Below are 72,089 nucleotides of genomic sequence, written 5' to 3' on the forward strand. Positions count from 1 at the left end.
TAAACTCCCAGAGCTCCTTAGGTACCATCTGCATAATGAGGATATTATCACATACCATATCACTCTTCTCACAGAGATCTTGTGGGATAAAGGAGCCAATTCCTTTTAATCTGTTAAATTCAGAAAAATAAAGGGCTTATCATCCCTGGAGAAGTAGGGATTTGGAAATACTGCATGTGGTGTCTTATTACTAGCTATACAGTAAGCTATATAGTAAGAAGACGACACACTACATGGAGATATATATACACATACACACACACACACACACACACACACACACACACACACACACACACATATATATATATATTTATTTATAATCCAGTTCTACTTCCATGATTCTAAGCATGACCAATACGTCAGCAAGGGGCACTCTGCTCTTTAAGTCTGAAAGATTGACTTTTGTTCCTATCCTGCACTCTGAATTTCCTATAAAATAATATGTTTAACATGATTAAGGAAATAGGAAGGAATAGAAAGTATAAGTGAGGAAGAAGAGATGAACAGAAATGACTAGGTATATTTGCAAGAGAACCAGGTTTTGAAGAAACCCAAAGAATGTAATACACTCGTGTGCCACAAAACAACATTTCAGTTGATGACAGACTGCATGTACAACAGTGGGCCCGTAACATTATAATGGCACTGAAAACTTCCTATTGCCTAGCTACGTCATGGCACAATGCATCATTCACATTTTTGTGGGGATGCACATATAAACAAGCCTACAGCACTGCCAGTTGTATAAGAGCATAGCACATAGGATTATGTACAGTATATAATATTTGATGATAACAAATGGTTATCTTACTGGTTTATGTATTTACTATTTTTATCACTATTTTACAGTGTACTCATTCTAATTACAAAATAAATAAGTTAACTGTAAAACAGCCTCAGGTAGGTCCTTCAGGGGGTATTCCAGAAGAAGGCACTGTTATCACAGGAGATGACAGCTCCATGCATGTTATCGCCTCTGAAGCCCTTCCAGTGGGACAAGATGTGGAGGTGGAAGACAGTGATATTGATGAGCCTGACCCTGTGGAGGCCTAGACTAATGTGTGTGTTTCTGTTTTAGTCTTTAACAAAAAAGTTTAGAAAGTTAAAAAATAGAAAAAAAAGCTTATATAATAAGGATTTAAAGAAAGGATATTTTTGTACACCTGCACAATATGTGTTTTTAGCTGTGTTAAAACAAAAGAGTCAAAAGTTTAAAAAATTTGAAAGTGTGTAAAGAGTTCCAGTAAGCTAAGGTTAATTTATTATAATAATTATTATTTTATTTATTTATTTATTTTGAGACAGAATCTCGCTCTGTCACCCAGGCTGGAGTGCAATGGCATGATCTCAGCTTACTGCAACCTATGCCTCCTGGGTTCAAGCAGTTCTCCTGCATCAGCCTCCTTAGTAGCTGGGATTACAGGCACCTGCCATCATGCCTGGCTAATTTTTGTGCTTTTAGTAGATACGGTGTTTCACTGTGTTGGCCAGGCTGGTCTCGAACTCCTGACCTCATGATCCGCCTGTCTCGGTCTCCCAAAGTGCTGGGATTACAGGCGTGAGCCACTGCGCTGGCCTAATTTATTACTGAATAAGAAGCAGTTTTAAATAAATTTCGTGTAACCTAAATACACAATGTTTATAAAGTCTAAAATAGTGTACAGTAATGTCCTAGATCTTCATATCTGCTCACCACTCCCTCACTGACTCACCCAGAGCAATTTCCAGTCCTGCAAGCTCCACTCATGGTAAGTGACCTATATAAACGTACCATTTTAAAAATGGTTTATGCCGGGCGCGGTGGCTCACGCCTGTAATCGAAGCACTTTGGGAGGCTGAGACGGGCGGATCACGAGGTCAGGAGATTGAGACCATGCTGGCTAACACTGTGAAACTCCGTCTCTACTAAAAATACAGAAAAATTAGCCAGGCATGGTAGCGGGCGCCTGTAGTCCCAGCTACTCGGGAGGCTGAGGCAGGAGAATGGCGTGAACCCGGGAGGTGGAGCTTGCAGTGAGCCGAGATCGCGCCACTGCACTCCAGCCTGGGCGACAGAGCGAGACTCCGTCTCAAAAAAAAAAAAAGAATGGTTTATAACATATTTGTATTGTACCTTTTCTACGTTTAGATACATGTGTTACAACTGCCTACAGTATTCAGTACAGTCACATGTCATACAAGTTTGTAGCCTAGAAGAAACAGGTCATACCATATAGCATATACCAGCTAGATGTGTGTAAGTACACTCCATGATGATCACACAATAACAAAATTGCCTAACAATGCATTTCTCAGAATAAATCCCCATCATTAAGCAACACATTGACTGCATTAAAAGTAAAAAAACTTCAATAGGCAGATTAGACAGATAAATAGATATGCTAAAAAAAGTAAAAAAAACAGGGACTTTAAAAATCATAAGATAAATCTGAGGAAATAAAATAGAATGTAGCACAGAGATAAATCAACACAAATCATAGAGGAAATGTGAAGAAGCATAGAGGACAGAGAGGCATTTAATTGTATGTTAACTGGAGTGTTATCGGAGGACCTAATTGAGAGACTGGGGAGAGGATAATTTAAGGGTTAAAAAACAAGTTAGGGCTGGGCAAGGTGGCTCATGCCTGTAATCCCAGCCCTCTGGGAGGCCGAAGCAAGAGGATTGGGTGAGCTCAGAAGTTTGAGACCAGCCTGGGCAACATGATAAAATCCTGTCTACAAAAAATGCAAAAATTAGCTGGGCATGGTGGCACACGCTTATAGTCCCAGCTACTTGGGAGGCTGAGGCATGAGGATGACTTGAGGCCAGGAGGTGGAGGTTGCAGTGAGCCCAAGATTGAGCCACTGGGCTCCAGCCTGCCTGGCAGAGTAACCTGTCTCAGGAAAAAAAAAAAAAAAAGATAGAAATAAAGTGATAACAAAGGCATACAAACAAGGAAGGAGGTCATCAGACGACTTAAGGTGTTCTAAGGTCCTTACGATTTTCAGGAGGAGAGTAAAGATTTTGATTAACTTTAGACTTATTAAGGATGCATATTAAAATGTCAAGGATAATTCTTACATAAAAGGAATAATGTAAATAACCTCCAAACTAAAAGGGAAAATAGTATGGAGGGAAAATGGTGCTGCAACCATTTCTATAACCTGGTCTTCTGCCTTCTACTGTGATGCATAGCTTCCTCTACCCATCTTTTTTCTGCTTCTCTCCCTAGACTCAGTATAGAGTCTCCCTTCACATATGAGGTGTTTCCACCTGTAACTAACAAGCGTAGGTTCTGATTTCAGTCTCACAGCAAGAAGACTGTGCGTCTTCTGTTGTGGGTGGGCAGTCCATGGCTGGAGTGTTGGTTCCTGGGTGCCATAAAGTGTTCAGATTTCCATCATCTTTCTACTTTATCTATTAGCATTTTGCTTTGTTGTCTCATGATTGTAAGATTCCTGCTGAAATTTCAGACACCACATCATGGTCAAGACAGAAAGGATAGAAACACTGGGGTAATTACAGCATTTATCTTTTTTTAAAATTTTTTAAATTATTTTATTTTATTTTTTTGCCAGAAAGGCCAAAACATTCCTAGAAATTTCAGGAGAATTCAGCTACTGTCTCATTGGCTAGAACCAATTGTCTTCCAAAGCTGGTTTGTACCGCTTCAGAGAGTTGATTGTTACACTTTTAGGGATTTTATGTGCCAGTTGTTAAACCATTGGTTCCTTGAAATCAACCATAGTAGAAGTATTTGCATAATGCAAATTGGAAAATCCTACATAGCATATCAAAATTCCTGTTGTTTTTGAGAACTATGTCATATCTCAATCCTGGCTGCATGGGAGGCTAGGAATATGAATTATTCACTGAGCACATTGCCTGCCTTAGCACATAAAGGGCTCTGTTTGCAAGGAAAAAGTCAATGGGTATTTGAAAGGGAATGATTAAGTTTTGCTATCAAAGACTCTGTAAAAGATTTTTAAGTTATATTTTGTTAGGGCCTGCCTAGTCGGGATCTCTTCAATGCATGCAGTTTCATTTTCCCGGTTACCTAAGTCATAAAACTGAAGGAAAAAAAAAATCACACTTCAGTGCATTGAAGCCCTGGGCTGGGCAGGCGGTTAGACATGCAGGATGGCAATGCACCATCTTTCTGCTGCCTTACTGAAACATGGCTCGATGATACAGTCAAAGCAAGGGAAAGATCTAAGGTTTTTTAAACAGTAGTTTTATTCAAGATTTTTTTTCACCAGGCTTCCGATCCTAGAACTAACTCAAAGGGAAACTGTCAAACAACCACCCTTATTTTCCCAGTGTACCCATAAAATTTTCAAAAAACTGATAGCAGGATGGCCAACTAAATTTCTGATCTGATAAAGCCAATCTAAACACCTTTTCCTACCTGAGGAGCCTGCAAGTGCAAACTCTTATCTGGTGATGGGCCTCTTTGCAAAAGTGAATTCATCTCACTTATGCCAATGAAAGCATAAAGAGTCTGGGAGATTGAATGCCAATGAGTGTTTTGACTTAATGCTTATAGATAAAATCACCTGCAAGCATAATAGACTAATTAAGAGGTGGATAGATAGCCCTGAGAAGACAAGCCAGGACAAAAGGATGACTGACCTGCTTAATCCATCTCCACTTGAATCATACCAAGTCCCACTAGCATTCCAAATTCTTCGAGATTGTCATGTGCGCCTGTGTGTACATCCATGGGGAGATTTCCTGAGTTTGTTTTTTTTATTCTGCTTTTTGTTTTGTTTTGTTCTTTGAGATGGAGGATTGCTCTGTCACCCAGGCTGGAGTGCAGTGGCATGCTCCTGGCTCACTGCAAGCTCCACCACCCGGGTTCATGCCATTCTCCTGCCTCAGCCTCCGGAGTAGCTGGGAATACAGGCACCTGCCACTATGCCCGGCTAATTTTTTGTGTTTTTAGTAGAGAAGGGTTTTCACAGTGTTAGCCAGGATGGTCTCGATCTCCTGACCTCATGATCCTCCCACCTCAGCCTCCCAAAGTGCTCGGATTACAGGGGTGAGCCACCGTGCCCGGCCTGTTCTCTTTTTTCCGATCAGAACTCCTCTGGAAGAGCGATTTGTTCACATTCTGTTTGCTCTCAGAACTGAGCCATTGGCGAGTTTGCTCTTAGTGGGAGCTCGGTAAATGTTCACTGCCTGACATTTCTCTTGCCAAATCTCAAGATGAAACCGTGGGAAAGGGAGTCATTCTTATCTGCCAGCATACTTTGATTTTACATGGTAAGTGAAGGAGCTGGGATCTGAACTGAGATTTTTGGAAGCCAACTTCAATAGTCTTTCTCCTACATAATGATGTCTCGCAATTGACAATCCCATTTGCAATCACTTGTAACAAGATCTGATTTGGTGTACTCATGGAGACTGACTCTATACCTGGTTCCATACAAAAAACAATAGAGATCAACTGTCAAAAGTATCTTTATCACTGAAAAAAATAGTTTTTTATCTGCATCTCTCTTAGAAGGATAAAGAAAATCTGATTTATAATGCGAAGCAATACTTCTTAAAAATTCCTTCTCTTCTCTGATTTCTTTCACACCCTGCAGTAGCTCTAGAGTAATGCTATCTGAAAGGACTTTCTGTGATGATGGAAATGTTTTATATCTGCATTGCCCCATATAGTAGCTACTGCCCACATGGGACTGCTGAGCACTAGAAATGGGCTCATATAACTGGGGATATGAAGTTTTCATTTTATTTAATTTTACCTACTTTAGGTTTCAATCTTATAGTTGGATGTATCTAGTGATTGCTGTGTTTGGTGCACAGCTGTACAGCCTCTTACCCCTAATCTTCCACATTCTCACTCTCACATCAGCTGTCATATTTTTGCGGTTTTCCCTTCCTCCAGCAAGCTCTTTTTTTGGTGGCGGTCGGGTGGGAGGTGTTGGGGGAAGCAGAGTCTGCCTCTGTCACCGAGGCTGGAGTGCAGTGGCACGATCTTAGCCCACTGCAACCTCCGCCTCCTGGGTTCAAACGATTCTTTTGCCTCAGCCTCCTGAGTAGCTGGGATTACAGGCATGCGCCACCATGCCTGGCTAGTTTTTATATTTTTAATAGAGAAGGGGTTTCACCATGTTGGCCAGGCTGATCTGTAACTCCTTACCTCAAGTGATCCACCTGCCTGGGCCTCTCGAAGTGCTGGGATTACAGGTGTGAGCCACCATGCCCGGCTCTCCATCAAGCTCTTTATCATGTAGTCGGCTTTACTTCCGCAGAGCTTTCTTCTTGCCCCAGCCATTTGCTCACAACAAAGAAGGGCCTGGGAGCTGAAATCCACAGCTGGCCTCTCCTTTCCCCCGCCTCCCAGTCCTCGCTTTTTCATTACTCAGATTCTCCATTCTGCACACAATATGTTAGGGAGCCTCTGAGGCAAACATAGAACTCTCCTAAGGGTGGGGAAAGGAGAAAAAGTTGAGTGAGAAAAGAAAAAAATTATCCTCAAAAAATGATTGAAATTGATTGAAAAAAGACAAAATTCTCCTAAGTGAGGGGTAAGGGTTAGAAGGAAGAAAGAAATGCTGGGAAGTCTTAGAAATGAATAAACCATGACTATACTGTTATTATTACACTATAATAATGATAATGCAAATAAATTGTGCAGCATCTAGTGGTTCAAGTGTGCCCTATACCTTTTACCTTCACTATGGAGGGGGTTGTTTAAAAACACCAAGAGGGGGTCAGGTGTGGTGGCTCACACTTGGAATTCCAGCACTTTGGGAGTCCAAGGCGGGTGGATCACGAGGTCAGGAGATCAAGACCATCCTGGCCATCATGGTAAAACCCTATCTCTACTAAAAATAGAAAAGTTAGCTGGGAGTGGCGGCATGCACCTGTAGTCCCAGCTACTCAGGAGGCTGAGGCAGGAGAATTGCTTGAACCCAGGAGGCGGAGGTTACAGTGAGCCGAGATCGTGCCACTGCACTCCAGCCTGGCAACAGAATAAGACTCCAGGAGGCGGAGGTTGCAGTGAGCCCAGATTGTGCCACTGCACTCCAGCCTGGCGTCAGAATGAGACTCGGTCTCAAAAAAAAAAAAAAAAAAAAAAATTGGGAAAATGCACTGGATTAGTCCACAGGCAAGCAGCCACTTTTCATCAGAAGTCATCATCCACAGTGTCAGGGTCAGTGGAAGCACAGAGAAGATCAGTGAGAGCTCGTGGTAGGGAGGGGACTCCAGTGACATTGTGATCAGGTAATATGGCATGGTCCGTTTCAAAGACTTTGGGTCTTACACCTAACCTAATTAGCTTAAATGGGCACAGCATTCAAGCCTGGCACCAGAGTCTGCCTCTGTCACCCAGGCTGGAGTGCAGTGGCACGATCTTGGCTCACTGCAACCTCCGCCTCCTGGGTTCAAGCGATTCTTTTGCCTCAGCCTCCTGAGTAGCTGGGATTACAGACACTAAAACTCTGGTTTGAGCATGGCATGGAGAATGGATGTTAGACTAGAGTCCACGAAGAGAGACGTCAGTCATCAACTGGAGGTGGCAAGTACCACAGCAGCAACCCATTGCATAGCAGTGGAGGCACTGAATAGAAAACTGAACAACCTTTGCTATTGTGAATAGTGCCGCAATAAACATACGTGTGCATGTGTCTTTATAGCAGCATGATTTATAATCCTTTGGGTGTATACCCAGTAATTCATCTACCCTAGAACTTAAAGTACAATTAAAAAAAAAAAATCTAACAATCTGCTGCAGGTGCAAAGAGGAAAAGGAGGTGTGTCTCAAAAGATAATGCAGTCTTTAATATTGATATCAGTGGAACAGGATGTCTTTTTCTTCTTTTTTGCTTTGTAGTTTAATCACTGTCTTCTAAGGCCCTTTGTCTCTCAATATCTTGAGGCAGGGAAATCTACTCTGTTCTAAGTAGCAGAAGGAGAAGAATTTGAAGGTCCAGGGTTGTTTCTGGAGGGAGAAGTTGAAAGGCAAAGAAAGAAGGGGGAAAAGAGAATTTTGTGAAACAGTGGAAACTAAGCAGTGCATGAGGATGGGAGGAGTCCCCTGTGGTGTGGGGCCAGTGCCAAATAGTATGAGATTTTGAGTTGATGACACTGTGCAACACGCTCATTATTCTAGAGTCTCCAGTGAAATCTATCTTAGGCAAACATGCATTCTTTGTATTTATCTTACTTGGGAAAGAAGAGAAATGTAAAGACAAGGGGCTATGTCCACGTGCAAGTAAATGCTGGGAGTGTAAGAAAGAATAAAAGAGTAGATGCAAAATCCAAGCAAACAGAGACCCTCAGGAGAATTATGAAAAGGTAGGTGACACGGAAGTCACTGGTGTGAATATAGTGCTACAGAGGAGCACAGCTGAGATTCAAACCCAGGAAAGTGTACCCTTCTTCCCTACACTTTTGACAGGCCTCGATGCAGCTATTGGACACTCCAGGCTGTGCAATGGGGTGAGCAACCACTCGCATGCAACCAGCCTAACTTGTGCAGACCATTCGCAACTGTCACACACAGATGTTCTGGCTGTCACTCTGCTAGGGCTTTCCTGTTTATTTTGTGTGTGTGTCTCCAGGCAGTGACATTCCTGTCAAATGGTGATGGAATGTCAAGTCAGATTACTCCCAGTATGATATGGAGAGACAAGCGCTGATGGAAGGTGCCACTTCCCTGGTTCAGATGTGCACAGTCGTCACCAGCAATTAATGCCACTGCATTGGTCCTGCCTCCCTACTGGAACAGACCTGAATGTGCTAGGCAGACAGGGAGGAAGAAGCTTCCAGGCCTTTAAGTTTATCAGCCACAGTCTCTGTGCTGTCTGCAGCAATGATAACTAAGAGTGAGATACAGAAGAGCCAGGCTGGGCGCGGCGCAGTGGCTCATGCCTGTAATCCCAGCACTTTGGGAGGCCAGGGAGGGTGGATCACGAGGTCAGGAGATCGAGACCATCCTGGCCAATGTGGTGAAACCCCATCTCTACAAAAATACAAAAACTAGCTGGGTGTGGTGGCACCATGCCTGTAGTCCCAGGTACTCAGGAGGCTGAGGCAGGAGAATCGCTTGAACCTGGGAGGCAGAGGTTGCAGGGAGCTGAGATCACACCACTGCACTAGAGCCTGGCGACAGAGCCAGACTCCATCTCAAAATAAATAAATAAATATAAAAAAAAAAGAAGAGTCATAGCAAGGGGAGGTATTGTCCTACTATGAACCAGCTACTGTGCTGGGTGGCTCACATACCATGTCTCAGCTTAGGAGAGTGACCGAGATCCTTACCTTTGGGATTGGATACAAACTTATTTGTGGCCATGAGCAAGTTTCTTAAAACTTATAAACACCAATTTCTTAATCTGTAAAACTGGGATGAGGATAGCTAGTTTTGTGTAGCATTAAATAACGTTCATTTACTCTAAAAATATGCAGGATATAGTTGAATATATATACATTCAATGGGCTAAATATATTCAATGGATAACACAGTGAAGAAAATGGACAAAATCAGGCCAGGCGCGGTGGTTCACACCTGTAATCCCAGCACTTTGGGAGGCCGAGGCGGGTGGATCACGAGGTCAGGAGTTCAAGACCAGCCTGGCCAACATGGTGAAACCTTGTCTGTACTAAAAAATACAAAAATTAGCCAGATGTGGTGGTGCACACCTGTAATCCCAGCTACTCAGGAGCCTGTAGCAGGAGAATCGCTTGAACCCAGGAGGCAGAGGTTGCAGTGAGCTGAAATCGTGCTATTGCATTCCAGCCCAGGTGACATAGCAAGACTCTGTCTCCCCAACGCCCCCCCAAAAAAATAGACAAAATCCCTTGAACCTCACATTTGAGTGAAAGGAGACAGAAAGTAAATAAGTTGTTACAACGTCTATAAAGAACAGAATTTCTTTTTTTTTTTTTTTTTTTTTTGTGGTTGGTAGACATCTGATTTTAATTTTTTTATATCTGCTTTTCTGAGATTTATACATTTTACATAATAAACAAGTTTTATTTTCCTAAAGGAAAAACACACATCATTACTGGCATAGCCTTCACCCTGGTATCTGAGCGCATGTCCATTATACAACCTATCTGTGCCTAGCTATCAGAGTTGCCTTTCTTTTTTTTTTTTTTTTTTGGGGGGCGGGAAATTTTTTTTTTTTTTATTGACCATTTTTGGGTGTTTCTCGCAGAGGGGGATTTGGCAGGGTCACAGGACAATAGTGGAGGGAAGGTCAGCAGATAAACAAGTGAACAAAGGTCTCTGGTTTTCCTAGGCAGAGGACCCTGTGGCCTTCCACAGTGTTTGTGTCCCTGGGTACTTGAGATTAGGGAGTGGTGATGACTCTTATGGAGCATGCTGCCTTCAAGCATCTGTTTAACAAAGCACATCTTGCACCGCCCTTAATCCATTCAACCCTGAGTGGACACAGCACATGTTTCAGAGAGCACAGGGTTGGGGGTAAGGTCACAGATCAACAGGATCCCAAGGCAGAAGAATTTTTCTTAGTACAGAACAAAATGAAAAGTCTCCCATGTCTACTTCTTTCTACACAGACACGGCAACCATCCGATTTCTCAATCTTTTCCCCACATTTCCCCCCTTTCTATTCCACAAAACCGCCATTGTCATCCTGGCCCGTTCTCAATGAGCTGTTGGGTACACCTCCCAGACGGGGTGGCGGCCGGGCAGAGGGGCTCCTCACTTCCCAGTAGGGGCGGCCGGGCAGAGGCGCCCCTCACCTCCCAGACGGGGCGGCTGGCCGGGCGGGGGGCTGACCCCCCCACCTCCCTCCCGGACGGGATGGCTGGCTGGGCGGAGGGCTGAACCCCCACCTCCCTCCCGGACGGGGCGGTTGGCCGGGAGGGGGGCTGACCCCCCCCACCTCCCTCCCGGATGGGGCAGCTGGCCAGGTGGGGGGCTGACCCCCCCACCTCCCTCGCGGACGGGGCGGCAAGCCGGGCGGGGGACTGACCCCCCACCTCCCTCCCGGACGGGACGGCTGGCCTGGCGGGGGCTGACCCCCCACCTCCCTCCCGGACAGGGCGGCTGGCCTGGCGGGGGCTGACCCCCACCTCCCTCCCGGACGGGGTGGCTGCCGGGCGGAGACGCTCCTCACTTCTCAGACGGGGCGGCTGCCAGGCAGAGGGTCTCCTCACTTCTCAGACGGGGCGGCCGGGCAGAGATGCTCCTCACATCCCAGATGGGGCGGCAGGGCAGAGGTGCTCCCCACATCTCAGACGATGGGCGGCCGGGCAGAGACACTCCTCACTTCCTAGATGGGATGGCGGCCGGGAAGAGGCGCTCCTCACTTCCTAGATGGGATGGCAGTCGGGCAGAGACGCTCCTCACTTTCCAGACTGGGCAGCCAGGCAGAGGGGCTCCTCACATCCCAGACGATGGGTGGCCAGGCAGAGACGCTCCTCACTTCCCAGATGGGGTGGCGGCCGGGCAGAGGCTGCAATCTTGGCACTTTGGGAGGCCAAGGCAGGCGGCTGGGAGGTGGAGGTTGTAGCGAGCCGAGATCACGCCACTGCACTCCAGCCTGGGCACCATTGAGCACTGAGTGAACGAGACTCTGTCTGCAATCCCGGCACCTCGGGAGGCCGAGGCTGGCGGATCACTTGCGGTTAGGAGCTGGAGACCAGCCCGGCCAACACAGCGTGAAACTCCATCTCCACCAAAAAGATACGAAAACCAGTCAGGCGTGGCGGCGCGCGCCTGCAATCGCAGGCACTCGGCAGGCTGAGGCAGGAGAATCAGGCAGGGAGGTTGCAGTGAGCCGAGATGGCAGCAGTACAGTCCAGCTTCGGCTCGGCATCAGAGGGAGACCATGGAAAGAGCAGAAGAGAATTTCTTATTTCATCCCTGTGAAGCATTGTTAGTACCAATGAGGCACATGAGGCTGTTTAAATCACTTGCCCTGGATTATATAACCAGATTTTTGTTCAGCTGGGAACACTGGGGGGATGAAAAACAAGAGGAATATATGCATGTCTCCTGCTTCTCTAATCAGCTGAATCCAGGACCAAGGTACTTAATGTGAAAAGTTCTCAAAGAACCATTCATAATTTGTTGAATCATCTTAAAGCGTATGGGCCAAACTAGGTCATATTCAAAAATGTGGCCAAGAAACACATACCCCACAGTACCAGCCATTCCACTGGGCCCGAGACTAAAGGGTTTCCTAGGTTGTGAGACTTTCAGTGCTTAAAACAAGGACAGTTCCAGGCAAACTGGAATAAACTGGTCACTGCTGCCAAGACCCCAGGCAGATTTAATTTCTAAACGACATAGTGAGGATGGAGTGTTTTCAAAGGCAGCTAGGTAGGGAACACCTGCAAACTCAATATAAGTAGTAGAATCAAGCAGAGAAAGCAAGATGTCTGAGGAAGGCTCTACTCTGAGTCAGAGCTGTCTGTGCCTGAGTCACCTTATTTTACCAGTTTCTCTGGGATTGGCTTCAGGACAGGTGAACAATGCATAGTGATCACCTAGTTGAGCACCACATAATCATCTGAATGAATGTGGATGGTTAGTCAATAACTGTTTAAATAAATGCACCTCTTGGGCTGCCTGTTATCTGTATCAATAATCCATCCTTGAGCTCAGGCCCAACTCTTTAGGGTAACAGGCACTGCAAAATTAAGAAGAGTGATGAACTTGGCGTTAGACGTCCCAGCTCTGCTTCTCATAAGTGGGGTGCCCTTGCCAAGACACTTAATCTTTGTGAGTTTCAGATCCTCATTTGTAAAATGGAGATAAATTGTTACCCTCATCTCCCTATAATGATAATGGATTCACATGAAAATCCAATTAAACACTATGGGTGATTTTACTTTAAGGTCTGCCAAACTTTGTCCACCTCCACTTATATCCAAACCAAACTTTAGTTCTTACTTTATTTCCATAAGAGATCAGTTGCATGACTACTCCCCCTTTCTTTCATCTACCTTTACTTCTTTTTTAAAATTTTAATTTTTCCAGCCAGGTGCGGTGGCTCACACCTGTAATCCCAGCACTTTGGGAGGCCAAGGCGGGCGGATCACAGGGTCAGGAGATTGAGACCATCCTGGCTAACATGGTGAAACCCCATCTCTACTAAAAATACAAAAAATTAGTTGGTCATGGTGGTGGGCACCTGTAGTCCCAGCTACTCGGGAGGCTGAGGCAGGAGGATGGCGTGAACCCGGGAGGCAGAGCTTTCAGTGAGCCAAGATGTCACCACTGCATTCCAGCCTGGGTGACAGAGTGAGACTCTGTCTCAAAAAAAAATTATTTTTCCATAAGTTATTGGGGTACAAGTGGTATTTGGTTACATGAGTAAGTTCTTTGGTGGTGATTTGTGAGATTTTGGCGCACCCATCACCTGAAGACTATACACTGCACCATATTTGTAGTCTTTTGTCCCTCGCTCCCCTCCCATTTTTCCGCCCAAGTCCCCAAAGTCCATTACATCATTCTTATACCTTTGTGTCCTCATAGCTTAGCTCCCATATATCAGTGAGAACATACGATGTTTGATTTTCCATTTCTACCAAATACAACATGAAGCATTATCCAAGTATGACCTGCACATTCCCGGCCTCTGCCTGCAGGTGTTCTTTAAATGTAATTCTAATTTCTTTTAAGGATATACATGAATGTTATATGAAAAGCCGAATAGCTCTATAAGACTTATCATGAAAAACAGCAGTTCCTGCCCCTGCCCTGAACCTCATTCATTTCCTCCCCTAAAGGCATTTTCAACTCTTCTAGTTGTGTGTGTGTGTGTATTTTTCAGCATTAACCTTTGTATTTCAAACTATTATATCTCTTTTTCCAGGATGGTGAATTAGAGGCTTTTAGCATGTCTTAGCCACTTGGAAATTCATAAAGATAAACTCTGTGAGCTTTAATTTAAGAAGAAAAATGGGAAATCCACAAGAATTGTGAAGGACACCTCAGATCCCAGGAAGGAGAATTCAGGCAAAAAGCCCCCATGCTGGCATCAGGCGGATAAGGTGAGTGAAGCCCCAGTATGTGAAAGAGGCAGAGAGCCTCCCTCTATGACTCTTCTTTCCACTGGGGATCCAAGGCTGAGGGAGAGCCCTTTGTTGCTCCCAATCCCTGGAGCTAACTTGGGGTAGAGGCTTGGAGATGCTGTAAAGGAAAGGAGAAAAAATAATAATGTACAGAAAAAATCCTACCAACACAAAAATAATTATAAAAATCAGAAGTCTTCAGATAAGAAGGAACCAGTGTAAGAATTCCAGCACCATGAAAAATCTGAAGGTAGTGACATCACCAAAGGATCGCACTAGCTCTCCAGCAGTGGTCACTAACCAAAATGGAAATTCAGAAATAACAGATAAAGAATTTAAAACATGGATTACAAGGAAGCTCAATGAGATCCAAGACAAGGTTAAAAACCTGCACAAAGAAACTTCTAAAGCAATCCAGAAAAGGAAGACATAAACATCTTAAAAAGAAATCAATCAGGCCAGGTACAGTGGCTCACGCCTGTAATCCCAGCACTTTGGGAGGCCAAGGCAAGCAGATCATAAGGTCAGGAGTTTGAGAACAGCCTGGCCCACATGTTGAAACCCCATCTCTACTAAAAATACAAAAATTAGCCCAGCGTGATGGTGTGTGTGTGTGTAATCCCAGCTACTCAGGAGGCTGAGGCAGGAGAATTACTTGAACCCAGGAGGTGGAGGTTGCAATGAGCCAAAATTGCACAATTATACTCCAGCCTGGGCAACAAGAGCAAGACTCTGTCTCAAAAAAAAAAAAAAAAAAAAAAAAAAATGGAAAAGAAATCCATCAGAGCTTCTGGAACTGAAAAACTTAAGAAATTTCAAAATACATTTGAAAGCTTTGTCAATAGATTGGACCGAGCAGAAGAAGGAATTTCAGAGCTAGAAGACTGGTCTTTCAAACTAAACTAGTCAGTGTGGCTGGGCACAGTAGTTCATGCCTGTAATCCCAGCATTTTGGGAGGCTGATGGGGGAAGATTACTTGAGCTCATAAGTTCAAGGCCAGCCTGGACAACATGGTGAAACCCCATCTCTACAAAAAAAATACACACACACACACACACACACACACACACACACACACAAATAAATAATAGCCAGGCATGGTGGTGCGCACCTATAGTCCTAGCTACTCAGGAGGCTGAGGTGGGAGGATGGCTTGAGCTTGGGAAATGGAGGTTGCAGTGAGCCAAGATTGTGTCACTGCATTCCAGTCTGGGTGATAGAGCCAGATCTTATTTCAATTAAAAAAAATCAAGAAATATAGGATTATGTAAAGCAACTAAACCTATGAACTATTGGCATTCCTGAGAGAGATAGAGAAAAGGAAAACAAGCTGAAAATCATATTTGAGGGAATAATTAAAAAAGATGTCCCTAACCTTGCTAGAGACATAGACATCTAGATACAATAAATCCAGAGAATGCCTATGAGATACTATACAAATTGATCATTATCAAGGAATACAGTCACCAGACTGTCCAAGGTCAACACTAAAGAAAAAGTCTTAAAGGCAGCTAGAGAAAAAGTCAGATCATGTATAAAGGAAATCCCATCAGGCTAACAGCAGATTTCTCAGCAGAAATCTTACAAGCCAGGAGAGACTGTGGGCATGTTTTCACATTATTAAAGAAAAGAAATTTCAACCAAAATTTTTATATCCCACCAAACTAAGCTTCATGAGCAAGGGAGAAATACAATATTTTCCAGACAAGCAACCACTAAACGAATTCATTACCACTAGACCAACCTTACAAGAGATCCTTAATGGAGTTCTAGACATGGAAACAAAAGAACAACACCTGCTACCAAGGAAACACACTTAAGCACATAGCCCACAGACCCTGTAAAGCAGCCACACAATAGAAACTTCAGCAAGCCAACAGCTTCATGATAGGATCAAAACCTCACATATCAATATTAACCTTGAAGGTAAATGGCCTAAATACCCCACTTAAAAGGCAAAAAATGGCAAATTGGATTAAAAAAACAAGACCCATTTGTTTGCTGTTTTCAAGAGAACCATCTCACATGTAATGGCACCCACAGCCTCAAAGTAAAAAGTTGGAGTAAGATCTATCACTCAAATGGAACACAAAAAAAGAACAGGGATTGCTATTCTTATGTCAGATAAAACAAACTTTAAACTAACACAGTAAAAAAAGGAAAAAAACAGGTTACATAATGATAAAGGATTCAATTCAATAAGAAGATTTAACTATCCTGAATATATATGCACCCAACATTGCAGCACTCAGATTCATAAAACAAGTACTTCTGGACCTGCAAAAAGGCTTAAAGAGCTACACAAAAATAGTGGGGGACTTCAACACCTCACTGACAGTGTTAGATCCCTGAGGCAAAAAACTAATAAATTCTGGACTTAAATTTGATACTTGACCAATTGGACCTAGCAGACATCTACAGAATACTCCACCAATCAATCAACCACAGAATATATATATTTCCATATGTTCAGCCATAAAGCATCTCAGTACATTTTAAAAAAATCAAAATCATACCAAACATACTCTCAGACCACAGAGGAATAAAAATAGATGTCAATACCAAAAAGATCTCTCAAAACCACACAATTACATGAAAAGTAAAAACTTGCTCCTGAGTGACTTTTGGGTAAACAGTGACATTCAGGCAGAAATCAAAAACATATTTGAAATAAATGAAAGCAGAGACATAACATACCAAAATCTCTGCGATTCACCAAAGGAAGTGCCAAGAGGAAAGTTTATGGCACTAAATGGCTACCTCAGAAATTTAGAAGGATCTCAAATTAGTGATCTAATATCACACCTAGAGAAACCAGAAATACAAAATCAAACTAACCCCAAAGCTAGCAGGAGAAAGAAATAACTAAAATCAGCAGAACTAAATAAAATTGAGACGCAAAATTTTGTACAAAGAATCAGTGAAGCTAGAAGTTGGTGTTTTGAAATGATAAACAAGATCAATAGACCGCTAGCTATATTAACAAAAAAAGAGGAAGGTCTAGAGAAGCACAACCAGAAATGGCAAAAATGGCATTACAACCTATCATAGAAACGCAAAAGATTATCAGAGACTATTACGAACACATCTATGCACACAACCAGAAAATCTAGAGAAAAATGGGTAAATTCCTGGAAACACACAATGTCCCAAGATTGAATCAGGAAGCAATTGAAACCCTAAACAGATATAAAGTTCTGAATTGAATCAGTAATAAAAAAAAAAAAAAAAAAACCCAGACCATAGGAATTCACAGGCAAATCCTACAAGATACAGAAGAGCTAATACCAATCCTACTGAAACTATTCCAAAAAATCAAGGAGAAACGACTCCTCTTTAATTTATTCTTCAAAGTCAGTATCACCCTGATACCATAACCTGGCAAAGACACAGTAAAAAAAGAAAACTACAGACCAGTATCCCTGATGAATATAGACATAAATATATTCTTGACATTAGGCCTTTATCAGATGCATGGTTTGCAAATATTTTCTCCTGTTCTGTAGGTTGTCTGTTTACTCTTTTGGTAGTTTCAAGCAAAAATCAAACAAAATATTAGCAAAATGATGCCAGAAGCACATCAAGAAGTTACTTCAGCATGATCAAGTAGGCTTCATTCCAGGAATGCAAGGTTGATTCAACACATGCAAATAATTCACCACATTAACAATTAAAAACCATATTACCATCTCAATAGGTGTGGAAAGAGCTTTTGATAAAATCCAATGTGCCTTCATAATAAACCACCTCAAGAAACTAGGCATCAAAGAAACATACCTCAAAATAATAAGAGCAGTCTGTGACAAATCCACAGCTAATGAGCAAACTGGAAGCATTTTCCTTCAAAACAAGAACAAGGCATACGTGCCCACTCTCACCACTTCTATTCAACAGAGTACTGGAAGCCCTTTCCAGATCAGTCAGGCAAGAGAAAGAATTAAAAGGCATCTAAACAGAAAAGAAGGTGAACTATCTCTCTTTGCAGATGACATGATTTTATACCTAGAAAACCCTAAAGACTCTACCAAAAGCCTTCTGGAACTGATAAATGACTTTGGTAAAGTTTCAAGATAAAAATTAATGTATAAAAATCAGTAGCATTTCTGTACACTGATAACGTTCAAGCTGAGAGCCAAATCAACAACACAATCACATTTACAATAGCTGCAAAAATAAATAAATAAATAAATAATACCTTGGAATTTAACCACGGAGGTGAAAGATCTCTACAAGTAGAACTTCAGAACACTGTTGAAATAAATTATCGATGATACAAACAAGTGGAAAAATACTCCATGCCCATAGATTAGAAGAACCAACATCATTAAAATGGTCATACTGCCCAAAGTAATCTATAGATTCAGCGCTATTCTTATCAAGCTACTAATGTCATTTTTCACAGAACTAGGAAAAACTTCTAAAATTCACGGGAAACCAAAAAAGAGCCCAAACAGCTGAAGCAATTCTGAGCCAGAGCTGCTGTTGCTCACTGTTGCTCACTCAGCACCCAGAGGAAGTGGAGGACAGCCCACAGATGACCCGCCCTGCAGGAGACAAGGCACACCTTATGGTGTGGGAAAACTCCAATCACAATTATCTTTCGTCTTAAGTTCCAAAAGGACATGCATTTCTTTCTACTGTTGAAACAAACAAAAAAAGACGAGTGTACTTGCGAACAAAGGGGCAGGAAACAGGAGGCAGCAAACACTACAGGCTTTCCTTCCATGTGACAAAGGGATGATGCATCTCAGAGGTGGGAGTTCAGATCCTGAGATGCCACACTTAAGAATAATAATAGCCGGCCGGGCGCAGTGGCTCACGCCTGTAATCCCAGCACTTTGAGAGGCCAAGGCGGGCAGATCACGAGATCAGGAGATCGAGACCATCCTGGCTAACACGGTGAAACCCCGTCTCTACTAAAAATACAAAAAATTAGCTGGGCTTGGTGGCAGGCGCTTATAGTCCCAGCTACTTGGGAGGCTGAGGCAGGAGAATGGCATGAACCCGGGAGATGGAGCTTGCAGTGAGCCAAGATCGCGCCACTGCACTCCAGCCTGGGTGACAGAGCAAGACTCTGTGTCAAAAAACAAACAAAAAAACCACAAAAACATTAATAGCCACAGTCTGTGTGTCTTATCTGCTTCACTGAGAGGGAAGAAAACCATTACCCAGGAGCCTAAGGGGGTCTCAGGCTCCATGTAAGGAACTTTCTGAAGGGTCTCCATTTACATTTGATCTAAAGTTATAAGCTCGAATTTCAAACGTACAGCTCTCCATCTTGGGAAGGAAGATGATTGACTTTGATAAGCACTCCACCAGAGAGATAGACAGTGTAAGAAGCACAAGGCAGAAGGCTTGATGGATGAACTGTGGAGAGGGCAGAGCTTCATACCTTCCACCAAACGCCTCAATTAAAAAACGAGGTTGTAGGGGGATGGTTGTAAGATGTTTATATATTCAAAGATGGAGCCATAAAAGCTCAAAATGATCTGTATGATAGAAAAAGGGAAAAGAAAATGTATTTATCACCCACAATATCCCCTAGCGTGGTGCCAGACACTTCACATGGGTTATCCAGTGATCCTTCCTTTGACAGAATAGGAAACTAAGAATTTTATGTGATCAATATCCTGTAGCCAATAAAAGGAGGGCTTAGGATTCAAATTCAGGTCTGTCTGTCACCAAAGCCCATATATGCCATTGTTCTTGGAGGAATCCTTAGAAGCCTTTTCTCACTCACTCATATTGTTCTGAAAGGATGTGGATATAAGGACAATCAAAGTTCATTCTAATGTTTTTTGTTCCAGTAGAGGGGCCTGACGTGGGAAAGGTGGAACACTGGTTGGGCAGTACATCTGTATTGGTAACCATGACCCTCTTCACAGCTTCACATTCAGACACACTTTTCTTCCTGTAGAGAGAAGACCTGAGTCTCAGGTTGCCTGCTTGGGGCAGGCTGACATTGGATTTGGAAACTCTTTCCTGTGCGTGCTTCATGGAACCCAGTATTTAATGATGCCTCTGATTTGAAGATGCTGCTAATCTATTATCACTCAACATGACATTGGGTGTCTTTGTTTGTTTTATGGAAATTGGCTGCATCAGTTTGGTGTTGCCCAGCTGTCCTGGAGGAATTAAGGGAAAAAACAAAAAACAAAAAAAAAACACAATAAAACAGAGTGTTTTTCTATGTGGCAGCATTTGAGGAGATGCAGAAAGTCTTCCCAGATATTCCTTCCCTCCTCTGGCTCAGTACAATGCCTGTGTTTCCACTATGAATGTCAGAGTACTTTCAGAACTAGAAGAGCCTGTGGAGACCATCCAAACACATCTGACAGTAATGGATGAGTTCACTGAGACCCACTGGAGGGAAAGGTCTTTCTAAGACCATGCAGAGAAGTATGAGTGGCTGCTTCCATCCTTCAGCCCAGTGCTGCACACCTGCAAACCACTCACTATTTGTGTATTTATTAAGCCTTAGAGACAGCACTTTTCAAAAGAATAGAATTGGGCTGGGTGCTGTGGCTTACGCCTGTAATCCCACCACTTTAGGAGGCCGAGGTGGGCAGATCACAAGGTCAGGAGATCCTGACCATCCTGGCCAACTTGGTGAAACCCTGTCTCTACTAAAAATACAAAAAGTTAGCTGGGTGGGGTGGCGCTTGCCTGTAATCCCAGCTACTTGGGAGGCTGAGGCATGAGAATCACTTGAACCAGGGAGTAGGAGGTTGAAGTGAGCCAAGATCATTGCACCACTGCACTCCAGCCTGGCAACAAAGTGAGACGTCTCAAAAAAAAAAGCAAAAGGATAGAATTATTAGTGGGAAAGGAGGAATTTCTAGTAGAGGGCCCAGTTTATAAGCGGTCTTAGATTTTAAAAAAAATTGATGGTGTCGTTCAGGAACAGGGAGTGCTAAGTAAGCACAGGGTACTCCAAGAGGATTAATGAGATATAAGGCCAAAAAGATAGATTAGAACCACATGGTAGAGAGCCCTGAGTACCAGTGTAAGGCATTGCACTGCTGCCTCTGTCCTGTCATCTTATGGCCCCGGGCCATCCACTCAGGGTGGCATGTATGGCTTTGCTTCTCTTGAAATCTACCACCTTCTTTGAATACTACAAAGTTTATTAATCTATTCTGTTAGCACATGCTTCCTGAGTATCTACAGCATGTCAGCCACTGGTCTAGGTTCTAGAAGCCTATAGAAAATGTGGCAAACAAGGCTCTTGGCCTCATAAAACTTACATTTCCATGGGATATAGCAAAATAAACACAAATAAATCAACAACAGCATAAACCAATTGTGCCACATGCTCAGAAGAAATGAAGCACAACATTGCGACTGTAACCAAGTTGCAGGAAGTACTTTAAATGTGATGGCTAAAGAAGACTTCTCTGAGGAGGTGACATTTGAGCTGAGACCCACCCCCCCAAAAAAAAAAAAAAAATTGAGCTGGAGCTGGCGCCACAGAGGGATGGGAGAAGCTGGGCTCAGCCAAACAAAACTGCAAGTAGAAGTCTCTGGCGATAAAAGAATAAGATACAAAATTCAAAAATGACCAGGGTAAACTCAGCCACGGATAAAAAGAAATGAGAAGGTCTCATGAAGAAGTCTTTGTCATTGGACAAATTAAAAACAGGACAGATCTGAACTATGATTAAAGAACAGAGGTCTCCACCGGGCGCAGCGGCTCATGCCTGTAATCCCAGCACTTTGGGAGGTGGAAGCAGGCAGATCCTGAGGTCAGGAGATGGAGACCATCCTGGCTAACATGGTGAAACCCCGTCTCCACCAAAGATACAAAAATTAGCCAGATAGGGTGGCGAGCGCCTGTAGTCCCAGCTACGCGGGAGGCTGAGGCAGGAGAATGGCGTGAACCCGGGAGGTGGAGGTTGCAGTGAGCCGAGATTGTACCACCACACTCCAGTCTGGGTGACAGAGTGAGACTCTGTCTTAAAAAATAAGGAACAGAGGTCTCTCAATATATAGGTTAAGCTCAATGGTTCTCAAACTTGAATGAGCACAAGAATCATCCAGGAAGTCTGTTAGAAATGCACATTATTGGGCCTCATCCCAAGAAATTAAGAGCATTTTTAGACGAATACCTTAGTTAGTTTTGAAGCGTCATCCTCAGGACACATTTGGAGAACCACTGAACTAAAGACTCAAGCAGGAAGGACAGCAGTGGGCACAGGAGGGGTGGGCTGGGACGTGGTGCCAGGGAGGAGAGTGAATCAGAGGGAGGAAGTGAGGAGGCACCATCAGCTATCTGCTTCTACCTTGCCGTGACTGGCTCGTGTCTGACTTCTTTGTGCCCAGATTGGCAAGCTGAGTCATTATGACATTAGTGAATGCTAAAGAACTCGGTTCTGGGAACCCTAGAATACCTGAGGACATCAGGATGGAGAATTGTTAAGAGATGGAGGGAAATTATTGCTAATGGGAGCCCAATAATAGTCATCACACCCACAATTCCCTGCATCACATCCTCTCTGAGATTCAGGTTAGAAGACAACTCCTGCTCTCCTAGGAGGATGAGAAGTTAAACATAATGCATTTTCAACAGGCTTAAGGTCCCACTGGACCAGCAGGATGTCATTGTTGGTCTGGCGTGGGCTGCTGAGGAGTGCTTCAAAACAGGGTAAAGGCAGTGGCAAAACAATTGGCTGTGTCATTCCAAACCCATCCAAGCAAATTACACAGAAGGCAAGCAAGTGTCATTATGATTTATATAAATATATGTTGTAGATTTCATTAAGATTAAGCCAGCTTTGCAGTTATCACTTGCTGGGTTGTTTGCTTGGTCCTTAATCTTTATTTGCAACTGCCGATTAGCCTCATAAAGAACTCCTGTGGCCAGGAGCAAGCCTGAGCCTCACCTTGCTTTCTTTTCTTTAGGATTTCAGTCAAGGAGATGCCTACCTGGGGACAGAATCTGGAAAAGACCTCAAAATAGATCTTCTCAAGGCACCCGGAGGCAAACGAGGCATAGACACACTAGGATAAAAGCTGTCTTCAAGTCAGAGCCCTCCCTAGGGCTCCAGGCAGAGCAAAGGACCAGATCTCCCCCTCTGCACTCCCCACCTACAGATGAGCACCCAGGCAGGGGACACTCAAAGCAGGTGAATGAGGTAATAGTGGCTGTCAACCTTTTCATGTCAATGAAATGAATGATTGTCATTTGAGCAATCTTTCAACAATTCATTTAAATTCACTTATTAAGCTGTAGAGTGCAGGCAATCAGATGGCTCAGTGTAAAGATGAAAAAAAAAAATAAGAATACTACAATTCCTTGCCCTAAAGGAATTAACTCTGGTTTAGAGATGGGCTCATAAACATGATCTCAGGTTGGGAGAAGAAGGATGAAGAAATCATAATAGTGCAGCACATAGCTGAGGGATTTGGGGTTTTATAAAGCAAGCTGGAATTTTTCAAGTCTTCTAGAAACACCATCTTTTGTTTGTCCAAATAAGATCTTATGCAAAAACTCACGCAACTGCTGGAGTGATCTTTCTAAAATGTCAGTCTGACCACATCGCTCCTTGGCTCAGAGCAAAGATCTGCAAACTTTCTATAAAGAGCCAGTAGATATATATGTTAGATTTTATAGACCAGACAGCCTCCGTCACAACTACACAACTCTGCCCTTGTAGTGCTAATGAGGTCAGACACAGTAAGTAAATGAACGTTTGTGGCTGTCTTCCAATAAAATTGTGTTTGCAAGATTTGGACCATGGTCCATAGTTTACCTCTGACCTAGAGTCACTCAGAGGTTCCCATTCCCTTAGCATGGGACCCCGCACTTTTCACAATGGGAACTCCAGCACCCAATTGACCACTCTGTCCCTCCCCGTCCCTCCCCATCCCTCCCCATCCCCCCCCATCCCCTCTCTCTGCATCCTCTGATCCAGCCACATAGAACTTTTCTCTGTAACCTGAAAACACCATGGTCCTTCACAACATGATGTCTTCATGCATGCTGTTCACACTTTCTGAATTGTCTCTACTTTGTCAATGAAATTCCTATTTGTTCATGTTCTAGCACGTATGTCCCCCGTCTTGTTATTATTTTTGCAACATTTGACTACTTGGAAAAACTGATTATTTTCATGTCCATCTATCGAAGCAGAGTCTGAGTTTCTCAAAAGTAGGGTCCATGCATTTATTCCTTCCTGGATCCAAGCTCCCAGCACTAAGAAATATTTAATGGATGAAATACACTACAATAAATGGAGGGCACTAAACTAGAGAAAAACACACTGTATCCCTGTGTCTTGTTCAATCAGAAGTGTCAAGGTCTATTTCCAAACTTCTGAGCCTGAAAAATTCTCTCTAGAGAGCCTCCCTCTTTCCAGATTTTTCTTCCTTTTATTTCTCGTTCGAATTCTTCTTTCATTTTTTTCTTTCTCTATTATACTCTAACGTCTCACACAATGAGTACAGAAAAGTGAAGGACCATTCCATTACTTTTATCTAGTAACTAGAAATTTTGCCTAAAGTTACTTATTCGACACACATTTTTGAGTACCTTCCATATATTTAGGATACACCTGTAAACAAGGGAGTTGTACCCTAACCTCTCAAGAAGCCCGGAGTTTACTGGTAGAGAAAGGAAATGAACAGGTGATTAAACTACAGATTGGTAAATGTTACAGTAGAAAGCAGGGTCAGTGGAAGCAGGTTATTCAACCCCAAACCTGGGAAGGCAGGAGGTAGGAAGTCAGATAATTCTTACTTGATTAAGTGATATCTGAGGCAAGGCGTGGAGTTGTCATATTAGGTAGGAGTTAGCCAGGTAAGTGGGGCAAAGAACATGCCAGGAGGAGGAACAGGAAAAGCAAAGTCCTGAGAGTGAGAAAGAGGCATGAACTCAGGGAACAGAGAGTAATTTAGCCTCAGGCAAAGTTGTACTGTGCTCAGCATTTGCGGCAAGTTTCACGGGAGCTGACATCACTATCCCAGGGGTGGAACCTAGACAGTGAGACCCCCAGCAGACGTCTCAGGAAGAAGCAATAGTTGGAGTCACTCAAGTAGAAGCAATATAATTCCAGCCAGCTTAGATGAGGGCAGAGCTGAGCTACAACTCAGCTCCTAAGCCAAGAGCCGACAGTTTATGCATTCTAAAAATATGACTGAGCCACTGTGATGCAGGGGGAGATACAATGATCGGACAGACAGACATGAGCAAACAGGTTTCCAGAAGCCCATCAATCAGGCTGAGGACTCGGGGGCAGGAGTAGCTGGGATCAGAGGTGCCCACCACCACGCCCGGCTAATTTTTTGTATTTTTAGTAGAGACGGGGTTTCACCATGTTAGCCAGGATTGTCTCGGTCTCCTGACCTCGTGATCCACCTTCCTTGGCCTCCCAAAGTGCTGGGATTACAGGTGTGAGCCACCGAGCCCGGCCAGGATTGAGTTTTATACCAGCAGAGGCACTGAAGGGTCTTTCAGAAACTAAGAAGGAGAAAAGCAGAGAACAGGAAGACGTCAACTGTGAGAATCAGGGGAGAGAGCTCTACTCCCAGGTGCTGCTCACGGGTCCATTGGGGTTCATCAGTATTCTATTCTGCCTGGCTTAGATACCACTGGCTCAGTATTGCAGAGCATCGTGGCTGATGTTATCTGTATCTAGAGTCAAATATCCCTGAGAGTATAACAGCTTGCTTGGCCCGGTTGAGGAACTCCAAGCCCCCAGACTTTCTAGAAAGTGGCCATCATTAGGATTGATTTTGCCAGTAATTTGATGCAGGGCCTCCATTTCATCCGTTGAAATAAAAAAAAACACCACAGCCCTGTGGTTTTCTCTAAGATTCATTTTAGCTTCCTTCTATAACCTTCATTAATCTCTCCAGGAACACCTTGCAGAGTCTCGTTCTAAGCCTTTAGGGCTCTGGGGTTAGAGTTAACTCTTAATTGAGCCTCCTCTTACCAAGAACAAACAACACAGGCTGTCTACCAGGCAGGATTTACATACTCAGACTTACACCTTCTCTTCTCCTCCATTCAAGACAGGGGGGGCATGCAGAAGCCTTGATCTCCGAGTGGTCTGTGGCCGTGAGGTGGAGAGATACAACTGCTTTGTCGAGGACCCAAGGGAAAACCGAGCCGTGGCTGTCTGAGTCTTATCAAAGGAAAAACGGTAACAGTACTTTTATTTTCTTTTAATGAGTAATGTAGGGGAAAAAACTTGTAAGTAAGAATTCGAAACTAAATTTGCCAAATATGCTGAGAGTTGATCCTTGGAGAAACTTTATCTTTACTGCATAGTCAAACACATCAACTTTGGGGGCACCTGGCAATTACTATGTGGCATAGATTCAATTTGTTCTTGTGTAGACAATATTATCTGGCACAGGGAACAGGAAACCTCCACACATATTTTAGTAAACACAATCCCAGATCGTGAGGAAGGGTTTCTGGGGGCTCCTCATCGACACAGCCAGCATCCTGTTTTGCTTTGCAGCCAGTGAAGAGGCAGGGCCCATCCAAATCTCCCAGTTGTGGGGGCTCGTTGAGCAGCCTGGGAAGGGCTGAAACAGAGACAGCAGACATCCTCTGATGTCTGAAGGTGATTAAAAGCAAAAGAGGAGATCTCTGGTAGTCTATTCTTTTTTCTCTGATAGATTGGTGATTCTCAAAATTTGGGGGAGGGGGACAATTTGTGGGAAAGCCTGTAATGTATTTGTATGGCTTATCCATAAAGACCATAAAGCCAGTCTTGAGCAAAATTCTTGTTATTTCAGGGAATAATTTTACTGCCTTGCATGTATAAAGACATACCTTATCACTTATCCAAAACTATGATAATTCCATTTGGAAGAATAATGTGGCATAGTCATGGTGCCTTTGCCAATTTCAGGTGAATGTCAAATACTAGTAATGGGTGAATATGTGGCTCTTCAGTCCTGTTGAGAGATAAAGGTGGGCAGAGTCAGGGTGGGGGCACTACTGGTCCTTTCACTATCTGAGTTCACTATACCTTTGACAGGTGCCAAGTACTGAGTATTGGCATAATGAAGGCAACTTCATTTGCCAAGTTATGCCTTCAATAGACTCTTCATTCCAGGTGACTATAGGACTCATTTAAGTACTGCTTTACCAGTGGGTGCTCTAGGCTACTAGTTTTCTATTCTCTAATAGTAACCAGGGATTCACCGCCTTCGACTCAGCCAGATTACATAACCTATACCAGGTTTTTATCCTAGAGAGTCTAATGCCTATAACCATTTCTGGTACTAAATATTGTACCCATTTAAGGTTTAGTTATAGATAATAGGACTGTTCCTTTAACAGTTTTTGAGAATTAACATGGGGAATTTTTGGAGGAGCTTGAGGAGCAGGCTGCAGAATTAACCTCCAAGAATGATTTCTAGAATAGCACTGTGGGATTGGCTACCAGAGGAAGGACCTTCTACCATAAGAAGAATGCTGGTGGTCAGGAAGGACTACGGAGACTCTTGTTTCCAGGGTCACATTGAGGCTGAATGGTCAATACCAGCAACAGAATATCTCTTAGGTTAAAATCTTCCCTGCCACTTTGGGAGGCCGAGGCGGGTGGATCACAAGGTCGGGAGATTGAGACCATCCTGGCTAACACAGTGAAACTTCATTTCTACTAAAAATAAAAAAAAACTAGCCGGGCATGGTGGCACATACCTGTAGTCCCAACTACTCGGGAGGCTGAGGCAGGAGAATCTCTTGAACCCAGGAGGCAGAGGTTGCAGTGAGCCAAGATCACGCCATTGCATTCCAGCGTAGGTGACAGAGCAAGACTCCATCTCAAAACAAACAAACAAAAACAAAACAAAACAAAAAAAACAACCTTCCCTGCGTAACTTAGGCCTGATTCAAATATTGCTAAGTGTGTCTAATTATAAAATCAAGATCACATCCAAATCTTTAGCTGCAGAGGAATCTAGAAAATACTGTTTTCAGTTTTCCAATGCCTTCAGCACAAAAGAAAGAATACTTAAAGGAGGTTGCCAGCAGATGTGGAGGGAGCCAGGCTACAGTATTCACTCCTCCACCACCCCGAGTTCCATCCAAGTTCCCAAATTATGAATTAATCAGCCAAGTATTTGTTGCAGTGCTACTGCACACAAAGTACCTTGGCGGTACAGGGTTGTATGAGGTGTGTCTAAAGTATGATGTTCGTTGATTTCACAAACTAAGCCAAATTAATGGGCTGGAATGAATATCTCCCTTCAAAGGGGAACCCTGTGCAGATCTTACATGGGACAGTCTGGCCTCAGACCTTTTCTGGACTCCCTTTGGAGGGCTTAATGAGCATATACACATATGTACCCTCGAAATCAGGTTCATGGTTTTAAAACCATACTTGTCAGAACAGTATCTCATGTTGACAATGTGCCAGGCCCTGTGGTATGTTGTTTACAAGCGTTACATTACTTCAATTGCATGACAAATTGCACTGTGAAGTAGGTGCTATTCTCATTTCTCTTTTAATGAAAGAAAGAAAAGCTCAGAAAAGTTAAGTGACTTTTGCAAAGTCTCACGTGTTCTAAGTGTGCAGCAGGAGAAGGGAACTGAAGGCTCTGTGGCTTCAAAGGCCATTCTCTTCCCATAACATTAACATTCCTTTCCTTAACTAAGAGAATGGAGTTTTCCTTCCAGCCTGAGAGCCTACCATATCTCTTGAGCTTGTATCTCAGGGATGTTCTACTGTTTCCATGAAGGGCAGCCTCTCAGTGCAAAAAGACGTCTCTGAGTTGGTTACTGTTCCTGAATAAATCCAAGTGAATATGCTCTTAGATCTTCAGCCAGTCCTAAGGAGAGAGAGGAAGAATGTTGTGAATCATGGATTTATTAGTTTAATATTCCCAAAGCTTCGCCAAGTGGCTCTCTGAGAAAGGGATAGTCATCAACTAAGTATAACAAGAATAGGATGTATAATCAATAATCATCGAGATGTATAAGGTGAAGTGTGTTTACTTAGATTTAAACATGTCACTTCATTATTGTATCTACGTAATATTTGGCTTCCATTCTCATGTGATACCTAATTTCTTCCTTCTTTCACTTTCTTTCTGATACAATGTAATACTGAGGTTGAATATGTGAGCTCAGTGTAGTTTTGATCCCTGGCTCAGTCACTTACTAAATATGGAACTTGAGCTAATTACTTAATCCCTTCTTAAGTCTCATTTTTCCTCTAAGTAAAATAATGATGATAATGGTACCTACCTCACAAGGTTATTCATAGAGTTGTTGAATGGATTAAATCTGATCATTTGAAAAAGGCATTAACATACTCTTTGGTACATAGTAAACACTAAATAAATGTGAGATATTATTTTTTTCTTTTTTGATACAGAGTCTCGCTCTGTCACACAGGCTGAAGTGCAGTGGTGTGATCTCAGCTCACTACAACCTCTGCCTCCTGGGTTCAAGCGATTCTCCTGCCTTAGTCTACCAAGTAGCTGGGATTACTGGCACGCACCACCACACCCAGCTAGTTTTTGAATTTTTAGTAGAGACAGGGTTTCACCATGTTGACCAGGCTGGTCTCGAACTCCTGACCTCAGATGATCTGCCTGCCTCGGCCTCCCAAAGTGTTAGGATTACAGGCATGAACCACTGCGCCCGGCCAGAATTTACTTTTTATTTTTCATGTACAAAACTCTGCTCTAGGCACCCTAAAGATTCTTACCTTCACTAATTCAACAAACATTTACTGAATGCTGGAGATTATAAAGGATTCCAATGTGGTTTCAGCCTCTAGGAGCTCAATGTGTGGCAGAGGAAACAGATCAGTGAACAAATCAATGGAGTTAAAAGTCTATGGTATCTAGTTGTGGTACACACTCTCCAGGATAGAGTGCAAGCATGAGAGTGAGTGGTAGTTCTACCTAGCTGTTATGTCTGGGGAGGCTTCAAAAAGATGATGTTTGAGATTAGTCTAGAAAGATGGTTCCAGAGGGTAGAAAGAAAGGGAATTCCATGGAGACACAAACAAAAAAGCAAGAATGAAAGCAAGCTGACAGGAAGGGAACCATAGGTATTGTGATGGGACAAAACTCACACAAGGGGTGGGAGGCAGACGGATCTAGAGTCTGGGGGGAGGTTGCCATAAGTAGTCACAAGCAATGTCAGCAAACATTGCTCTAAACTATATAAATCCCAGTGCTCCCAGTGGCCCAGTCCCTGAACAAAGTCACATTTAAGAAAAAGTTTCATTGTCAGGAGGGAATTAATGACAATCAAATCTTCCCCGGCCATCATACTTAAAAATGTCAGAGGGTAGAAATACAGTCAATGCCAAGAACTCCTAATATGTAGGTTTGCATCTCTCTTCCCAAATCTTACACTCATAACAACTGTAGAACGTGTCTCCCTTCTCTCCGCTCCACAAGTCCCACGTGCAGTTTCTTCATTGCCATGCCCCTCTTTGGTCCATCCCAGCCACAGCCACGCGCTAAGTGCCTGCTTTGCTCCCACCTGCTGGCCAGTCCAAGGGAAGCCAACAGGGAATTCTCAACCATGTTGCCCTACAAGACAGCATAGCCAGGGCATTCATTTGCTGGTAGACCCCACATGGTTTTAAGAAAAGGAGGCTATCTCTAGCTCAGTGACTCCTGGAAAGCCTCAGGCACCAGGTGATACCTGAGTTGGGACTGTGCCATCTGAGAAGTCCCAGATGGAAATTGGACAGACAGAAAATAAGAAAAAAGCCATGTTGAGGAAGAAAGAAAGGAGCGAATGGAGCCAACGCTGGTGTAGGATCTCTATGCATTGGGAAGAGTTGTACTCACTTTGCCCTCTGCACACCTGGGATGCAGGTTTTCTGAGACACCACAGCATTTTGGAAGTAGAAGAGACCTTAGATATTCCGTCGTCCAGCCCTTTGGCTTTAGAGATGAAATTTGGGACCAGAGAGAAAAAGAACATAGACATTTTTGTCTAAAATTCAAACATTTACTTCACTTCTTCAATCAAAATTACAAATTAGATTCATCGTCCCCAGGAAACTGTGATGTTTCTTGTCATGAGTATGAACATAGAGTCACAAAATGTATGAAAGAGGTGGGTATGTATTTGTATGTTCCTTTTAAAAAGGATGTCCTCCTTGGGATATGTCCTCCAGGATTAATTTTAGCAAGGATGGAAGTGGGAGAAAGGCAGTATGGGGTGAGCATTTTCAGGGGTGGTACTAATTTGAATTCTCCCTGGGCTTTGCCACTCACAAGTGGAGTATGATATTGGTCAGTTCCTTAGTCTCCTTGAGCCTCAGTTTCCCTGTCTTGTAAAATGAAGTGTGTGATTGCACCTTGCTCTCTGTGTTGTCAGGATCATTTGAGATAATGAACATAAAGCCCTTATCAAAGGGACAGGCAGGAAGTCACTGCTAAATTGGTGGTAGCTAATATTATTAGTGCTGTTGAACAAACAAATTCTGCAGGCACCTTGCAGCAGACATTCTAATATGTTCAGCATCCATTTCAATCGTATTTATTGTGTTTCCCTTGTCCTCTGGGCCATGGTCCATATTTACAAGCAAGGTGCTTTGTTGGCAATATCAGCATTGATTGTAGGACGACCTGGGGGCCTTCAAACTGTCCCTTCCTCAAGATGGCCATGCCAGTCAACCCTCAGGGGAATAGATAGCAGGGCTCTGCCAATTGCACTTGGCATGGAGCATGTGGTCAGCAGGATGAGCACAGCCTCCATCCTGGCTGGGAAAGGTGAGCCGGCAGATGCTGATTCCAACACAGATGTTGCCCAGGAGAGTGGCAGCCGCTGGTGTCAGGAATTGCTAATTGTGTTGCCTCCTGGCACAGCATTCACACACAGCCCTAGAATGGCTCTTGCATTGGAAAAGGATTCTTTCTGCCTCTCGTTTTGTGGCAACTTCCTTCTCAGGGACAAAGCCTGGCGCTGTTACAAGATTTGGTTTACAGAAAAAGGCCCTTGTACTGTGCCCAGTTTTCCAGATGGGCTCCTCTTTAAACTAAAAAAAAAAAAAAAAAAATTGATTTGGCCAAGTTCACCTGGTGAACCCAGACGCGCAGTAGGGCTAGTCCTCCCATTTGAATGCCACCTTTTTAAATTAAACTTTCTCTCTTAAAGGCAAGACACACTGATTAGTTAGTTTCCTGCCCAAAAAACTTACAAAACACATACACATCCTATAATATAACACATTTATTATAATAGTTCTCCCTCCCTATTTCAAGCACTGCAGTATTTCACCATGGAAAGGATCTGGCCTTTGCTATCAAAACTCTTGATTCTGAATTCTGGGTCTGCCACACCAGACCTTTGTGACTTTGGACAAGAGTTCTGTCCTTGAGGCTCAGTCACCTTGTGTATAATATGTGGATAAGACAACCTACCCTCTCCATCTTGCAAAGAATAAAGGAGAAGAGTTATGTAAATTACTTAATATTGGGTGCCTGGAGCATGGTAAATGCTCATTAAATGCCCCTCTATTATTTCTTGTAACTAGTTGCAGAACAAATAAAGTCACATCTCTCTTAATAATGTAATTAATTTCTCAAGCTTTTCATATGACCAAATTACCCAGAAGCCCAGAAGTTCTTACTGGGGACCTCTCTATTGCTCCTGAATTGTCCGAGAATGCTTAATCAGCATGAAGGAGGCAGTCTGCTCTAAATGCTTCACAGAGAGCTGGAGAATCAGTCAGCAGGTGGGCCCCATTTTTTGCTGTTGCTTCATACAGGGTTGACATTGAAACCTAGGCCTGCATTGGCCATGGGGCCCATCTACTGCTGCAGAGATGGCAGTGCTAGTTCAGCAGTTTTTCCAGGATGTAAAATGAATGGCAAGGCATTCTTCATCCCGACGGCAACATACGTCTGTAGTGCAGAATGCTACTGTGGGCCCATTTTCCAGGTACAGCAATGCTTTAACTATAGGTGTTAATACAGGTTTTTGTGTGGGCTGGAGTTGGTTAGTGTTAATTGAGCCAGGGAAAACACACACACACACACACACACACACACACACACACCCTTGTACCTAGAGGATAGGCCCACAATAGCATCCTGGACTACGGATGTGCATTCCACTGTAGATATATAAATATATCACACATTGAAATACACATGGCTGGGCATGGTGGCTCACGCCTGTAATCCCAGCACTTTGGAAGGCTGAGGTGGGTGGAACATGAGTTCAAGAAATCTATATCATCCTGGCCAACATGGTGAAACCCCGTCTCTACTAAAAATACAAAATTAGCTGGGCATGGTGGTGCATGCCTGTAATCCTAGCTACTCAGGAGGGTGAGGCTGGAGAATCGCTAGAACCCGGGAGGCGGAGGTTGCGGTGAGCCTAGATAGCTCCATTGCACTTCAGCCTGGGCAATAAGAGCAAAACTCTGTCTCAAAATAAATAAAAGAAATGCACACACAAACATACACACCCATAGCAATCACTAGGCATGGGTGCATGGATTATCTCATTTAATTTTCGCAACTGCTGTCTTAGTCTGCTAGGGCTTCCATAATAAAATATCATGAAAGAGAGAGAGAGGGAGATCTTTCTCTGATGCCCGCTTATAAGGACACCAGTCTCATCATGAATGCCCAACCCCCATGACCTCATCTAATCCTAATTACCTTCCAAAGGTCTCATCTCCAAATACCATCACATTGTGGGTTAGGTTGAAATTTGGTGGAGACACAAACATCCAGTTCATGATAGCCACGCTATGAGTTAGCTACTAGCATTTTTCTTATTTTATATATGAGGAAACAGGCATAAAGAGGTGAAGTAACTTACAGTCACTTGAACTGGTAAGAAGCAGATTTGGGCTATTTATGTTGTGAATAGAAGCAGTTAGAATCTGTATTTGCAGTTCTTATTTATTTTATTAGTTCTTACATGAACTTGGGTTTTTTAGATTACAGCTTTTTGCTTGCTACTCTCATGCTCAGCGTGCATCTGCCTGCATGGTTGAGTGAGGGGTGGGCAGTGTCTTCACCAGAATGCACCACTCTATGACAATTTATACTGGGGCGTCAGATGGCCATGCAGGTCTTCCCTCTTCCCGGTGAACCACCAGAGGCAGTTTTGTCTTCCCTCCTGCCAACACACCTCAGCCAAGAGAGTTTTGTTTTATCAGAGAGGTTCTAATAACTCTCAAGCTTTTTTGTTGTTGTTGAGACGGAGTTTCAATCTTGTCATTCGGGCTGGAGTGCAATGGCGTGATCTCGGCTCACCACAACCTCCGCCTCCTGGGTTCAAGTGATTCTTCTGCCTTAGCCTCCTGAGTAGCTGGGATGACAGGTGCCTGCTACCAGGCCTGGCTAATTTTTTGTATTTTTAATAGAGATGGAGTTTCATCATGTTGGCCAGGCTGGTCTTGAACTCCCGACCTCAGGTGACCTGCCTGCCTCAGCCTCCCAAAGTGCCGAGATTACAGGCATGAGCCACTGCACCTGGCAACTCTGAAACTTAAAAGCAACAGGCTCCAAATAAGTGCTGGCCCCTTTGCAGCTCTTAGGCTTCTCAGCCTCCACACAAATGTGCTCTTTTGTCATCCAGTGGCCAGTCTGTTTACTGCCACTGACGCTGCTCCTTGCTCCTTGTCCTTAAGCCTTATCCCTGACTAGAGCTCAAACTCATTAGTGCCCAAGGCCTGGGCCAGGAGAGGATAATAGCATGAGGTTTAAAGACTCCAAACACTTACAGGGGTGAAGTGTGCAGATTCTGATGCCAGATGCTCTGTGTTCTAATCCTGGCACCTCTTGTGCAACTTTCGGCAATTTACTGGACTTCCTGTGCCTCCATCCCAATGTCTGAAAACTGGAGATCCCAATAGTAACTCATAAGGTTTTTTGAGAGGGTTAAATGATATGATACACACAAAGCACTGAGAACAATATTTGGCATACATAAAGCGCACCATAAATGTGACCTATTATAAATATGAATCTTAGATGTACCACTGCTTACCTACATGACGGAGGGCATTTCATTCAGCTTCTCCAGCTTTGGTTTCTTCATATGTAAAATGCAACAGATGGAAATAAAAACCATATTAAGGCTCCAGGAGATCTGGTTTCTAGTTCCAATCTGTCACTAGTCAGCTCTGGATATTAGCAAGTAATTCTGTCTCATTGTGCCTCAGTGTTTGCCTATAAAATGAGAACAGAATCAGATCATCTGTAAAATCCTGTTATCCTAAAGATATGTTTCTGCTATCTTAGTATATTGCTGGGTGCAAGGTAAGTGTTCAATACCAATGATCCTGTAAATCCATAACATGTTTTTATTGTTCATATATAATTATGATTATTTCATGGGGTTGTACTGAATGGGAATATGTAAAGTTTCATTTGTTATTTACAACAATCCTATGAGAGAGTAATATTGACGAAGCCAGCTGTATTAGTCTGTTCTCCAATTGCTATAAAGAAATATGTGAGCCAGGGTAATTCATAAAGAAAAGATGTTTAATTGGCTCATGGTTCTGCAGGCTGTACAGAAAGCATGATGCTGGCATCTACTTGGCTTCCAGGAAGGCCTCAGGAAACTTACAATTACGACGAAGGCGAACAGGGAGCAGGCACTTTGCTTGGCCAGAGCAGGAGCAAGGCAGAGAAGAGGGGAGGTGCTACATACTTTAGAATGTCCAGATCTCATGAGGCCTCACTATTGCAAGGAAATTGCCAAGGGGAATGGTGCTAGATTATTCATGAGAAACTGCCCCCACGATCCAACCGTTTTTCACCAGGCCTCACTACTAATATTGGGGATTACAATGTGATTTGAAATTTGGGTAGGGACACACATCCAAACTATATCATGTAGCTAACATGGTTTCAGGGCTTACTGTATTTCGTATAAATTCCTCCCATGCTCTGCTTCATTCAGTCTCCACAATAGTGCTCTGAATTAGGTATTATCCTTATTCCCATTGTTCAGATGAGAAAGTAGAGGCTTGGAGGTTTAAGTAATATGTTTTGTGTTACTTTGGTGGAGCTGGAGCTGAAGAATAGGGCATAAGATGACTGCTCCATAGACAGGCAGTTATTAATAAACCCACCTGACAGAGAGAGACTCTGAAGCTCGGTCAGGAAATAATAGGTCCAAATTCACTTACAAGTGAGCAACAAGGTCAAAACCAGAATCCAGGCTTTCTCTTCCCTCATCTGGAGTGTGCTCCACTGTGCAGCCTCTCAAGCCCTCTTGCTTGTGGAATAAATGAATACAAATTAATGCTGAATTTGTATTCATTTCCAGCTAACTGGCAGATTTACACTAACCAGCAGATTTACACTTTCTCCGCAGCACACCTTCAACAAACACATCCTCATGCATACTCTTTTCAGTCTTTGGGGATCTGTCTTCTCTCTCTGACTCACTCCCTGGCCCTGGCAAACTAAAGTCGTAGCCCTGTCTGTGAGCATGTCGGTACCAGACCCCAACAAAGGCTACGGTAAGCACTGAGAAACAGGGGCAGATCGTACTGCTTTACTTGGTAGTGAAATCAAAGACGGAGGTCCCCAAGTGCAGATGACAGAAGTTCCCAAGACAAAATGAGCCACAGGAATTCGGAGGGCTGGCAGCAGATGTGAGAGGTTTTGGAAGAAATTACCCAGGCTAATTAAATGTGAAATAATACATAAAGGGAGCAAGAAAGTCCTGTGTTCCCTCTCTTTAATGTGCCTACATTCACAGGGCATCTGTCATTTTGGTACCAAGTCTCAGAAAACAGCCTCAAAGGAGAAATCCAGGTAAGAAGTTCCACTCTGCTTGAAATAGAGAACAAAGATATTACCAGAAGAATTAATGAGTACATTAATGAAAGATAAGTAATAGTGCAGAAGGGCCAAATACAAGGCTTAGCCCAAGGAATGAGTTTGATAAATGTTTGTTGAATGAATTCTTCTATTCCTTTAGTCACTTAGGTCCAACATAGCTGCCATAATGCCAGGTTAAGTGATAGAATTTACAATGAAACAAGTCTGAATCCACACCTTCGGACTGCTGCTCACTAGTTCCGTCAATCTAGAAGGGTTGCTATCTACTCTAACCCTGTTTCTTATGTATACATTTATTTATAGCATTTTCTTGAAAATTAAGTGAACCTAAAAAAATAATTCCGTGATCACCACATTTATTGTGACAGATCTAAGCATTTGATGATACGAAGGCCACTCAGAGAGTTTCTCCGAATTGCACCATTCATGCGTTCCTTCAACAAGCCTGTTTTGTTGGAGGAGCTGATCTGATCTTCCCCTCAGACTGAAAGGAGCATGCGAGGCAGCTTAGAAAAGCAAAGTTCAACCTGAACACAGGAAGACATTATTTAAGCCTGAATAACTCTGCTCTGGGGAGCTGTACTAAGGTTAAAATAATTTTGCATGCAGATATAGTTGTTCATTGACACCAGAGGGTAAAGTCATATCTCTCTGGCTGGGATTGGGTTTCCTTGAAAGTAGGGGACAACCAAACTGCCAATCTGACGAGAAGAGGGAGATCCCGAAGTGGAAAAAGGGGACCCAGAAGGTGGGCCTTCATCTGGGTAGGAAGAGAAATTCTCCCCTCTGAACCACCAGACACGTAGGGTCTCAGGGCTGGGGGTGGCTACATGGCCTGGGTCTGTAGAGTCATATCTCAGAGGTTTAAGGTCCTGCTAATATGATTTATGTAGATGTGAATTTTGAAATATTAATGTAAATGTGATGATAATGTGTCTCCTGAGCTAGGAAATCCAAAAAAGCTACCCCAGAGAGGTTACATTTATTTTATTTTTTTTCCATGGGAATTGAGAACTGCATAACAGACACAATTTCTGTAATCACACTGGCTTCAAGAAACCTCAGAGGAGAATTTGTGATCAACCCAAATATTCATTGAAAAACGTTGACTGAGTGCCTACGCTGGGCCAGACTTTCAATGTCTGTTTCCTGACTTTGCTGATTTTTTTTCCTTTTTTTTTAAAAAAATTGTTTTTAATTTATGCCATCTTGTCTTTTTTATGTTCTCTTATAAAAGCTTGAAATTCTTTCTGAAACAAGGCAGGTTGTAATTAAACTATGTGATACAACTGCTTAAGGAAACTGACCCATCTTAAGATGCATTAATCATCATTTCTCACATTCATATAGTTTTACAATTTACAAGGAATTTTGCTTCCATTATTTCAACTGATTTGCATGTCAATGTTTTGAAGTAAACAGGGATTATTATTCCCATTTTATCAAGAAGAAAGCTGAGTTTCGGTGTGGTTAGAAGATTTGCTTGAAGTAGGTGGATCGTGGACTTGAATCCCTTACAATTACATTTACTCCAGTTTTCTTTGCATTCTACCAAGTTAGATCATATATTATGTAACATAATATTCTCATTGTACCCAGAGGAGGCCAGGCCATGTTTGGAATATGATGTTCAATTGTACAAGCCTTGTCATATTTGCAGAATAGAATGGCCATGATGAAGAGTCCAGATGCCATGACATATGGAGAATTACCAAAGGGCTAGGAATAATAGCCTGATCCATCTCAGATCATCAGCTGTTCTAAAGTATTGTACCATGTGGGCAGACACCTGTCCTTAAAATTTTGTGGGATAGAGATTGAGCCAATGGATGGATGGAAGAAGAATCCTATGAGGTTGTGCTTGCCTCCTGGTTGCTTCTCCAACAACCATTCTGCCTGCAAGGGTAAGGATAATTCAACAAACAGGGTTAGGCAGTATAATATTATTATCTCACATAGCTGGAATTAGTGAGCTCTAGTTGGGAAGGGATCCAAACATGGACCTCTTAGAAGCTCAGTGATACCTTTGTTGACTGAGTCCTTTCCATTTCCATTCTGTGGTCAGTAACAACAGCTTCATTCTAAGGCTGACACCATTATAGTCACAAAAAAACTCTTCTGGTGGCAATCTGGACTACACACTTTCCCATTTATCTCTATGAAGGAGAGAGGAAAACCTCTTCCCCGGACACAGAATATAATCTTTCCCCTTTGTTTTATTGGTTCAACTTCAGCTGCTGCCTAACCCCAGACCAATCACGGTCACCAGAGGAGTTCCATGCACTGATTACATGAGGCTAATCAGGAATTAAGCATGGAATCTACCCAGTGATAAAGTAGCTGCCTCTGAGTCACATGGACTGCATGGCAGGAGTGTAGACACATGAATACAGTTTTATTGCTGTTGGAAGGCCAGAATTCAGAAGGATTACAGGGTAGCCAAGAACAGTGGTCCCCAACCTTTTTGGCACCAGGGACCAGTTTTGTGGAAGACAGTATTTCCATGGATAGGGTGGGGGTTGGGAGCAGGGATGATTTCGGGATGAAACTGTTCTACCTCAGATCATCAGCATTAGTTAGATTCTCATAAGTAATGTGCAGCCTCTCTTGTGCAGTTCACAATAGAGTTTGCACTCCTATGAGAATCTAGTGGCACTGCTGATCAGACAGAGGCAGAGCTCAGGCAGTAATGCCCACCCACCCGCCGCTCACCTCCTGCTGTGCAGTCTGGTTCCTAACAGGGCATAGATCCATACCAGTCTGTGGCCTAGGGGTTGGAGACCCTTGGCCAAGAGTGTTTGTTACACCCCCTTCCACTCAAACACTTCCACATCACTATACTCCCCTTCTGCATCATAACATAATGGCCTTGGAATCCTTGACTTAGGCTAAATCAGTAGCTGTGTTTTATCATTCTGGCCCCATGAATTATGAGGTCTTAATCCTGTCTAATTAGAGTAAGCCTCACCACTTATTCCAGTTTGATTATCTGGAATAAAAGCTCTTAATCTCTTACTCAAGATAATGGTGGTGTGTGGCTAGAAGACCCTAGAACTGCTTTTGACACGTTTTCCTATTATAAAAAAGTAGTCAAATGAGAGTGCTGACACATGGAAGATGTCAGGGCATAAAGGATTGCCAAGAAATGGAATCAGAGCCTTGAGGACACTATGAACCTCTGGCTCAAATTGTACCTGAAATTCACCTTAACATTGAACCACTCAAGTACTGATTTGAGCAATTCTCACTGTGTCTAAAGCCATCTTCAGATGTGCTTTCTGTTTCTTGCAACATGAAGAATACTGATATGGAAGAATCCAGTTCAATCAGATGAATGTGTTTCTAATCATCAGAACTTCCCCCAAAATAAAACAGGCTCTTGTTCCCCTTTGTCTTCCGTGACTGGAGGTGTTTAGGTAGAGGCTGGCTGGCCATCTGTCCAGGATGCCATAGAAAGGATTTCTGCATTGGTGGGAAGCTGAATAAACTACCTTCTAAGAAACCCTACAATTCTGATACACTAATACCTCTGTAAGGCCAAGATGAAAGTGGAAATTGAGCCAAAACATGTATAGGAGAATCTAAATAAAAGTTACTTGGATGAAAAATGAGAATTTTCCCTCTGAAGCAGAACTAGAGAGAAGACGTGTTTCATTCATTTGTTCTTTGATTCATTCATTTATTCAACAGCTGTGCATTAATCTCCAAATACATGCTAGGCACTAAAGATACAGGGAAAAACAAAATCAATATCCTGCTTTTGTGGAGCTTTCATTCTAGTGGCATGCTATAGTGGCATGCTAAAAGATATGGGCTTTGGATTCAGAAATGTCTGAATGGCAGTCATGACCTCTGTAAGCCATGTAGCTTTGGGTTGGCCTCTCTGATCTTCAATTTCTTCATTGTTTAAATGGGAGCTACTAAACCTACCTCATATGGTAGTGTAAAGGTTAAATGAGAAAATGTATATATGTAAAGTACTTCAAAAAGACCAAGAACAAAGCAGTTAAGGAATAAATAGTATTTTTCATCCATGGCTATGGCACTAACAGATATGGATTAAAGGAAAAGTTCCCACATTTCATCTTCTGCATGGTCCCCACCAAGTGTAGATATAGTAAAAATCAGATGATCATGCAGAAGCCTAGAAGAACTTGATTTGAAATGAATCAGATAAATATAATTTGAATGAGAGCGGTGAAAAATGTCTAAGTTCATGTGTTCGTTCATTCAACAAGAGTATTTCATCTCCAATGAGTTAGAAACTATTTTAGGTGCTTGGAACCCAACAGTGACCAAAACAGAAAGCATTTATATTCTACTAAGAACAGAAATACACTAAATACAATATAGAGGGATTGTTATAATGTTACATGGCATTAAATGCCAAATCAATGATACTAATAACTGGCGCTAAGGAAATGGAGAGGAGATAGATGGACCCAAGGGTTTGGGTAGCTAGAGAAGTTTTGAGTGGGAACATCAGGATGTTGGAAGTACCAGAGCACAGTCCTCAAGACTTGCAGTGCTGCTAAGTAAAGGGGAGACCGTGATGATGTGTGTAGTGTGGCATCTGTATTTGGAAAATCTGCAAAGGAATTGCATGCCAGGACAGTGTTGATGAACCAATGCATAAACATATGGGGAATGGGATCATTTTTTATTTTAATAGAAGATTTCAGCAAATTCAAATCCTGGTTTCATTACTTAATAGGTTACTTTGAGGAATTTGTAACCTAGGTCGTACAGGTGAAATGAGGATTCATTGACAGAATGCCTATAATGGACTCGGTATATAGTAAGCTTGCAATAAATGCTTCATTATTATTACATTATTATTAATACTGTGATATTAAGGCACACTACCAAGTGTATTCATCTTCTATTGCTTCTATAACAAATTATGAAAAATTTAGCAGCTTAAAGCAACACGTATTTATTAACTCATAGTTCTTTAGGTCAAAAATTGGATTCTTTACTAAGGATATCACAAGGCTAAAATCACAGTATCAGCTGGGCTGAGCTTTTTGTTGTTGTTGTTGCTTTTTTTTTTTTTTTTCCAGAAGGAGTCTCACTCTGTTGCCCAAGCTGGAGTGCAGTGGTGCAGTGGCACGATCTCGGTTTACTGCAACCTCCACCTCCTGGGTTCAGGCAATTCTCTGACTCAGCCTCCCAAGTAGCTGGGATTACAGGCGCCTGCCACCATGCCCAGCTAATTTTTGTATTTTAAGTAGAGACAGGGTTGCACCATCTTGGCCAGCTGGTCTTGAACTCCTGACCTCATGATCCACCTGCCTCGGCCTCCCAAAGTACTGGGATTACAGGTGTGAGCCACCACCCCCAGCCTGGGCTGAGCTTTTATCTGGAGGCTTTGGAGAAAAATCCTCTCCGGAGCTCATTCAAGTTGTTGAAAGAATTCACTTCCTTATGACTGTGGAAATGAGTCCCCATTTCTTTGCTGCCAGGGACCACTCTGTTCCTAGAGGCTGCTCACATTCCTTCTCACATAGCCCCTTCTTCAAACCAGCAACATTACGTCAAGTCCTTTGAGATGGTTTGGCTGTGTCCCCACCTAAATCTCATCTCAAATTGTAATCCAAATTATAATCTCCACCTGTCAGGAAAGGACCTGCTGGGAGGTGATTGGATCATGGGGGTGGTTTCCCCCATGCTGTGCTCCTGATAGTCAAAGAGTTCTCACAAGATTTGATGGTTTTATAGGTGGAGGTTTCCCCTCTCTATCCCTCTCTTACCTGCGGCCATGTAAGACTGCCTGCTTCCCTTTCCATTTCCTTTAGTTGGGCATCAGCAGCCTTGGGCTGAATGTTGGTAACTTTCCCCAGTATTAATGGCATTTTGCTAGAGTATGTCACAGATTTCTGGAGCAGGAGAGAAGGTCAACAGTAAGATGCCACATGGTGATGCAAGAGCTAATTATGGGGACATTTTACTCATGTAGATTCCACTGGCTTACTTGTGAAGAATGGAAGGGTAATTCCTACATTGCAATAGGGGATGAAGCCAGATAAATACAGTCTGCATTGCTTAAAGACAGGGATACCTTCTGAAAAATGCATCCTTGGGTGATTTTGTCATTGTGTGAACACGTTAGAGTGCACTTACACAAACCTAGGTAGTATAGCCTACTACATACCTAGGCATGCGGTATAGCCTATTGCTTCTAGGCTCCAAACCTGTACAGCACGTTACTGCACTGAATGTTGTAGGCAACTGTAACACAGTGGTAAGTCTTTGTGTATGTAAACGTATCTCTACATGGAAAAGGTACAGTAAAAATAAGGTATAAAAGATAAAAAATGGTACACCTCTACAGAGCACTTACCGTGAATGAAGTTTACAGGACTGGAAGTTGCTTTGGGTGAGTTAGTGAGTGAATGGTGAGTGGATGTGAAGGCCCAGGACATTGTTGTATACTACTGTAGACCTTATAAATACTGTACATTTAGTTTACACTGTTTATTTTTAAAGTATTTTTCTTTTATTAATTTTTTTTTTGAGTCAGAGTTTTGCTCTTGTTGCCCAAGCTGGAGTGCAATGGCGCAATCTCGGCTCACCACAACCTCCACCTCCCGGGTTCAAGCGATTCTCCTGCCTCACCCTCGTGAGTACCTGGGATTACAGGCATGTGCCACCATGCCTGTCTAATTTTGTGTTTTTGGTAGGGACGGGGTTTCTCCATGTTGGTCAGGCTGGTCTCAAACTCCCGACCTCAGGTGATCTGCCCACCTTGGCCTCCCAAAGTGCTGGGATTACAGGCGTGAGCCACTGCGCCTGGTCTGCGTTTTTCTTTTTCCAATAATAAATTAATCTTAGCTTACTGTATCTTTCTTACCTTATAAACTTTTTAATTTTTTCAACTTTTTGACTTTTTATGATAGCACAACTTAAAACACAAACTCACTGTACAGCTCTACAAAAATATTTCTTTGTATCCTTATTCCATAAGGTTTTCTCTACTTAGAAAATTTTTATTTTAGGCAGGCGCAGTGGCTCACACCTGTAATCTTAGCACTTTGGGAGGCTAAGGCAGGCAGATCAAGTGAGGTCAGGAGTTCAAGACCAGCCTGGCCAACGTGGTGAAACCCAGTCTACTAAAAATACAAAAATTAGCCAAGTGTGGTGGCACATGCCTGTAATCCCACCTACTTGGGAGGCTGAGGTAGGATAATCACTTGAATCCAGAAGGTAGAGGTTACAGTGAGCCGAGATTGCAGCATTGCACTCTAGCCTGGGCAACAGAGTGAAATACCGTCTCAAAAAATATATATATATTACTTTACTTTCTAAACTTTTTTGCTAAAAACTAAGACACAAAAACACACATTAGCCTAGGCCTCCACAAGGTCAGGATCATCCATATCACTATCTTCTACCTCCACAACTTGTCCCACTGGGCGGTCTTCAGCAGCAATAACACATATTGAGCTGCCATCTCCTAAAATAACAATGCCTTCTTCCAGAATACCTTCCGAAGGGGAAGCTGATCATAATCTCAAAAGACATAATCCTGAACGCCGTAATCCCAAATATGGAAATCCTGAAAGATCAAAGTCTCAAAACTATAATTCTGGAAAATATAATTTAAAATTATATTTCAATATATTTATTTACATTTTTTAAAAAATGATTTATTTGAAAACATGACAGATCATGGGCCACTTTACACAATACAATAGGCAATAATAGTCTACATATTTTGGCAAGCATGAAGTATACTCAGGTATACTAACAACAGTCACACGAGTGTAAGAGCTATGAGCAAAGGAACCATATGCATGAAGAAATAGGTCAAGAAGCAAAATTTTAAATGTGTATTACTGTAGTTGGTAATTGTGTGCACTCAGCTTTATAACTGCAGTCATCTGAAATACCATGATGGACAAACTAAGTCTTTTGAGATCAGTCAAAAACTTGATGGGTCACCACTGCATCACCACCGCACCAGTGGCCCAAAGACTCACGATCTTGAGAAATTTTATCTTTCACGAATGCAGACATATGAAAAGGATACCTCTTCATACAGTGAAGAAGTTTTAACATTTTTATGCACCGTCGCAATGCTTACACACAAAGTCAATGTTGTGGTAATGCACTTTCGTGGAACAATATTTGCAAAAGATGTGTAAAACAATTAGAACTCTCCAAAAATCTTTATACAGTTTATACCTCCGGTATTGGAAATGATGTGAAGATGAAATACATAGCACAGTGAATTGTAAAAAATAATGCTGATAATTTAAAATAGTAAAAAATAACGGAAAAGAAAATTTGACATATGAAAAAGTGTATGAAAATATAGATTATGGGCAATTCCGTGGAGATATTTCATAAGAGCTAGCTGACTTTCATGATAATTAACTTTATTTTGATGCCTTACATCACAATGAAGAGGTTTTGTTTTTTTTTCTTTTACGGCATGACTCTCCTCAGATAGTATGTTCACATTCATTTTCTATGTGGTGCTTCTCTTTTTGAGTCTTCTGATTCAATATACACTAACGTGAGCATTCTCTATTGAATTTTCTCATCTTCTGTGTCATGCTTCTAAATTGTTTTGGGAAAGTGGAAATCCGTTCCATACACAGACCACAAATTTGGTGGAAACAATATTGGAAAGTGAATGGAATCACTGTTGCTTAAGTGTCTTCTTATGCTAAGATAGACATCATTATTTTGAACCAATCAGTAACTTCATTGACTTCTTCAAGTAAATGTGGCTTTAATTCGTTAAAACCTCCTGGAATGTCATCAGATGGAGGGGATATCAATGCAGGCAAATGATGTGTTTTTAAGATGAAGTTTTCATTATTGCTGTGTTGCACGTCCAATCCACTCATCTGCATTTTCTGCCAAATGTATTGGGCTAAACGGAAAACACAAACTTTATTGGTAACACTTTGAACTTTTAGAAGCCTTGATCTCACCCAATTACAAATCTGTGATTATGTTTGGGGATTCAATTAAAATCAATTTTTTCTGCATAAAGCCAATAACATGGTAGCATTCCTACCTAACATGATGCAACTATCCTGTGTGAATTTTTGAGATTTTAGACACTAGGGGTTTTAGACTTTAGGGATGTTAATCTTTTGGGATTTCAATATTTGGGATTACAGCATTTGAGATTGTGTCTTTCAGGGTACAAACCCCTTTGGAAGAAACTGCCTGAGGCTTTTCTTGCAGAGGTGTCACTCTTTTTAGAAATATATCTATGGTGGTTTGCTTGGCTTGTTTTTCTTTCCCATTATAAATTTGCGTTCCGCAGGTAATGCACCATAAACATTCCTCTGTATTAGTGTAAACCTTTCGTTGTTGGGATCTTTTAAAGCACTTGTTAGGGTCTGCAAAAGCTTCTGCTAACTCCTTCACTGTAAATTTTCTTGGGGGTTCTTTTTTTTTTCTCTCTCACTTGCAGTTTCCTTTTCTCTTGCCTCTTCTCCAACTATGTTCTTGTTACACTTCCAATAGCTCCTCATTATTCAGTTCCTCAGGACCTTTAGGACCTCCTCAATATCATCTTCCTCCACATCCAGGTTAAACTTGTTTTCCATCTCAACCACAGCCTTGTTGGTTTTTGCAACCTCCTCGTCCTTGACAAATCCTTTGAAGCCAGGGACAAACTTCTTGAGTGTTATCTTTCAGATGCCATTCGTACGCTCCTTGACAGCATCATCCCAAGCCCAACAAAAAATCTTTTTTTCTTTGCTCTAGACTTTATTATTTATTTGCTTTCCTTTCTTTAATTTTTATTTTAAGTTCTGGGGTACATGTGCAGGATGTGCAGGTTTGGTTATATAGCTAAACATGCGCCATGGTGGTTTCTTGCACCTATCAACCCACCCCCTAGGTATTAAGCAAACATGCATCAGCCATTTTTTCTAATGCTCTCCTTCCCCACACCATACCCACTGACAGGCCCCAGTGTGTGTTTTCCCCTGCCTGTGTCCATGCGATCTCATTGTTCATCTCCCACTTATAAGTGAGAACAAATGTGCCAAACAAAATTTTTGATGCAGTCATAGATGTTGTAATCCTTCCAGAATTGCATCAGTGTCTTCCTTAGTTGCAGCAATAGCCTGGGCAAAGGTCCTCTCCACGTAGTAGACCTTAAAAGCTGCTACTCCTTGATCCATTGGTTGGATCAAAGGGGTGGTGTTTGGAAGGACAAATGACACCTCGATATTGGAAAGAAAGAGGATGTGTAAGAGCATTATCAACAATAAGCAAAATCTTGAAGACTATGTTATTCTCCAAACAGTAATTCTCCAATTCACTGATACAGCAATTTGGAAGTGTATCTTGGAAAAGGCGCTTGGAAAAGGACTTCTTAGTGCTCCTGTAGTACACTGGCCATGTGTGCTTATTGATACGCCTGAAGGCCCTTGGGTTCTCACAGTGCCAGATCACAAAGGGTTACAATTTGTAGCCTGTACCATTCTTCCCAAGTAAGACTATTATCCTGTCCTTACAAGCCTTGAAACCAAATATTGACTTGGCCTCCTTATGTATAAAAGTCATTTTCAGGCATCCCTCTCCAGAATAGGGAGGATTCATTCATATTGAAGATTTGCTCTGGCAAGTAATTTTCTTCCACAATCAGCTTGCTAGAATTTTCAAAATTTCATCTGCCTTCACATCAGCATGCACAGACTCACCACTTACTTTCACATATGTCATGAATAGTGATTCTTTAAACCACCCAGGGCTGGCAGTAAATGCAGCATGGTAGTTGGGTTCAGCCTTTTCCTTCAACATCTCAAACAAACTTTTTGCTTTGCCCATGATCATCATCATGCTAAGAGGGATAGACTTCTGAGTCTGGTCCTCAATCCAGGTCATTAGAAGTGTCTCCCTATCTGATATGGGCCCCTCCTGAATTTTTCTCAGCCTTGTTGTCTTCAGTGAAGCAGATCTTTTAACAGTTTCTGTCCCTCTGTTCTTGTTCTTCAAGATAGTAGCTATGGTGGAATGGGACTTGCCTTCCTGGCAAACAGTAACCACCACTGATTTTCCACCTTCGTTGTCTGTCATCACTTTTAATTTTGTTTCCAGGTCAGTCACTTGATAAGTCCTCTTACTGACAGCATTAGCCATAAATTTTGCATGCCTAGGGTCCCACAATGAACAAAACACCACCAGATTAAATCAAGCACAACAGGAAGTGATGAAATAAAGAGATTGTAAAGAGATGTGTAAGGTTGCCGCCCGTGTAACATGGCATACTGTTTTACAGTTAAAAAAGCAAACATGTTTTTAGAAATAGAAGGAGTACACTCTAAAATCACAATAAAATGTATAGGATAGTAAAGACATAAACCAGTAATATAGTCATTTATTATCATGATCAACTATTATGTACTGTACTTAATGGAATGCGTGATACTTTTATATGACTGGTGATACAATGTAGGTTTGTTCACACCAGCATCACCAAAAACATGAGTAGTGCATTGTACTGTGACATCATGATGGCTATAGTGAGCAATAGGAATTTTTCAGCTCCATTATAATCTTATGGGACCACCGTCCTATATGTGGTCCATCATTGACCAAAGTGTCATTATGCAGCACGAGAAGGTGTTGTTGTTGTTGTTGTTATTGTTGTTTGTCTTTGTTACTGGAGGTCTATTTTGAATCCTAGTTGAGCTGTAAAGCCCTGAGAAATTCTGAGGACTTGACAAATAGGAATAATAACATGTGTCCCACAAAATAATTATCTGAGGGTTAAATAAAACTATTTATTTAAGGTTCAGACACAATTCCTGGACTACAGAAGATGTCAGTAACTTATATAGGGCAGAAGAATTATGCTGCTTTTAAACAGGTAATTTTTTTTATTTTTACAACTTTTCACATACTTTTAGCTTCTAATATTATGTTGATAAATAATTGCTTTCTTTTAAAAAATGAGATATTTTCTTGAAAGAAGAGGAAAAATTTTAAAAACCAAAGAATATGGTTTTCTCTCTGTTAAACCAAAATTTTACAATTGGCCTCAAATGGTCAGTCTATTTCTTTCCTGTGTGTCTTCTTGCAAACATATCTGATGAAGTCCTTTTTGAAAGTATGATACTGGCACAAGAATAGACAGGCAGATCAATGAAATAAAACAGCCCAGAAATAGATTCCAGTATGTATAAGAATTTAATGCATGATAAAGGAGACATTACATACCAATGTGAAAAGGAAGTATCATTTAACAAATGGTGCTGGGACCTCCTGATAACAATTTAGAGGGGAAAATCTATTTTAAACACTTATTTCATATAATGCAGAGAAATCAATTTTAGATGAGTTAAAGAATTAAATATAAAAATATCAAATCTTAGAAAAACTAGAGGGAAAAAGGTGAATAAGAACTTAATCTCCATAGGAGTAAGAACTTTCCAAGCTTAGAGCCATAGAATAAAACACAAAGGAGATCAACAGGTTCAAGTGCCTAGAATTTAATTTTTTAAATCCTAACACAGAGACATAGAAAAGCTGAAGTCAGACTTGAAATAATAGTTCCAGCAAATCTAAACAATGTGATAACTCTTTCTTATAAATGGCTTATATCAGTCAGGATAAAAGAACACTAAGTTCTAGATCAATAAATGGGCAAAAACATTCACAGAAATTCACATATAAGGAAAAGATACCTGATAAGCATGTGGTAGAAGATCTAAGCTCATCAGTAATTAAGAGAGTAATACATTTTAAGAATAAAGAATTAATTTTTTAAAACCATAGATTTGGCAAAATTATTTTTAAGAACATTTAACATTAGAAAGGATGTAGAGAAAATATCACACATATCTATTGTATGCAGTAGTATGAATTTGTTTAATACTTTACAAAACATTTTAATAATTTGTACTAAGAGACTTGGAAATATTTCAGCTAGTTTGGGGCTATATTTCTAATTTTCAGAATATAAGCAATTTTTTTTTTTTTTTTTTTTGGAGATGGAATCTCGCTCTAGTTGCCCAGACTGGAGTGCAATGACATGATCTCGGATCACTGCAACCTCCACCTCCCGGGTTCAAGTGATTCTCCTGCCTCAGCCTCCCCCAAGTAGCTGGGATTACAGGCACCCACCACCACACCCAGCTAATTTTTTTTATATTTTTAGTAGAGACAAAGTTTCACCATGTTGGCCAGACTGGTCTCGAACTCCTGACCTCACGTGATCCGTCTTGGTGTCCCACAGTGCTGGGGTTACAGGTGTGAGCCACCGTACCCAGCCGCAAAAATTTTTTTAAATGTTAGGAAAAGGAAGAAACAGAAGAGGAGAGAATGAGCCATTGGCAAAAGGTTTGCTATAGCATTAAACTAATAAATAATTATAAATAACACTAATAGGAAAAAAATTGAGTCAATTATGATGCATTCATCCAGGCTTTATATTGTATTATTACAAATATCATTCAGGGTTCTAAAAGGAAACAGATGATAAAGTCAACCTGGAATAATTTGATACAGGTTCAGGAAATAATCAATTTACAAAGAGTGTACAGAGAATAGGAAACCATCTGAGATAGTGCTGTACCCCAGAGCTAGTAACAGGAGAGCTGTCACTAGCTCTAAGCCTAATGAGGTGAGGGAAAAAAGCAATTGCCAGAACTTGGAAAAAGAGTGTCTTGGAGACACCTAGTCGGCGATGACAGCGGTTGTGACTTCTTTAAACCAAGGGACACACCATCTCAAAGCCACCCCATATGGAGGGATCCAGCAGAATAAATATTCTAATACCATTTCTCCTCTCCAATAACCAGCTCAGGTCCCCCGCATGGCAAAGCTGGAGGGCAAGCACACATTTGAGGTCATCTGTACCCATCAGCCTCCCAAGGCACAGGACAGGAAAAAAAGCACACATAGATCAGGAGGGAGAGAAGGAAGACATCCATTACACTGGAGAAAAACTGTATGAATTTGCTCTTATGGTATGATCTAAAATATTAAATTTGAGAAAAAGTAGAAATCAAAAAAATACAATAAAATGCTAAGTTTTGGATTAAGGTCATAGAATTGTTAGTAAATTTTTCCTTTTCTTCTTCTTTTCCAAATTTTGGGTTTATTAAAAAGGCAAGAGCAGCCGGGCACTGTGGCTCACGCCTGTAATCCCAGCACTTTGGGAGGCCAAGGCGGACGGATCACCTGACGTCAGGAGATTGTGACCAGCCTGACCAACATGGGGAAACCCCGTCTCTAATAAAAATACAAAAATTAGCTGGGTGTGGGGGCGCGTGCCTGTAATCCCAGCTACTCTGGAGGCTGAGGCAGTAGAATTGCTTGAACCCGGGAGGCGGAGGTTGAGGTGAGCCGAGATCATGCCGTTGCACTCCAGCCTGGGCAACAAGAGTGAAACTCCATCTCAAAAAAAAAAAAAAAAAAAAAAAAAAAAAAAAAAAAGCAAGAGCTATTTTCTTTAAACTTTGCATTTTCAGCACAGGTGTTTAGCAAATCACAAGCATTTAATAAAATTTAAAGAATCAGTCCTCTGAACCTGAGCAACTACTCTTCTCTGCCATATTATTGGAAAGTTGTTGTCCCCCACTCCAGGAGACACAAACCCTGTCCCCTAGCATATCATTGCATAGTAGTGTTAACTCACTTTCACTTAATATTTAATTGTTAGCCATCACTAGCACCTTTTACATTAAGGTATCTGGGGTCAGGGCTGAGGTAAATAAAAGAAAGAAAGCATTCACTGAAAACATCTCACTCCCTGAGTCTGTGCTGGCCACAATATTTAAGCTGATGATTATAGTCACCTTCTTCCACCACCTTTTTTCGTTGTTGTTTCTCTTACATTTTTCTAGTACCTCAGGAAGATGGGGATGCTGACCAAACTTTCATTTAGTGTTATCTGAGTCTCCAGAGATCTTGCTTTATTAGATTGCCTCAGTTTTCAATTAACCAAGATTGTTGCACAAAAAAGTAATAGGAGGCACCTTAGCGAATACCCTGGATTCTACATGTGACCTTATTGTGTGGCAGAAATCCAATTTCCAATGATAATTGAGATCGACCTTGTTGGCCAGTATAGGGACTGGTCCTCTTTCTGTTGCCTTGTCAACATAATGAGTCCAAAAAGTCCAGAGGGCAATCTCAGTGCACAAATCATCAGAACCATGACTGTCTTTGGTGGTGGCACTGCTCCTGAGGTAGGAGACCTCCAAACCTACCAATCCTAAGGCTATCAGACAAGAAGCAAATGTTCTTTGAATGAGTTATTAGTCATAATAACGTGAGCGTCCACTCTCACCTCCACCTGAACTGATACATTCTGGCTATGTGTTTTAGCTACTGTGTTTAAGTATTTATCACATCCTATAGGACAGTACCCCAACCACCCAGTGTGCTCCAAGATGGTACCATAAATAAGCCTTTAATAACTATATTAGGCCGTTCTTGCATTGTTATAAAGAAATACCTGAGACTGGATAATTTATAAGAAAAGAGGTTTAATTGGCTCATGGTTCTGCAGGCTGTACAGGAAACATAGATCCAGCATCTGCTTCTGGAGAGGCCTCAGGGGGCTTTTACTCGTGGTGGAAGGGAAAGTGGGAGCAGGCACGAGGCGAAGGCAAAAGTAGGAACGAGAGAGAGAGAGAGAGAGTATAGGTTGAGGTGCTACACACTTTTTTTTATATGTACTTTAAGTTCTGGGAAACGTGCAGAATGTGCAGGTTTGTTACATAGGTATGCATGTACCACGGTGGTTTGCTGCACCCACAAACCTGTCATCTATATTAGGTATTTCTTGTAATGCTATCCCTCCCCTAGCCCCCCACCTTCTGGCAGGCCCCAGTGTGTGATGTTCCTCTCCCTGTCTCCATGTGTGTTCTCATTGTTCAACTCTCATTTATGAGTGAGAACGTGCAGTGTTTGGTTTTCTGTTCTTGTGTTAGTTTGCTGAGAGTGATGGTTTCCAGCTTCATCTATGTCCCTGCAAAGGACATGAACTCATCCTTTCTATGGCTGAATAGTATTCCATGGTGTATACATGCCACATTTTCTTTATCCAGTCTATCACTGATGGGCATTTGGGTTGGTTCCAAGTCTTTGCTATTGTGAATAGTGCTGCAATAAACATACATGTGCATGTGTCTTTATAGTAGAATGATTTATAATCCTTTGGGTATATACCCAGTAATGGGATTTCTGGGTCAAATGGTATTCTGGTTCTAGATCCTTGAGGAATTGCCACACTGTCTTCCACAATGGCTGAACAAATTCACACTCCCTGCAACAGTGTAAAATCGTTCCTATTTCTCCACATCCTCCCCAGCATCTGTCGTTTCCTGACTTCTTAATGATCGCCATTCTAACTGGCATGAGACAGTATCTCATTGTGGTGCTACACAGTTTTAAATGACCAGCTCTCATGAGGACTCACTCACTATTGTGAAGACAGCCTCAATCCATGAGAGATCTGCCTCCATGGTCCAAACACCTCCCACTTAACCACACCTCCAGCACTGGGGGTTACTCAACATGAGATTTGAGTGGGGACAGATATCCAAACTATATTAATAAACATGTCATCATTTCATCAAGGCAGTTGCTACTGACAAGTGGAGAACCTAGTTAGGTCAATGAAGGTCATGGATATGTGTCCATGGCTACACTTCCTTGGTTATAAAATGACTTCCACAGTCAGAGGAGATGGTGTGTCAGATACCACAATATAGATAAAGCATTCTGTAATGTTGTACCAAGAATGTTGGTACTAACAGAGAAGTTTTGGGGAGGGAATGAAATTCATACTTGGAATTTGTGCCTATATCACTATTAGAACAAAGGGTTACCCCATTCAGGAAGGGAGGAGAGCAGTAATATCAACATTTTAACAGATAGCTGCCCGGTTTCCTCTGAATGGTGCCATATCCAGGGCTCAGAGTTGGCTTCTGATGCTGACAAATTAGGCCCTCAGCACTGGCACAGCCAGACCAGTACTAATGAGGGGAAGACCATGATGCTGAAACTGTGAGTGGGCTCCATCCCTGCTGCCATGCCCCTTTGTATATGAACCTATTGAGCAAATCCCAAGGTATCTAGGGAAAGAAGTTGACTAATATACACAACACATTATTTCTGGTCCACCTGATTAATAAGAGCTTCCTCTACAATGAATTTGTCAGGTAGGAATGTGTGTAGACTATAAAGGTCCTCACTCTCTTTATCTACCCTGGGAGGTCCAGGTCCATACCTCCCTTACAGATCTCTTTGTCCCCAATCTTCAAATCTTGGTTTTTTTTTTACCCGCAAGCAGCTAGCCAACTCATTAGTCACTGCTCATGAGTCAGTGTAAGGATTTCAGCATGAGGAGCATGCTAAAATCTGATGTTCACATCATCTGCTGCACAGACTATCTTCTTTCCCCATGAATTGGGTAACCAGATGCAGAACCTGAGGTTCTGCTCATTTAAATATTTTTCTTCATTGATCCCTCTCAAAAAACATCCAGAGTTGGGGCTGAAATGCAGCAGCCATCCATTTCCAGCTTATGCTGTTATACTTTGCAGATCTGCCATTAAACCAGACCCATTGCTTTGTCTTCCTTCATTAACCAGCCCTAGAGAATTCCCCATAAAGCAGAAGGTGTGAACAGATATCCTCTTCTGCGGGAGAGGAAGCAAAGCAGCAGAAGAAACTCTAGGGAAGTCTGTCCCATCCATAAGTGCAATTTACTTCTATCTTCCAGAATAACTCAGGCCCAGTCTCATATATTCCATTTATCCAGAATAACTCAGGCCCAGTCTCATATATTCCATTTATACTTTATAATAAAATGCTGCCGTGTGAGCCAATTTTATGCTTCAGTGTATCAAATAACATCAAGGTCACCATGAACAGCTTAGGTCTTATAGTCACTTGTTATCTCCTGCCTAGATATTCAGTCTCTACCGGGGTCAGTGGATGCTTTTCAAATCGAAAATGGTAGTCCCAGAAGAAGGACTCATTACAAACCCTAGGTGTCAAGCAACTTTTGGGTCTTGCTAGAGCTTCCATACGGCATCACTCTTTGCTATAGATGTTTCCAATACCAATGAGTCTACAGCATTTAAAAGCGCTATAACATTTTGCACTACAGACTGGACTTGTTAGAGCCTTACTTTGCTCTGAGCCTCATTAAAAACTGCCATCATTATGAGTTTCTCAATAAATAGGTCAGAGGAGCATGTGAAATCTGACGTATGTTGGCCTGAAAAACACAAAAAGGCTCACTAAGTGTGGTGCATATTTCTTTGTGGTGGACGAGGTAAGGTACAGCAACCTGCTTATGACTTCAGTGGCATAATGCTCATAAGCATAGGGCCATTTGACCTGAGAAACTTCATCAGGATAACTGGCATCTGAAATTTCACACCATTTGTCTTCTATCTTCCTACATAGATGTAAGAAGATACTTATTAAGGTATGTGGTGTGTTTCATATTTCTTGCTGACCATAAGAATTAGTATATTATCATCAGGGTAACAGACCATGATGACATTTGATAGGTTGTAACGATGGCCCCTCCAGACCACAATGACAAAGACCAAGAGAGCTGACATAGGCCTAAGTCTCAAGGGAGAGGGAAGAAAGTGGTTACTGGAACCCGAAAGGAGAAAGTCATGTGAAGAAGGTTTCCTTGACAGGATCCCTTGAGCTTCAGCTGAGGAATAAAAATCAGTCCCACAAGAGAGCAGTGAGAAAAAAAAAATAACCCAACATAATTTTCCTTCCTCCTTCTGATGTCCTGCTGGGACTCCCCATTAGCCAAATGCCAACTGGGAGACAGAGGGAAAAGAAACTGTTGGTGTGTCCATTCCAGACTCCCAGACATGGGAGCAGGGTTAAAGAGAGTGGATGTGGACAAAGTGAAGGTATCTGAGAGAGTGCAGAGAAGCCATGTTTGCCCTAGTGAGATGATTAACATTAGTAATAGATATTTGGTGGAGGTCAGGGGAGAATAAACCAAGTGAAACGTCCAGGTTTTTGTTTGATTACAGATGTTTTATTACTTTGATAAACCTATTTTTCAAATCGTGATGTGAACTAGATTGTAAACTCTTTAGGCACTATGACTTTTAACTCTTTGTCCCTAGATTCCAGTATTATAATTTGGAAATAATAGATACTTATTTTTATAATAAACAATGTAACACATGTATTTTAAAAGTTCAAATCACACATTTTTTCAAGAGCATACAGAAAAATATATATTTACCAAAATTGACAATTTGCTGAACGATAAAGCAAGTGTCAACAAATTTTAATGAACTGAGCCCATACAGAATATGTCCTCTGGCCACAGTGGAAATGAGTTAGATATTAGTAATAACAACACAACTGGAAAATCCCTACATGATTGGAAATGAAGCAGTCTGCTTCTACATCACCCTTGAGTCGAGGAAGAAATCACAGTGGAAATTAGAAACTACTTTGAACTGAATGATAATGGAAATAATTTCCATACTTAGAGGAAAATTTATAGCCTTAAATGCATCTGTTAGGGGAGAAAAAAAATCCCAAAAGCCAATGACCTGCATATCTTTCTGAAAAGACTAACTATAGAACATAGTTAGATCTATGAAATTATAATTTTTGAAAAAATTACTTAGAAATTTATGAAATAACAAGCATACAATAAAGATTTAGGGGAAAAAAAGCCAAAAGTTGATCTATTAAAAAGCCTAATCGAATTGAAAAAAACAAATTCTTCCAGATGTCAATCAAGAAGAAAAGGAAAGAAAACTCAAAATGACCAACATCAGGAATGAAAAAAGAGACTTAAGAGACTTAGACGAACAATCAATAGGATACTTCTTAAAATATAATAAAAGAGAGCAAGAATGGATGAGCAGGGTGCTAAGGATGGTCACTCCCATAATAAGATCATAATCCCTTGCCAAGTTTTCAGATTTGAGGCAGTTTTCAGATCTAGAACCCATTAACAAAGGGAGTTGGCCAGGGCCCCAAAGAAGTGACCCTCGATGTGAAATGATCCACGTCAGGCACACACTGTAGAAACTCCTCTAGTCCTGCCCCAAAGGGACCTATATCATTTACTGTAGCTACAGTGCACTGGAGGAAAGGAAATGTCTGGGTAGGCATTCAAGGACTATTGCACACACAGTCTGAATTGACACTGATACCTGTAGAGCTGAACTGCCGTCATGGCTCCCCTCCTCAAATGAAGGTTAGTGGGTGTCAGATAATAAGTGGAGTCCTAGAAAAATGCAACTTTTTTATTCCACTGGGTCAACAGACCCACCCAGTGGTTATTTCCTCTGAATGTATAATTTGGATTGACAATTGGAGTAACCCCCACATTGAGTCCCTGACCTCTATAGTAAGATATAGTACAGTGGAGAGGGAGAAGTGCAAACCTCAGAAACTGCCTGCATCAGCTAAAAACATCAATGAAAGCCAGTACCATATCCTAGGTGGGGTGGCAGAGATTAGTGATGCTCTTAGAGAGCCAGAGGATGCCCCTAGCATAACTGTATTTAATTTGCCACTCTGGCAGAAACCAGATGCATCCTGGGGAATGGCTGTATAGACTCTCACAACCTCAGCCAAATATTGTTAAGCCTGAATTACAGTTGCAGGACATGGGACCTTTGCTAGAGTAGATTTATGCAGCTTCAGACACATGTTATGTGGTCATTGACTCTGAAAATGTGTTCTGTCCTAACACAATCAGGAAAGAGGATCAGAAACAGTTCAGATTCACATGGAGCAGCAATAATATTTACTTACAGTTTTGCTTTAGGGCTATATTAACTTTTCTACCCTCTGTCATAATATAGTCTGAAAAGATCTGGACTATATAGAAATCCCACAGAATACCATATTAAGCCATTACATCAAAGACATGTTGCTGCTCAGGCAGGGTGAGAGAGAGGTCGTCAGCAGACTAGAGGCTTTGTGCTCCAGAGCATGGAAGAAAAAGCCTACAAAGACACAGGAATCTGCCACTTCAGTACATTTATTGTGGTCCAGTGGTCAGGGGCATGCTGTGATGTCCTGTCCAAAATAAAGGACAAATTTCTGTATCTTGTCTGTCCTATTACAAAGAAGGAAGCACAATTTCTGCTAGGCTTCTTCAAGTTCTGTAGTTAACACATTTTACACCTAGAAACATTGCTCTGGCCCTGATATTAGCTGACATGGAAGGATATCCACTTTGAGTGGAACACATGAGATCCAACAGACCTTATGATATTGGACCTGTCAGGAGTAGAAAGAAATAAAGTATGGAGTTTGTGGTTAGCAAGCTCCAGGAGAAAATTCTGAAGCCTCTAGAGTTCTGGAACAAGGTTATACTATCTTCAGTGGACCATTACTGAAAAACGGCTCCTATTGTATTATTGAGCCCTTGTAGAGACAGACACTTGGCCGTGGGACATCAAGTGACCATTCATCCAAAATCAGGACTGCCATACCAACTCATAAAATTATGTGGGTCCCTTCGCAATCCATCATAAGAGGAAAATGGTATATCTTGGACCAATCTTGAGAAGGGTCAGAAAGCACAAGCAGACTGCAGAAACAGGTAGCCCAGACCCTCATGTCACCTACTCTGGCTGAACTAGGACCCCTCCTCCCTTAGTCACACATGTGGTCATAGGAAGGACTCTTGTATGTCCAGCTGAAGAAATAAGAAAAAGCATGAATCTGCTTTCTAAATGGGCCAACTTAGTGTGTACAAGCCACAAACAGACAAAAGCTTCATTGCAGACTTACTCAGGGGCTGGCCTTGAAAAGCAATGGCAAAGGAATACCTTTGAAATGGGTGGGGCTTTAGGTGATGTGCCTGTCATTGACTTGCATGGAAGGAGAATTGGTCTGAGTACAGTGGGCAGAGGTTGGTCAGGGGTCTGGAAGAGAAACAATTGAAAATAAAAGACTAAAGGGTCTGAGTTAGAAGAATGTGGTTAGACACATGAGAGTAGGTATACAGTATGCCTACTAGAAAGGATTCACCATGGAAGAGGTACGAAACAACTAAGCAGACAAAATGACTCAGCCAGTTGATGTCAGCCAATCTTTTTTTTGTTTTGTTGTTTGAGGCAGAGTTTCACTCTGTCAACAGGCTGGAGTGCAGTGGCATGATCTGGGCTCACTGCAACCTCCACCTCCCGGGTTCAAGTGAATCTCCTGCTTCAGCCTCCCAAGTAGCTGGGACTACAGGTGTGTGCCACCATGGCCAGCTAATTTTTGTAGTTTTAGTAGAGATGGGGTTTCACCATGTTGGGCCAGGATGGTCTCGATCTCTTGACCTCGTGATTCACCTGTCTCGGCCTCCCAAAGTGCTAGGGTTAGAGGCGTGAGCCAATCTTTATCAGTGCCTATCCCCCAGGCTGGCATAAAGGACATCTGAACGAGTGATCATAGTGGCAAAGTCAGAGGCAATAAGTGGGTTCAACCATGTGGGCTCTCATTTGCCAAAGCTGATCTAGCTACTATTGCCTCTGAACATCAAACCTGCCAGAAAAAGACCAATGCTGAGCTCCTGGTATGGCACCATTTTTTTAGAAGAACAGCAGGTCATTTGGTGGCAAGTTCACTAAATTGTTCGCCATTCATCCTGGAGGTGCCAATGGTTTATTCCCACAGAAATAGACACATATTCCAGGTAAAGACTTGCCTGTCCAGCATACAGGGCCCTAGCCAACTTCATTATCTGGGAGATTATGAAATGCCTGACCCACATCGTTGACTCCTACACAAAATAGTAACTGTTGTGCAAGGGTGTGGAAATTGCTCATTGTTATGGGATTCACTGTTCTTATCGCATGCTGTATCACCAAGAAGCTGCCAGCTAAGTAGAGCTGATGCTCTGTCTATCTCTTTAATGGTATGATAGTCTCAACTGAAGTGCTATTTTGGATCACCTGTAGCATCATTTTGGAGGCAATATCCTATGTGGATGAAGTGTCATCAAACAGGACATACAAATTGAATCAGAGACCTCTATATAGTGCTGTGTCCCCAGTAGGAAAAATGCAGGGGACCTAAGAACCAAGGGATGTAAGCAGGAACCGTCCCATTTATCATCACTTGCAATAATCCAATAGGGGATTTTTTTTTTCTGTTCATCCATGAAATGGTGGAGTCTTCAGGATTAGCGGTCCTGGTTCCCAAAGGGTACACTGTCTTCCAAAGGGTCCTATTGAACTATAACCTGTGGTTGTAGTTCCTGAGTACTTTGAAATCCTTATGTCCAGGAACTAGCAAGTGAGAGAAAATATCTTATCGGGGTCAATTAATGTTGATCAGCAAGAGGACATAAGGTTACCGTTAACAAATGGGGCCAGGAAGAAACATGTATGGAACTCAGGTGACCCACTTTGTTGCGTCTTGTGGCTCAATTGTGTTATCCCAGATTGTGACTCCAAGAGAGAAGTGTGTCACCCCAGCCTGAAAAGGATATGGTCTCAGACACTTCAGTGATGAAGGCTTGGGTCATATTACTAGTAGAAGCAGCAGCTGGGGGTGAGGGGAATTTAGAAAGTATAGTAGAGGAGACAATGGACACCAGCTGCAGTCCTGCGAGCTGTCGTAGTGATGCAGTTGTAGTTCATTCCACAAACCTGTCATTCCACCGGATCCCTGGAGGAGCTGCTCCTGGAACATACATGGAGGATCCATGCCTGGCAAGGAGTGGACTGTGGCAGACACCAAGATGTGCTACTTTACCCACCTTCAAAAAAAAAAAAAAAAAAAAAAAGATTCACTGCATAGTTACATTAGGAGAACGATTGCCTGGAAGCCTCAATCTTTTAACTTTTTAGGGATCACCTCAAATTTTAAGCTGAGGTCACACCTGTTTCAGATAGCCTCAATTCATTGACTAAGCAAAGTGATAGTTAATGTCCTAGAGATTCTTACATATAATGTGAAACTTCTCTAACAGGCCATCTTTGCTCCAGAGTGCCCACCTCCGCTGTCCAATCCTGCTTTTCTCCTTTTTTCAAAGCTGTTACTCCAAAATAAACTTTTTCAAGCGAACTCCGTTCTCTCTGTTTTAAATGCGTGCTACAAAATAGTATGGTATTATTTTCAAAAAATTATGAATGATAGAAAAATAAATATGTACTTAAAATATACTAATTTTGGAATAGCGAAGTTACAAATGAGTTTTGTTACATTCTTATACTTATTCTATGTTCTCCAAGTTCTATGCATTGAACAAATTTGCAAGTTTGGAGTAAATATATTATTCCTTAACTAAAATAATATCTAAATAATATAGAGACATTGAAAGTAACTGTCCCCTGCCATACCTTTTGCTAGCATACACATATCCATATTATTTATTCAACAAATATTTATTTAATGTCTACTATACGCCAGGCATTCAGCTGGGTGATAGGGATAGAGGGCTGAATAGAGTCCCTACCCTTGTGGACTTTGCTTTATTGTAGAAACTGCCTCAAATGTCTTTAATATTTTTGTCTTGTTATTAAACCACATAACCACAAGCTCTTTCTTAATGTATCAAATTTTATGCCTAATTTATGGATCTATCTCTATACTATCTATCTATATATCATTATCTTTAGTTGTTCTATTGGTAGAGTTACTATCTAATTTGTCATCCAACCAGGACATTTTTGAGAGGAAAGAGGGTGCTGTTAATATATATGCCAAGATAACAGACAAGAATAGATACCATGCCAGGCAAATTTCTCATTGGTAACTTTTAAACTCTGAATGAAATACTAATATATTTATTTTTGTATCACATCAAGTATTCCCTACCCTTTCTTTAATCATCTGTTCTCCTCCCTTAACTGTCAATGATTATTTTTATTTTTACTTTTAAATTGTCAAAGTAAATGATACTTAATTTTTAAAGTCATATTTATATCTTTGATGTTTTGCCTGAAGGTTAATTCTCAAATATGAAAATCAATAACTGGTTTTATTATTTCTAGAACTTTGTAAATAGTTTTCACTATGAAGATAGTAATCGTTGTGATTACATTTTTAATGGAGTTTTGCTTTTTTATTCTGTAATTTCTAATTGCCTGTCTTTTTAAATTATTGCATATTTGGAACAAGTTTTCAATTCTTGATTTTGTTTAACTTCTCCTTCCAATTAAGTGTTCTTTAAAGTCTTCCACCCTGCTTTATTAGTTGTCACTTCTTCCTTCCTTAAGTCCTTCATCTGCTAATGAACCTACTGCTATTTTTTTATAGTTGTGAGATGAAAAACAGAGAGTGCCATTGATACATATGCCAAGATAATACACAAGAATAGATACCATGCCAAGTAAATTTGTCATTGGTTACTTTTAACTCAGAATGAAATGCTAACATCTCTTTTTTATTGCATCAGATATTACCTACCGTTTCTTGAATCATCCTTTCTCCTCCCCTTAACTGTCAACAATTATTATCTTTATTTTTACTCTTATATTGCAAAAGCAAATGATACTTAATTTTTCCTTTTTTTTCTTTTTTTATTATACTTTAAGTTTTAGGGTACATGTGCACATTGTGCAGGTTAGTTACATATGTATACATGTGCCATGCTGGTGCGCTGCACCCACTAACTCGTCATCTAGCATTAGGTATATCTCCCGATGCTATCCCTCCCCCCTCCCCCCACCCCACAACAGTCCCCAGAGTGTGATATTCCCCTTCCTGTGTCCATGTGATCTCATTGTTCAATTCCTACCTATGAGTGAGAATATGCGGTGTTTCGTTTTTTGTTTTGCGATAGTTTACTGAGAATGATGATTTCCAATTTCATCCATGTCCCTACAAAGGACATGAACTCATCATTTTTTATGGCTGCATAGTATTCCATGGTGTATATGTGCCACATTTTCTTAATCCAGACTATCATTGTTGGACATTTGGGTTGGTTCCAAGTCTTTGCTATTGTGAATAATGCCGCAATAAACATACGTGTGCATGTGTCTTTATAGCAGCATGATTTATAGTCCTTTGGGTATATACCCAGTAATGGGATGGCTGAGTCAAATGGTATTTCCAGTTCTAGATCCCTGAGGAATCGCCACACTGACTTCCACAATGGTTGAACTAGTTTACAGTCCCACCAACAGTGTGAAAGTGTTCCTATTTCTCCACATCCTCTCCAGCACCTGTTGTTTCCTGACTTTTTAATGATTGCCATTCTAACTGGTGTGAGATGGTATCTCATTGTGGTTTTGATTTGCATTTCTCTGATGGCCAGTGATGATGAGCATTTTTTCATGTGTTTTTTGGCTGCATAAATGTCTTCTTTTGAGAAGTGTCTGTTCATGTCCTTCGCCCACTTTTTGATGGGGTTGTTTGTTTTTTTCTTGTAAATTTGTTTGAGTTCATTGTAGATTCTGGATATTAGCCCTTTGTCAGATGAGTAGGTTGTGAAAATTTTCTCCCATTTTGTAGGTTGCCTGTTCACTCTGATGGTAGTTTCTTTTGCTGTGCAGAAGCTCTTTAGTTTAATTAGATCCCATTTGTCAATTTTGGCTTTTGTTGCCATTGCTTTTGGTGTTCTAGACATGAAGTCCTTGCCCATGCCTATGTCCTGAATGGTAATGCCTAGGTTTTCTTCTAGGGTTTTTATGGTTTTAGGTCTAACGTTTAAGTCTTTAATCCATCTTGAATTGATTTTTGTATAAGGTGTAAGGAAGGGATCCAGTTTCAGCTTTCTACATATGGCTAGCCAGTTTTCCCAGCACCATTTATTAAATAGGGAATCCTTTCCCCATTGCTTGTTTTTCTCAGGTTTGTCAAAGATCAGATAGTTGTATATATGCGGCATTATTTCTGAGGGCTCTGTTCTGTTCCATTGATCTATATCTCTGTTTTGGTACCAGCACCATGCTGTTTTGGTTACTGTAGCCTTGTAATGTAGTTTGAAGTCAGGTAGCGTGATGCTTCCAGCTTTGTTCCTTTGGCTTCCGATTGACTTGGCAATGTGGGCTCTTTTTTGGTTCCATATGAACTTTAAAGTAGTTTTTTCCAATTCTGTGAAGAAAGTCATTGGTAGCTTGATGGGGATGGCATTGAATCTGTAAATTACCTTGGGCAGTGTGGCCATTTTCACGATATTGATTCTTCCTACCCATGAGCATGGAATGTTCTTCCATTTGTTTGTATCCTCTTTTATTTCCTTGAGCAGTGGTTTGTAGTTCTCCTTGAAGAGGTCCTTCACATCCCTTGTAAGTTGGATCCCTAGGTATTTTATTCTCTTTGAAGCAATTGTGAATGGGAGTTCACTCATGATTTGGCTGTTTGTCTGTTGTTGGTGTATAAGAATGCTTGTGATTTTTGTACATTGATTTTGTATCCTGAGACTTTGCTGAAGTTGCTTATCAGCCTAAGGAGATTTTGGGCTGAGACAGTGGGGTTTTCTAGATATACAATCATGTCGTCTGCCAACGGGGACAATTTGACTTCCTCTTTTCCTAATTGAATACCCTTTATTTCCTTCTCCTGCCTAATTGCCCTGGCCAGAACTTCCAACACTATGTTGAATAGGAGTGGTGAGAGAGGGCATCCCTGTCTTGTGCCAGTTTTCAAAGGGAATGCTTCCAGTTTTTGCCCATTCAGTATGATATCAGCTGTGGGTTTGTCATAGATAGCTCTTATTATTTTGAAATACGTCCCATCAATACCTAATTTATTGAGAGTTTTTAGCATGAAGGGTTGTTGAATTTTGTGAAAGGCTTTTTCTGCATCTATTGAGATAATCATGTGGTTTTTGTCTTTGGCTCTGTTTATATGCTGGATTACATTTATTGATTTGCGTATATTGAACCAGCCTTGCATCCCAGGGATGAAGCCCACTTGATCATGGTGGATAAGCTTTTTGATGTGCTGCTGGATTCGGTTTGCCAGTATTTTATTGAGGATTTTTACATCAATTTTCATCAAGGATATTGGTCTACAATTCTCTTTTTTTGTTGTGTCTCTGCCCGGCTTTGGTATCAGAATGATGCTGGCCTCATAAAATGAGTTAGGGAGGATTCCCTCTTTTTCTGTTGATTGGAATAGTTTCAGAAGGAATGGTACCAGTTCCTCCTTGTACCTCTGGTAGAATTCGGGTGTGAATCCATCTGGTCCTGGACTCTTTTTGGTTGGTAAGCTATTGATTATTGCCACAATTTCAGCTCCTGTTATTGGTCTATTCAGAGATTCAACTTCTTCCTGGTTTAGTCTTGGGAGAGTGTATGTGTCCAGGAATTTATCCATTTCTTCTAGATTTTCTAGTTTATTTGCATAGAGGAGTTTGTAGTATTCTCTGATGGTAGTTTGTATTTCTGTGGGATCAGTGGTGACATCCCCTTTATCATTTTTTATTGCGTCTATTTGATTCTTCTCTCTCTTTTTCTTTATTAGTCTTGCTAGCAGTCTATCAATTTTGTTGATCCTTTCAAAAAACCAGCTCCTGGATTCATTAATTTTTTGAAGGGTTTTTCGTGTCTCTATTTCCTTCAGTTCTGCTCTGATTTTAGTTATTTCTTGCCTTCTGCTAGATTTTGAATGTGTTTGCTGTTGCTTTTCTAGTTCTTTTAATTGTGATGTTAGGGCGTCAATTTTGGATCTTTCCTGCTTTCTCTTGTGGGCATTTAGTGCTATAAATTTCCCTCTACACACTGCTTTGAATGCGTCCCAGAGATTCTGTTATGTTGTGTCTTTGTTCTCGTTGGTTTCAAAGAACATCTTTATTTCAGCCTTCATTTCGTTATGTACCCAGTAGTCATTCAGGAGCAGGTTGTTCAGTTTCCATGTAGTTGAGCCGTTTTGAGTGAGATTCTTAATCCTGAGTTCTAGTTTGATTGCACTGTGGTCTGAGAGATAGTTTGTTATAATTTCTGTACTTTTACATTTGCTGAGGAGAGCTTTACTTCCCAGTATGTGGTCAATTTTGGAATAGGTGTGGTGTGTGCTGAAAAAAATGTATATTCTGTTGATTTGGGGTGGAGAGTTCTGTAGATGTCTATTAGGTCCGCTTGGTGCAGAGCTGAGTTCAATTCCTGGGTATCCTTGTTGACTTTCTGTCTCGTTGATCTGTCTAATGTTGACAGTGGGGTGTTAAAGTCTCCCATTATTAATGTGTGGGAGTCTAAGTCTCTTTGTAGGTCACTCAGGACTTGCTTTATGAATCTTGGTGCTCCTGTATTGGGTGCATGTGTATTTAGGATAGTTAGCTCTTCTTGTTGAATTGATCCCTTTACCATTATGTAATGGCCTTCTTTGTCTCTTTTGATCTTTGTTGGTTTAAAGTCTGTTTTATCAGAGACTAGGATTGCAACCCCTGCCTTTTTTTGTTTTCCATTGGCTTGGTAGATCTTCCTCCATCCTTTTATTCTGAGCCTATGTGTGTCTCTGCACATGAGATGGGTTTCCTGAATACAGCACACTGATGGGTCTTGACTCTTTATCCAATTTGCCAGTCTGTGTCTTTTAATTGGAGCATTTAGTCCATTTACATTTAAAGTTAATATTGTTATGTGTGAATTTGATCCTGTCATTATGATGTTAGCTGGTTATTTTGCTCGTTAGTTGATGCAGTTTCTTCCTAGTCTCGATGGTCTTTACATTTTGGCATGATTTTGCAGCGGTTGGTACCAGTTGTTCCTTTCCATGTTTAGCGCTTCCTTCAGGAGCTCTTGTAAGGCAGGCCTGGTGGTGACAAAATCTCTCAGCATTTGCTTGTCTGTAAAGTATTTTATTTCTCCTTCACTTATGAAGCTTAGTTTGGCTGGATATGAAATTCTGGGTTGAAAATTATTTTCTTTAAGAATGTTGAATATTGGCCCCCACTCTCTTCTGGCTTGTAGGGTTTCTGCCGAGAGATCCACTGTTAGTCTGATGGGCTTCCCTTTGTGGGTAACCCGACCTTTCTCTCTGGCTGCCCTTAACATTTTTTCCTTCATTTCAACTTTGGTGAATCTGACAATTATGTGTCTTGAAGTTGCTCTTCTTGAGGAGTATCTTTGTGGCGTTCTCTGTATTTCCTCAATCTGAATGTTGGCCTGCCTTGCTAGATTGGGGAAGTTCTGCTGGATAATATCCTGCAGAGTGTTTTCCAACTTGGTTCCATTCTCCCCATCACTTTCAGGTACACCAAGCAGAGGTAGATTTGGTCTTTTCACATAGTCCCATATTTCTTGGAGGCTTTGCTCATTTCTTTTTATTCTTTTTTCTCTAAACTTCCCTTCTCACTTCATTTCATTCATTTCATCTTCCATTGCTGATACCCTTTCTTCCAGTTGATCGCATCGGCTCCTGAGGCTTCTGCATTCTTCACGTAGTTCTCGAGCCTTGGTTTTCAGCTCCATCAGCTCCTTTAAGCACTTCTCTGTATTGGTTATTCTAGTTATACATTCTTCTAAATTTTTTTCAAAGTTTTCAACTTCTTTGCCTTTGGTTTGAATGTCCTCCTGTAGCTCAGAGTAATTTGATCGTCTGAAGCCTTCTTCTCTCAGCTCGTCAAAGTCATTCTCCATCCAGCTTTGTTCTGTTGCTGGTGAGGAACTGTGTTCCTTTGGAGGAGGAGAGGTGCTCTGCTTTTTAGACTTTCCAGTTTTTCTGTTCTGTTTTTTCCCCATCTTTGTGGTTTTATCTACTTTTGGTCTTTGACGATGGTGATGTACAGATGGGTTTTTGGTGTGGATGTCCTTTCTGTTTGTTAGTTTTCCTTCTAACAGAGAGGACCCTCAGCTGCAGGTCTGTTGGAGTACCCTGCCATGTGAGGTGTCAGTGTGCCCCTGCTGGGGGGTGCCTCCCAGTTAGGCTGCTCGGGGGTCGGGGGTCAGGGGTCAGGGACCCACTTGAGGAGGCAGTCTGCCCGTTCTCAGATCTCCAGCTGCATACTGGGAGAACAACTGCTCTCTTCAAAGCTGTCAGACAGGGACATTTAAGTCTGCAGAGGTTACTGCTGTCTTTTTGTTTGTCTGTGCCCTGCCCCCAGAGGTGGAGCCTACAGAGGCAGGCAGGCCTCCTTGAGCTGTGGTGGGCTCCACCCAGTTCGAGCTTCCTGGCTGCTTTGTTTACCTAAGCAAGCCTGGGCAATGGCGGGGGCCCCTCCCCCAGCCTCGCTGCCGCCTTGCAGTTTGATCTCAGACTGCTGTGCTAGCAATCAGCGAGACTCCATGGGGTAGGACCCTCCGAGCCAGGTGCAGGATATAATCTCGTGGTGTGCTGTTTTTTAAGCCCATCGGAAAAGCGCAGTATTCGGGTGGGAGTGACCCGATTTTCCAGGTGCCATCCGTCACCCTTTCTTTGACTCAGAAAGGGAACTCCCTGACCCCTTGCACTTCCCAAGTGAGGCAATGCCTCGCCCTGCTTCGGCTCGCACAAGGTGCGCGCACCCACTGACCTGTGCCCACTGCCTGGGACTCCCTAGTGAGATGAACGCGGTACCTCAGATGTAAATGCAGAAATCACCAGTCTTCTACGTCGCTCACACTGGGAGCTGTAGACTGGAGCTGTTCCTATTCGGCCATCTTGGCTCCTCCCCCTTAATTTTTCTTTGAGTGGGATGTTGAGAAGAATAGATAAGTATATCTCTAATGTTAACTGTCTTGTAAAATTATTTGAAACTATATTTCTTATTATTAACTTCAAGAATAAAACCACAATTACTCCCCTCTATAATGAAAACATAAGCATACTTCCCTCCTCCAAAATACTTTGTCAACTTTCTAGTATTGTTTATAGAATATGGAGTTTAAGTCCTACACTATTATTATTATTTTATTTGTTTCTATTTACCCTTTTGTGAATACTTTTACATTTGAATTTTTTTAAATTAATTAATTAATTTATTTATTGATCATTCTTGGGTGTTTCTCGCAGAGGGGGATTTGGCAAGGTCATAGGACAATAGTGGAGGGAAGGTCAGCAGATAAACAAGTGAACAAAGGTCTCTGGTTTTCCTAGGCAGAGGACTCTGCGGTCTTCCGCAGTGTTTGTGTCCCTGGGTACTTAAGATTAGGGAGTGGTGATGACTCTTAACGAGCATGCTGCCTTCAAGCATCTGTTTAACAAAGCACATCTTGCACCGCCCTTAATCCATTTAACCCTGAGTGGACACAGCACATGTTTCAGAGAGCACAGGGTTGGGGGTAAGGTCACAGATCAACAGGATCCCAAGGCAGAATAATTTTTCTTAGTACAGAACAAAACAAAAAGTCTCCCATGTCTACTTCTTTCTACACAGACACGGCAACCATCCGATTTCTCAATCTTTTCCCCACCTTTCCCCCCTTTCTATTCCACAAAACCGCCATTGTCATCATGGCCCGTTCTTAATGATCTGTTGGGTACACCTCCCAGACGGCATGGTGGCCGGGCAGAGGGGCTCCTCACTTCCCAGTAGGGGCGGCCGGGCAGAGGCGCCCCTCACCTCCCGGACGGGGTGGCTGGCCAGGCCGGGGGGCTGACCCCCCCACCTCCCTCCCGGACCGTGCGGCTGGCCGGGAGGGGGGCTGACCCCCCCACCTCCCTCCCGGACGGGGCTGCTGGCCTGGCGGGGGCTGACCCCCACCTCCCTCCCGGACGGTGTGGCTGCCGGGCGGAGACGCTACTCACTTCTCAGATGAGGTGGCTGCCGGGCGGAGGGACTCCTGACTTCTCATATGGGGCGGTTGCCAGGCAGAGGGTCTCCTCACTTCTCAGACGGGGCGGCTGGGCAGAGACGCTCCTCACCTCCCAGACTGGGTCGCGGCGGGGCAGAGGCGCTCCTCACATCCCAGACGGGGCGTTGGGGCAGAGGCGCTCCCCACATTTCAGACGATGGGTGGCCGGGCAGAGACGCTCCTCACTTCCTAGATGGGATGGCGGCAGGGAAGAGGCGCTTCTCACTTCGTAGATGGGATGGCGGCCGGGCAGAGACGCTCCTCACTTTCCAGACTGGGCAGCCAGGCAGAGGGGCTCCTCACATCCCAGACGATGGGCGGCCAGGCAGAGACGCTCCTCACTTCCCAGACGGGGTGGCGGCCGGGCAGAGACTGCAATCTCGGCTCTTTGGGAGGCCAAGGCAGGCGGCTGGGAGGTGGTTGTAGCGAGCCGAGATCACGCCACTGCACTCCAGCCTGGGCACCATTGAGCACTGAGTGAACGAGGCTCCGTCTGCAATCCCGGCACCTCGGGAGGCCGAGGCTGGCGGATCACTCACGGTTAGGAGCTGGAGACCAGCCCGGCCAACACAGCGAAACCCCGTCTCCACCAAAAAAATATGAAAACCAGTCAGGCGTGGCGATGCACGCCTGCAATCGCAGGCACTCGGCAGGCTGAGGCAGGAGAATCAGGCAGGGGCGTTGCAGTGAGCCGAGATGGCAGCAGTACAGTCCAGCTTCGGCTAGGCATCAGAGGGAGACCGTGGAAAGAGGGAGAGGGAGAGGGAGAGGGAGAGGTGAATTCTTTTTTATAATTACATTTTAAAAAGTCACAGTGTCAACTTGATTTTTGATTGGTTTTAATCTCACAGTACCTTTTCTGGAGTAGGGTTATACCCCACAGTAGCTGCAAATTCTGCAGAGCCCCAATTCTACTGATCAGGATGAAAAGAAAGAAGGCTGCTGCCTCCACAGAAGCCCAGTAACTATGACTCGACTCTTGAATATATCTCCTATCATTTATTGTTTTTCTACATTAGGCAATAAAATTTGTAGTAACACTGAGTTTCTAAGGCTTTTTGATGAAGGGCACAAGCTTTGGAGTTGGATCCTTCTAGATGCAAATCCAGCTCTGATAAAACTAGCCATGTGAACCAATTGAAAAAAATTTCCTCAAACCTCAGTTTCTTTATCTGTAAAATGATGACAGTAGTGCCTGCCTCAGAGGGTTATTGTGAAGACAGAATAGGTACTATATAGAAAGCACCTCTCACAATGTTTGGCATATAATAAATCTTTAATAAGTGCTGACTCTTGTTATTGTAAACTGTAGTTGGAAAGCATCTCCTTTGTGAACAGATGTGTTATGTTACTGTGCAAGATACCACCCCCTTCTATGCATTGGATCAAGATCCTGTCAAGAAGTTCTGCAAGATGCAGATATAATGAAGAGAATGCAAGACCCAGAATGGCAGATGCCTTGTCTGCCTGATTCACTGATATCTCCTGAGCATCCAGAACAGTATCTGACATATGGCAAATACAAAGCAAATGTCTCTGGAGTAAATAAAAAGACAATGAACTTCTCAATTAGATACAACTCTGCTTGAATCCTGGCTCAACCATTTTCTAGCTGTGTAACTTCAGGCAAGTCACATAACTTCTCTGGTGTCTTAGATTTCTTAGCTATAAAGTGAGAAATTACAACACTTTCTAGCTCACAGAATTAGTCACATACCATAACACATGTTAAAATTCTTCACAAACTCTATCAAGATTCAAATGTCAATGTGACTGCTGTTGTGGCCACATAAAAAAACTAAAACATCCTTCTAAAAAAGTGGTTCTTCTCCCTGCTTTTGGCCTACCTTTCTCTCCTCATGAGCCTTTAGGACCAGAAGTACTGTTTGGGAACACTCGAAGTCCCATTCTGACGTCCTCTCCCCTACCTTCTCATCTAAGCCAAGCTGTCATCTCCGGCTTCACCTTTTCCTTGCCTCTGGAAACCTGGGCTTGGGGTCTGACATGCTGTGCCTGATGTTTAAATTTTATATGACTCTGTTTTTTTTGTTTTGTTTTGTTTTGTTTTGTTTTGTTTTGTTTGAGATGGAGTCTAGCTCTGTTGCCCAGGCTGGAATGCAGTGGCATGATCTCGGCTCACTGTAACCTCCGCCTCCTGGGTTTAAGTGATTCTTGTGCCTCAGCCTTCTGAGTAGCTGGGATTACAGGCACCCACCACCATGCCCAGCTATTTTTTGTATTTTTAGTAGAGACGGGGTTTTGCCATGTTGGTCAGGCTGGTCTTGAACTCCTGACCTGAGGTGATCCGCCTGCCTCAGCCTCCCAAAATACTGGGATTACAGGTGTGAGCCACCGTGCCCAGCCTGACTCTGGTTTTATATGACTCTCTGGTTCTCAGTACCCTTGACTGTCATTTAGGAATTCTTCACTCACTCTGATTCCTGCCCTGTGGCACCTAGCACCCATTCTTGACCCCCTAAGTCTCTACAGACTCCACTCTTCCCATACACGCATGGATAGGGTGGATCAAAAGAGTGATTTCCATTAAGCTACATTCCTAAAATCCAGACTTATGTGGAGATGAAAATTCCCTATTTGTATCAAAAAGGATTTTGGGCAAAGGAAAAACAGTGAGGACCCCTGTGATTTTTATTTCACTGGGCAATTACCAAATACAGCAGACAACAAAATAAGACATAGGCAAGTGCTTGGTAGAGTATGCTGGAGGGAA

At 42.2% G+C, this 72,089-nt stretch overlaps 1 long non-coding RNA gene across 1 annotated transcript, besides 1 other annotated feature; it reads left to right on the plus strand.

Annotated features, from left to right (window-relative positions):
• Positions 1-20,404: 20,404 nt before the first annotated feature.
• Positions 20,405-50,737, plus strand: LOC105373013 (uncharacterized). The gene is made up of 3 exons (XR_001755610.2): positions 20,405-23,128; positions 26,007-26,137; positions 50,528-50,737. It is a non-coding gene; the product is annotated as an uncharacterized LOC105373013 (long non-coding RNA).
• Positions 21,920-23,119: an enhancer, noted in NCBI's record as "BRD4-independent group 4 enhancer chr22:35033073-35034272 (GRCh37/hg19 assembly coordinates)". NCBI's record gives its function as "activates an origin of replication core promoter dependent on BRD2, P300/CBP, MED14 and CDK7 cofactors, and independent of BRD4, by STARR-seq in HCT116 cells {active_cell/tissue: HCT116}" and the evidence as "EXISTENCE:reporter gene assay evidence [ECO:0000049][PMID:35650434]".
• Positions 50,738-72,089: the final 21,352 nt, after the last annotated feature.

This window comes from Homo sapiens, chromosome 22 (assembly GCF_000001405.40).
Source record: "Homo sapiens chromosome 22, GRCh38.p14 Primary Assembly".
Taxonomy (NCBI): domain Eukaryota; kingdom Metazoa; phylum Chordata; class Mammalia; order Primates; family Hominidae; genus Homo; species Homo sapiens.